This window comes from Marmota monax, unplaced genomic scaffold, assembly GCF_021218885.2.
Source record: "Marmota monax isolate L192 unplaced genomic scaffold, Marmota_monax_Labrador192_F-V1.1 WCK01_AAM20220418_F8-fsc00021, whole genome shotgun sequence".
Lineage (NCBI taxonomy): Eukaryota > Metazoa > Chordata > Mammalia > Rodentia > Sciuridae > Marmota > Marmota monax.
In genome coordinates this window covers 23,598,664-23,659,611 of record NW_026695228.1, presented here as the reverse complement: position 1 = coordinate 23,659,611, position 60,948 = coordinate 23,598,664, and the positions used below count along the sequence as shown (strand labels likewise).

General features: G+C 39.4%; 2 protein-coding genes and 2 pseudogenes across 2 annotated transcripts; all 4 read left to right on the top strand.

Annotated features, from left to right (window-relative positions):
- The first annotated feature begins 320 nt into the window (after positions 1–320).
- On the top strand, positions 321–1,463 carry LOC124087997 (olfactory receptor 7A10-like; annotated as a pseudogene).
- Positions 1,464–10,318: 8,855 nt separating this feature from the next.
- On the top strand, positions 10,319–11,842 carry LOC124088207 (olfactory receptor 7A10-like; annotated as a pseudogene).
- A 24,127-nt stretch (positions 11,843–35,969) lies between these two features.
- On the top strand, positions 35,970–36,926 carry LOC124087690 (olfactory receptor 7A17-like). The gene has a single exon (XM_046436663.1). It carries the CDS (start codon positions 35,970–35,972, stop codon positions 36,924–36,926), a length of 957 nt encoding a protein of 318 aa, XP_046292619.1.
- An 8,753-nt stretch (positions 36,927–45,679) lies between these two features.
- Positions 45,680–46,609, top strand: LOC124087689 (olfactory receptor 7A5-like). Its single transcript, XM_046436662.1, has one exon. The coding sequence runs from the start codon at positions 45,680–45,682 to the stop codon at positions 46,607–46,609; it is 930 nt and encodes a 309-aa protein (XP_046292618.1).
- Positions 46,610–60,948: the final 14,339 nt, after the last annotated feature.

Here is a 60,948-nt window from a genome sequence, read left to right as displayed (position 1 = left end):
TAGGAGCTTTGGTTGCTGAGGCCTGGACAGTGCCTGGAATGTGGCCCACACTCGACATGTTCTCCTCCATGGTGAGAAGTTATCTCTCCTTAAAAGTGTACACTGCATGAGCTCTTGGGGAGAAGACTTAGAGTGAGACAGGAATTCTTAAAGAGCAATGGCATTAGGGATGTCCTGGCATAACCAGACCCAGAATCCAAACAGAAATTAATTTATTTACTGAAAAAGACAAATTGTAACACTTAACTATATCTGTGGTGTCCATATGTGTGAAGAGTAGTCACATATTTTTTTTTCTCTCTCTGATAGTGACATCTCCCATGGAAGCAGGAAACAATATAAGAATTTCACAATTTCTTCTCCAGGGACTTTCAGAGGACCCAGAACTGCAGCCCCTCATCTTTGGGCTGTTCCTCTTTGTGTACCTGGTCACTGTGCTGGGGAACCTGCTCATCATCATGGCCACCATCTCAGATTCCCACGTGCACACGCCCATGTACTTCTTCCTCTCCAACCTGTCCTTTGTGGACATCTGCATCACCTCTACCACCATCCCCAAGATGCTGGTGAACATCCAGATGCAGAGCAAGACCATTACCTAAGCAGGTTGCATCACCCAGATGTGTTTTTTTTTTCTTTATTTTTGGAGAGTTGGACAACTTCCTCCTGGCTGTGATAGCCTATGACAGGTATGTGGCCATCTGCCACCCGCTGCAGTATACTGTCATCATGAATCCCAGGCTCTGTGGTTTGCTGGTTCTGGTGTGCTGGATCCTGAGTGTCCTGCATGCCTTGTTGCAAAGCTTAATGGTCTTGAGACTGTCCTTCTGCAGAGACATAGAAATCCCCCACTTTTTCGGTGAACTTAACTAGGTGGTTCAACTTGCCTGTTCTGACACCTTTCTTAATGATTTGGTGAGGTATCTTGTAACTGTGCTGCTGGGAGGTGGCCCCCTGGCTGGCATCCTTTACTCCTACTCCAAGATCGTGTCCTCCATCCATGCAATCTCATCAGCTCAGGGCAGGTACAAAGCCTTCTCCACCTGTGCGTCTCATCTCTCCATGGTCTCCTTATTTTATGGCACAGGCTTTGGTGTGTACATCAGTTCTGCTGCAGCTCAGAGCTTACCCTCCAGTGCAACAGCCCCTGTGATGTACACCATGGTCACCCCCATGCTGAACCCCTTCATCTATAGTCTGAGGAATAAGGATGTGAAGGGAGCCCTGAGAAGGCTCTCTGGAGGGAAATTATGAAAGACTCTTGTCCTGGGGTTCAGGAGCACATTCCCAGAACTGCAGGCAGCAAAGCCTCAGAGCCAGAGTTGCGGATCTTTGATCTGATTGTGAATGTAACGCCCTTTCATTCAGTTTACCCCCTGGAGGTCACATGATTCTGGTTTTGACTTCTGTGCAATGTAACCATCTCTCTTTACCCAGCTTCCTGATTTCTCTGAAAGGCAAGAGGTTTTGCACTTTCTCCGCTCACCTTTTCTTCCAAACAGGAAACATTAAGTCACAGAGACCCAAGGTTTCTTACAGATAATTTCTTCCCACCTGACATATCTTGTATTGATTTGGGTTCTTTTCTGTTTTATTGATAAAATCATCATGTCTTTTACTATGTTCATGGAAACAGCAGCACTGGGAACCTGAGAACAATTTTTGCAATTTGTACTTGAGCAAAATCTTAGGCCACAGTTTCTCTGTTTTGCATTATTGTTCCTGTGTGTGTGAGCATTTTAACTACTTTTATTGAACATTTTGCATTTATTATGCTAATGTAGTTTATTAAAAGTCATTATGGTTTTAAAAATTCAAAGTAAATGGATAAATAAAATATGGTATATACATATGATGGAGTTTTTCTCAGCCATAAAGAGAAATTGAATTATGGACTTTGCTGGTAAGTGGATGGACCTGGAGAACATGGTTCTAAATGAAAAAAGCCAGGCTCAGATCATCAAGGGTCAAACGTTCTCTCTCCCATGTGGAAGCTACAGAGAAATGAGGAATAGAAAGGGAATCTCATGAAACTAGAAGGGAGAACAGTGGTGTCAAGGAAGGAGCTGAAGGTGGAGGGAGGAGGGATGGGGAAAGGGGGGACTGCAGAGTGAAATAGACCCCAATGTGTCACATACACACATGGACACACTGCAGCGAGTTCCAGTGTTCATGTTTATGTATAAGATGACAACTAAAAATACAATAAATAAATAGATAGAGACCGGTGGAGTACAGGAAGGGGAATAGGGGAGGGAGGAGAGCAGGGAAAGGGGAAGTCCTGGGGACTGAAATGGAGCATATTATATTCTGTGTGTGTGAATATGTCAAAATGAGCACCACTGTAATATATATCACTCTAATGTACTAATAATAAGTCATTAAAAAGGGAAAATAATTTTTAATGCAACATATTCAAAGTTTCTTTTTATTAGTTTCTGCACATCTTTAGGAGATCATTGTTCTGCCTACTAAAATGTCTTTTTCATAATTACATTAGTTGTCACTCAAGAGCCCTGTATGGGATGATTTTCTGGCAATTGTGGTGCGTGCCTTTAATCCTTTTGACTTGGAGGCTGAGGCTGGGCAAGTTAGGGAGATCATGGCTCAAAATAAACAAACAAACAAATAAAAGGTCCAGTTGTGTAGCCCACCGGTAGGTCACTTCTGGCTTCACTCCTCACTAACACGAAAGAATATATAATAATAACAGAACAAAGGGATCATTACAGATCCCTAGAATGAGTGGATGCACTTCCATTCAGAATAACACACAAAGACAATTTGGGGGGAGAAGATGTGAAACTATCTACACCAGACTCCACAGAGCATCTCAGTCTTGCTATTCCAAGTTAGGTCCATGGACCAGGAAACTTCAGAACAAGGACCACTTTGGACCTTGTTATAATAGGGAGTTTCAGGAGACCTATGACTTAAAAATTTGCACTGGAAGTAACATCCCTGTTAATTCTTATGCATAGTGAAGTTGGTCTTGAATTGGTTTTGAGCAACTCCTCACTGCTGACACGTGGGGGCAGGGTGATTATTTGTGTTGGGAGCTATCCTGGGTGTTTACTACCACCTTGCCGTCATTGCCAAATAACCCCAGGGGAAACATATATGCAGTTGAAATCAAGAGGCCCATGTTTTGAGAAGCAGAAACATCATGCCAGAATTCAAATGATGGTCCCAAATCTCCATAATGTAGCAGCATTGTCAGCCCAGTTTCTGCAGTGGAGATGGAGTTCACAATAGTGTCACTACCCAAAATAGACTTCATGGAATAGACTTCACTAAATGTGAAATGCATGATTCTTATCAGATGCTTATCTCAGATTATGGAGCACAGTAAGAACTTAGTGCATCTGTTCTTAATAAATATTTCAAAACGAGGCACTGAATGGGAGCTTTTAACATGTGTTAAAACTATCAATTTCACATTCTTGTGATTGTACATGATGTGGAGTTACCCTGGTTTTGTATTCAAATACAAGGAGAGGAAAGCTTTGTTTGATTAATTCTACTGTCCTTCCTATTTCCTTCTCAATTCATTCCCTTCCTTCCCTTTGTCTAATCCAATGGATTTCTTTCTTCCCCTCTTCACCACCAACCACAAGAATAGGATCCTAATTAGATTAAGTTATACCGTATGTATGGATTATGCCAAAATACATTCTACTCTCATGTATGTCTAAAAAGAACCAATACAATAAGATTTTAAAGAACACTATATTTCCCGATAGTTTGGGAAAGGACCATGAAGGCAAGAAGTATAGTGTCCAAGGCTTTATACCACAGGAACAGAATGCTTACCCTTGTTAAAGAGGGCACGGCCATTTTCTGGGTTTTCTGGTGCTTTTGTTCCCATCACTGGTTCATGCTTTTAAGCAAATGAGCGCCAGTCAAGATGAGCTCATCAGTGTCAGGCTTAGAAAATACTTTGGGTCACAGGAGGATGATGTGCCTGGAGGCTGGACCTCTGGAAGGCAGTTGATTCCATGGAGAAACAATAAAAACCAGGTTAACCTGCTTATAAACTGACCTCTTGGGAACAGAGAATTAGCAGGAAGAATTTCCTGTCTTTCCAGGCCAGTGTCCCTCAGGGGAACAAGAGGAAAATGAGCTAATGAAAGATATAGAGAGCTGTGGCTCTCTGCTCTGATGTGGTCCCTCAGTGCACAGCCCTATGCTGGACAGGAGGACGTGGAGGTGTCTTTGAGGTCTTCAGTCTGCCTAGGAGCCCAGCACTCAACTCCTTCCTGCTGTGTTTTCTGGGGACAGAGCTTCAGTCACCAACAAGCCCACCCAGGCAGGACCTTGCACTTCCACAGGGAGACCTTCCTCCCAGAGCTGGTCTCCAGGTGAGTCTGAGAGCTCAGTGGACACTGCAGGAGAGCCTCAGAGAGAATGGAACCCAAGACTCTTTAGCTGATCTCAGAGGAGAGCCAGGCTGAGCTAGCCCACAGCAGGGCTGCTGTGGCCACATGCTGTCCTGATGGATGATTTATTCACAAGGCTGTGTTGAATCATAACACTTAGCTGAGAAGTGAACATTGCACTGGTTAATGCAGGGTTCACTGCTGACCATGAAATGGAGGTCACAGAGGCTGAAGAGAAGATGATACAGAGGCGTCCAGAGCTCCCAGAGAAAGAACAGAGACCCAAGGATCTTTGCAATTAAGGGAGTAGAGGAATAGGCTTTAATTGTGAAGGGAGAAGAAGTTAGTTTAAGACATTTTTAAAATGTGTGTGCTTAAGATGAGAAATATTTGATTACATTTATGCATTGTTGGCAAGGATCCATATTAAGGATCTTGCAAGTATTATCTTACAACAGAAGTTCATGAACTCACTTCTGAAAGTATTATTTCCCCCTTTGATGTTCAAAGGCATATGTCAGAGCTGAGTACAGATATGCCTAAGAGCCTTACTTTGAAATATCTGTGAGGCTGCACATTTGTGTGGGTTGGTAGCCAGTTACCTCTGCATTGCAAAGTGTCTCCCTGGAGACACTTACGTAGACACTGCAGGGGCATTTTCCCCATTTTTCAGTGTATTCTTACAAAGTATTGGAGTGCCCTCACCCCAAACTCCCTGTTTGCCTTTTAGTTTGTTTCATGTGTGTATAGAGATATTTGTAGGAATGTGTGAAAATTTATGAACTTTGTGTAGTCCAGTCATTCAGTTGGATTATGTTCCCACTTTATTTCTGAAAGAATCATGAACTGATATTCTTTACTTGTGAGTTCTTGCTTCACAGTTCTAGTGCATCTCTGGTGCTGATGGGTCGTGTTTTATGTGTATTTCCAACTTGTTTTCACATGTCTGTTGTTGCTTATTGTGACCCTTAGCTTTTTGTGATTAGGAACATTTCTCAGAGAGGCGTTGGCTCCAGCCCTCCCTGGGAAGGCATTGGAGCTTCCTTCCCATTTGATTAAAGCTCCTCTTATCTATATTGTGTGTATTAGGATACACTTATCTTTATATAAAACCAATTCAGACTTTCAACATTGTTACCACTGTGCATTGTAGAGGATTTCCTTCAAATTCTAATATTTATGAGTTTTTGGCAGTTTATTCCTGAGTTAGGAACCTGGGTGGATATTATTAAATCATTAATATTTCATAACTTTTCTTTTAGATGTTTTAGATTTTCATCCAGTTTTGCTTCAATCAGTGTGAGCTGTATGCTGGTACTGAAAAGTCATATGAGTCCCATTAATATGCACAATGAATTTACACAAATAAAAATGAAAAAAAACTAAAAACTTAAATAGTGAAAAGTAAAATGTGTGCTCAGTAGAGGGGAGGAAGTGTGGAGGAGAGTCAGGAGGAGGTTGTTGGTGGACACAAACACACACACTTACATAAGAGCCATAAATCCCAATCTTCACAGGACAATGACTGCAGCTCATCTTATTCTGTATTTTTATAGCCATAATTTTATATTCATAGGAAAAACATAAAATTACTTCAAAATAGTAGACCAGCTTTTAATTTTATATATATATATATTTGGGGGGGGTTAGTGGGTACCAGGGATTGAACTCAGGGGCACTCGCCAACTGAGCCACATCCCCAGCTCTATTTGCATTTTATTTAGAGACAGGATTTCACCAAGTTGCTTAGCACCTCGGTTTTGGTGAGGCTGACTTTGAACTCCCAATCCTCCTGCCTCAGCCTCTGAAACTTCTGGGATTACAGGCTTAAATTTATATTCTTATAAAGAATTAGATAGAAGGAATTAGAAGATTTTCAACACTGAAAATTGATAAATATTTAATGACAAGGAAATTCTCACTATCCTGATTTGAGCATTGCATATTGAATATATACACTGAATTCTCACACTGTACCCTATTAACATGTACAGGTCCTATGTATCAATTTAGAATATCGAGATGAGGTTGCAGCTCAGTTGTGGAGAGCTTGTCTAGCGTTCACAAGGCCTTGGGCTTGATACTCAACTTTGCCAAAGAAAACAAAAACCAAAACTTAATGAATAAATTGATGTGAGGATATTAAATAAATGTTTAAGACAAAAATAAATCCATGAACTCATGCCTTAAGGAGAAAAGCACTATACTAAATGCTATCATTTTCTTCTGTAAATTCTCATTCTATTTTTTTTTTTTTTTTGAGAGAGAGAGAGAGAGAGAGAGAGAGAGAGAGAGAGAGAGAGAGAGAGAGAGAGAGAATCTCTTTTTTTTTGTAGATGGACACAACACAATGCCTTTATTTTTATGTGGTGCTGAGAATCAAACCCGGGTCCTACCCATGCTAGGTGAGCACTCTACCACTGAGTCACAATCCCAGCCCAATTCTCAGTCTATTTTAAAGTTTTTCTTTCTATATTATGCATACACACATGCTCATATACTTTTATGCAAACGAGTGAGTACAGTCCCATGCACATCATAAATGCTCTCTGCATTTGGTGCAGAATTCTTTTCTAGCTTGTCCCTCCTTATGTTCTCACTCTATAATTCCTGTGGACTTCCTGCAGATGACTAACTCAATGCACTGTATGCTTTTCAAAGGATGCACAATATTTCATAATGGGGCTGTGCTACTCATACTTTCAAATTTGTTCTCATTAATTCAGTATTATTTCAATGTTGCCAAAAATATGGAGCTATTAAGTTCAAACAAGTGCTGCTCAAAAGAAGCAATCATCTCCCTCCCTGTGCCCTAAGGGACACTGAGCAAGTTTTGTAGACATTTTGGGCTCTTATGTGGGAATGGAGTCATGAGAGGTCAGGGATACTGCTCACCCTCCCACAATGCATAGGACAGACTCCACCTCAAAGAATCACTTGTCCCAGAATGTCTACAATGGGGAGATCCAGAGACCTTGAATTAAAGAATATCTGTCCTTTTGGCATTTGTAGGTTTCTTCAGATTTCTGTTTAAAAATTCTAACCACAATCAATGGAACAGCTCTTCAGGGACTTTTCCTAAGGCTGGGTGTTGTGGAAAAAATATTTCTTGATGTTTCTTAAACTATTACTGACCTTGAGCATATGTTTGTATATTTCATTGCTATTTTGACTTCTCTTTATAATCATCTGCACATTTTCTATCAGTATTAGTATTGTGAGTGATTTTTACAAATTATTGTTTCTCCTTTAGCTTCTCAGGTAATACTTTTGACCATAAAAATCATTTTAATTTTTTTAGTGGTACATATCTGTCTTCTTACATCTGAGTTTCTTGCCTTAGTAGGTTCTTGCTCACTTGGATTATTAATTTAATTTCTAGATGTTCATCTAAAATCAATTGTGTGTTTTTAAACTCAGGTCTTTACCTGTTTGGTTATTATTAACATGTGAGGTAGGGGGCCAACTTCATTTTCTTCCAGACATTTATGTGAACATTTAATCCACAGTCTAATCTTCTACTAAATTGAAATGAAACTTTATCATATATGAAATGTTGACATACACTCAGACTCAATTCATTCAACAAGTGATAGCAAATAATTTATTGTCAGAATATTATAGAAACATTACATGTTATATTCTGATCTGCTAAATATTTTGCCAATTTAATTATTAATTCATGTTGATATCTTGGACTTGTTACTGCCTTATGTCTTGTTTTGGTTAGTTTTGCTTTTGCATTGCAAGGGATGGAACTGGACCCTTGGTCAGGCTGGCAAGGGCTCTACCACTTAGCCACACTGTCACCTCATTTTTGCTAGCTCTTGAGGCTGGGTTCAATTTGTTGAACATAGCTGTTTGTAAGCAGTTCTATGGAGCCTGGTTGAATTCTCCTTGCATTTTTTGAATTGCCTAACTTACTACTGTCACATTTTTCTCTAGTAATTGCAGATAGACTTCTTTACCTTTGTGAAAATAAAAGGTGAACAGAGCGGATGAAGTCTCTGCTCACCTGTATCTGGTTTTATCAGGTCATAGACTGAGAACAGAGAGATAATATGTTATAACACAATGCCCCAGCCATGGGAAGGGAGAAAAAGGAAAGGAGGATCAAGACATGGGCATGGGTTTGTGGAGAGCAGCTGGGGAGACCTCTGCTGCTTGGCTGAAGGCCAGAACCAGGGCCAGAGTGCACCTGTGGGCTTTGTTTAAAAAATTATAATACACCCCCCCCCCAAAAAAAAAAAACAACAAAAAAGGTGTCACATGAGAAAAATGAGGAAGAGGACTCCTCAGCCATCAGATCAAAACCAACTGGTCAAGGAGACCTGGAAGAGGCACAAGAAAAACAAGGGGTCCTCTTTCATATAAAACCATGACAAGATTCTGTTGTACTTTTATGGAACAATTTTCTGAATTGTTGATTTATTCCCCTTTTGTCCTTTTATCTTTGGATCATTTCTATATCACTTTCAAACCATAAAGACATCTCTGTTTTTGACTTTGGATGTGTTTATTTCTGCTCTTTTCTTATTTTGCTGGGTACCTAGGAGACAGACCCGGCTGAAATGCTGCTAGAACCAAGTGAGTGATTTCCTCCCGTTGGTCGGAACAGCATTTGCCCTGTGTTTATTTGTCCATAAGAAGCTTAAAAAATGGATGTTCTGGCTGCCATTTCTACATTAGGGGAAAGGTAATTTGATCTTGAATTGCATACATGAGGAGCCTAACAGTGTGGTGTGAAGGTCAGAGGCCACAGGGGTGATAGTGTGGTGTGTATGCATGTGTACCAACCTTAGGAAAGGGCACTGGGGCTCAGGGGGATGGTCATAGAACATAGTTCAACTCCACAGTAAAGGGTATCAAGTAGCATGTCCATTTCAACTCAAAAAGATGCCTAGGGAAGGAATTTAATAATATGCAAGAGGGTACAGTGTGGAGGAAGGGCTCCTTGTCATACAGATTCAGCTCCATCAGGGAGGCCCCCTCCTTCTTCAGCATCTTCTGACAATATCTCTGATCACTCTTCCTCCTTCTCATTTACCTCTTCATCCTGGCCATTTGGTGCCTTTGGACATCCAAAACACACTCCTCCCTCAGGGCCTTTCCACTGGCAATTTCTTCTGCCAGGTAAAATTCCCTGCTGACCTGCTGGCTCCTGCCCTATCCTCTGAGGACTCTGTTCAATCATCATGTTCTCTATTGAGCTTCTGGTAACCTACAAAAAATAGCAGTCCTAGGAGCTGGGGATGTGAGTTAGTGCTAGAGCCCTTGAGCTCCTGCTTAACACAGGCAACCCCCTTGGTAAAATCCCAAGCAACACACACCCACACACACACATACACACACACACATACACACATTTAAATACAACCTCTTATCTGCATCTCCATTTTATCTGCCTTTGTTTTTATCATATCTGCTTCATCATCAGGCATGTAATGTGATTATTTATTTTAAAATAGCTTTATTAAGTTACAATTAATATTCAGAGGAACATATGTGTTTGATGTGCATACTTCAGTGAGTTGGTGCACATGCCAATGCATGTGATATATCACTAGCACAAAACTGCAATAGAATGTGATATGCCTATGTGCATACATTCTTGCCCATCATTGGGATGAGGAAATTTTGTTGTAGAGGCCTGGACAGTGCCTGGAACATGGCCAGCACTCTGTATGTGCTCCTCCATGGTAAGAAGTAATTTCTCATTAAAACTGTACAATGCATGAACTCCTGGGGAGAGGCTTAGAGTGAGACAGGAATTCATAACTATATTGGTGCTAGGAATGCCCTAGAATGATGAGATTCATGATAAAACAGAAATTAATTTACTTACTGGAAAATACAAATTGTAACATTTCAGCCATATCAGTAGTGTCCATATGTGTGATGAGGAGTAATATTATTTTTCTCTTTTTGGTAGGCACATCCACCAGATGGAATCAGGAAACAATACAAGGGTCTCAGAATTCCTTCTGCTGGGATTTTCAGAGGACCCAGAACTGCAGCCCCTCATCTTTGGGCTGTTCCTCTCCATGTACCTGGTCACTGTGCTGGGGAACCTGCTCATCATCCTGGCCACCATCTCAGACTCCCACCTGCACACGCCTGTGTACTTCTTCCTCTCCAACCTGTCCTTTGTGGACATCTGCTTCACCTCCACCACCATCCCCAAGATGCTGGGGAACATCCAGACACAGAGAAAGGCCATTACCTATGCAGGCTGCATCACCCAGATGTACTTTTTTTTTGGTTTTTGTAGAGTTGGATAACTTCCTCCTGGCTGTGATGGCCTGTGACCGGTTTGTGGCCATCTGCCACCCACTGCACTACACGGTCATCATGAATCCCAGGCTCTGTGGTTTGCTGGTTCTGTTGTGCTAGATCCTGAGTGTCCTGCATGCCCTGTTACAGAGCTTAATGGTCGTCTTGAGACTGTCCTTCTGCAGAGACATTGAAATCCCCCACTTTTTCTGTGAACTTAACCAGGTGGTCCAACTTGCCTATTTTAACAACCTTCTTAGTGACATAGTGATGAATTTTGCACTTGTGCTCTTGGCTACTTTTCCCCTCTCTGGCATTCTTTACTCCTACTCCAAGATAGTCTCCTCCATCTGTGCAATCTCTTCAGCTCAGGGCAAGTACAAAGCCTTCTCCACCTATGCCTCCCACTGCTGCAGTCTGGCTAGGCACAAAATAACCGAGCTGCCACACAGCCTTGTAGGTTCAAAACAGGAACTCCTTTATTCTCCAAACTTCCGCGAAAGCCACGCACAAGGCCTTCTCCCGGGACACACCACACCAACCGGAAATCCCTCCTCCAGCACTTCCCCAACCAATGCGAACTCTCCAGGAATCCTCACAAGAACTCAAAAGTAGCACGAGAACTCCAAAGTAGCCGACCTAGGCGGACAGTAAAGGTCTAATATACAATTGAATCAATCCAGCATCATCTTAATGGCTTGCCTCTCAACCAATACTATTGGCAAAATGCCAGGGGCCAATCCGACTCGGCTGTGATTCTCAGCATCTCCCCCCTTCTGTTTAATTAAACAACAAGCAATGTGGCTTAGGGACCATGCCTGTTAGGTTGTCCAATACTACATATGTTCCTTACCCATCATCAGATGAGCTAACCTCAAGGCATCAGCCTCCTGTCTTAGGTTGGTACCACTGCAATTGGATCTTATCCGTCGCTGAATACCGGTCCAGTACACAGCCATACTTGTGGATAGGCCTTTGCACCAGTGGGGGGGTGAGGTTCTTTGCCTCACCTCTGTTGGCCCCTAATTTGGCCTTTGCACCAGTGGGGGGTGTGAAGTTCTTTGCCTCACCTCTGTTGGCCCCCAAATTTGGCCTTGGTGCCAGTGGGGGGTGAGGTTCTTTGTCTCACCTCTGTTGGCCCCCAAATTTTAGACCATCACTAGCAGAAGGGAGGAGGATACAAAATGCCATAACACCAAGCTAAATGAAAAATTGGAAAAATTGTACCACCGATGACACCATTTGCAAAGATATGCCAGCATTACCACAATTCGCTGCACCAATAGATAGGTCACAATGCATACAAGTGATACATAGTCCCGCAAGTTCTGCAAGCAGTTCAAAGCAGAGGAATCCATTAATATGTCCATTTCCTCCCAAAGTAAATCGACTCCTTGACTGAGCATAACTTGTTGCGTTACATTATTCATTGATGCATCAGTTTATACAGTTTTTTGTAATAGCTATCGTAGAAGCTGTAGTTTGGTTTTATCTTTGTCTTCACCAACACTGGGATGAAGATAGGAATTCTGGCAATGAAGTCTAAAAGAAACTTATGTAACATTCCAACAGGTACTAAGAAAACAATTTTCTGAACAATTTACATTATCCTGAACAGAATTATTAAATATGATGAAAAAGAAAGATGAAAGTAAACAAACAGATCTGTTAACCTCCTTATTTGTTCACATATTGAAACAATCCTCAACAGCTGTTTACCCAATTTAAATTAAATCATTTAAATCATGTGAATAATAAAAATATTTGGATGAATTTTTTCATGAGTGCTCCTCATATATGATATATGGACATTTGCACACACAGACATACATCACAAAACACAAGTGTGCACACATTACATACAACACATAAGACAATAGTAAAGGCCTTGTAGCTTTACACAGGTGAAATCTCCATTGCAATGTTTAAAAACTCCACAGTCAAAAAATAAAACTGGTCAGAAAAACATTAACCTAGGTCTGTATGAGCTCAATAAATAAAATAGAACTTTATTATGTGGTAAAGGGCAATAATAAAAATAGATATTGAAAAAGACATCCTGGTTACCACCTGGGTTTGATTCTTTTTTGGATATCCCATCCTTTGTCCTGTAATTTGCATAATGGGTCTGAAGGTATTCCCACAAGCAAGCCCCAAGAATTTTTTACAATTGAAATAGGCTTTAATGGTGTTCATTATTCATTAGCCTCCAGGTGTGGGAGAACCACTGTTGCAGATTTAAGAATAGCCAAGCTTGAGCTCTGGATATCAGCTATTATGGATTTGAGTCAAATCATCTTCTTTTTGGTCTGTAGAAATCGCTTTGGTTAGTCTCTCTGGAATCCAAATTGGCTGCTGTTCTCCCTGTGGAAACACACAAACAGAACCCCGACTCCAGACAATCACTGGGTCAGGACCTTTCCATTGTCCTCTTAGAATATCCTTCCAAAAGTACCTTGGGCTTATGTACATTTTTTGGATACATATGCCTTTTCACAGCACTAAGCCCTGATGAATCCAAATTTAAAAAGTTTACAGTAAAAATGGTTATTTTAAGTTTATCTTTGGGGGATATATACCCCTTTTCAATTCCTTCTTTTTGCTTTAATAAGTACATTTTAATAGTTTGATGAGCTCTTTCAACTATGCCTTGTCCCTGTGGATTGTATGGGATTCCCGTTATATGAGTAATCCCAAATGATGAGCAAAATTGTTTGAAGGAGGTAGAAGTATAACCAGGACCATTATCTGTTTTTAACTGTTTTGGAATGCCCACAGTGGCAACATTTTGTAAGAAATGAGCTATAATATCTTTAGTTTTTTCTCTGGCATGAAGGGAGCCCATCAAAAATTTGGAAGAAGTATCAATTGTAACATACAAATATTTTAACTTTCCAAATTCTGGCAAGTGTGTGACGTCCATCTGCCAAATATGGTTAGGTATCAGTCCTCTAGGATTGACTCCAAGATTAACTTGTGGTAAAAAGGTCACACAATTTTGACATTGTTTTATTATTTGTCTAGCTTGTTCCTTAGTTATTTTAAAACGGTTTTGTAAAGTATTAGCATTGACACGGAACCTTTTATGAAAATTTGTAGCTTCTTCCAGTGTAGAGAAAATATGTATGTCATGTGTAGTTTTATCTGCTAAATCATTGCCCAAACTAAGGGCTCCAGGCAATCCTGTATGTGCCCTGATATGTCCTATAAAGAATGGAACTTTTCTGTCCCAGATTAGACTTTGTATAGTGGAAAGCAAAGAGAAAACAGTAGAGGAAGGGGAAATCCTACCAGCATCTTCAAGGAATACTATAGCATTAACTATATACTGACTATAGGAAAATAAATTAAATACAGAATCTTTAAACATCACAAAAGCTTATAATACAGCATTAAGCTCTACCATTTGAGCTGATTTTTTGGGTACTAAAAATGTAAAAGTTTGATCAGAGGTAACTACTGCTGCTGTACCATTATTTGACCCATCAGTGAATATATTTGGAGCATTCATGATAGGTGTTTTTCTTGTCATTTTTGGAAAAATTACAGGATGTGAAGAACAAAAATACAACAAAGGATTAGATGGTAAGAGGTTATCAAATGAAACATTAGATTTACACATGATTATTGCCCAAGTATTTAACTCATTATCTAACTCATCAATTTGATCCATAGTATATGAAGTAATAATTTTATAGGGATAAATTCCAAACACTCCCTTTGCTGCTTTTATTCCATTGAGTATTAATTGTCCTAAAGCCTCAGGATACCTAGTAAGAATAGTGTTAGGAGAATAATATAAATGTATTCACAATAATGGACCTTCTTGCCAAAATACTCCTGTAGGAATATTTTTTGTTGGTATTACAATAAATAATAAAGGCAAACTTATATCAATTATATCCAAATGCATATTTTCCTTATATGTTTCAATAATTTTTAATGCCTTTCTTGTTTCAGGCATTAACATGCAGGGTGAATTTGGATCTGATGGACCTTTTAGGATATCAAATAAAGGTCCCAACTCTCCTGTTGGTATGCCTAGATAAGGCCTTATCCAAAATGTCTCCTAATAACTTTTGAAAGTCGTTACATGATTTGAGTTGATCTACTCATATTTGAATATTTGGTGGATGGACCATGGTTGAGGATAATAGAACTCCTAAATAATTAATTGGAAAATGTAATTGTACTTTATCTATTGCTATCTCTAGATTATAATTTTTAAATAAGTTTGTAAGTGTGGCATATCATTCTAGCAATGTGTTTTTATCTTTATGTGCTAATAATAATAATACATCATCCATATAGTGAAATATTTGTAGTTCAGGATTTTGATTTCTAAGTGGCTGGATTGCTTTGTTAACAAAAATTTGACACATAGTTGGGCTGTTAGCCATCCCTTGAGGGAGTACTTTCCATTCATATCTCTGATCAGGACCTTCATGATTCAGTGCAGGAATAGTAAATGCAAAACCTGGACTATCCTCAGGATGAATTAGATTTGAAAAAAAAACAATCTTTAATATCTATAGCTAAAACATTCCAGATTTTTGGCAAAGCAGACAATTTGGGAATCCCCGATTGAGCAGGTCCCATAATAACCATCTTATTATTAATGGCTCTTAAATCTTGCAATAATCTCTATTTACCAGATTTCTTTTTAATGACAAAAATGGGAATATTATGGGGAGATATGGAATGTTGTATATGTCCCTCCACTAATTGTTGTATGACCAGGTCATGGGCTACTTGTATCTTTTCTTTAGTCAGGGGCCACTGAGGAACCCATACTGGTCTTTCTTATTTCCAAGTAATTTTTATTGTCTCAGTGACCCTTCTGAAAACCCAATCCATGTCTATTCATTCCTTGATCTATTTGAATTGGTGCTGCTATACCTTGTTCTTGTTCTCCTAAACGTTTTTTTCTTTCCTAAAACCTTGTCTAGCCCTAATAATGGGCACATTTAGATTGATGTTATTTGTTAATGTCAAACCTAATTGATCTAGGACATCTCATCCCCATAAATTTATAGAAAGATAATCCAATACATATGGCTGTATAGTTCCTTCACATTCTTCAGGATCCTTCCAATCTAATAGCATTGCACTTCTATGGGGATTAGTCACCACTCCTAGGCCTCAAAGCCTTTGAGTGGCTTGTTGTAATGGCCAATATTTTGGCCATTCTTGACGAGAGATGATGCTAAGGTCTGCACCTGTATCAAGTAGTCCATTAAATTCATGTCCTTGAATATTTAGTTTTAGCATTGGGTGAGAATCCAAATTTAAAAACAGCATAGCCCAATCTATACCTGTGGAGCCTAATCCCCTGGAACGTCTTTCTATAGTATGACTGGAAAATTTATCATGCAGGCTGGGTATTATTAATAACTGTGCTATTCTGTCTCCTGGTGAAATTACTGATATACCTCTTGGAGAACTAGCTATAATTTTCATTTCACCATCATAATCAGGATCAATTACCCCAGGAATTATCATAAGCCCTTTTAGAATGGAAGAACTGCATCCCAAGAGGTCCTTTTACTCCTGTGGGAATGATTTGAACTTCCATCTCTGGAGTTATACTGCTCTGGCGGAGGCGCAGATGTCCAACCCTGCGCTCCCTCTGGTTTGTCTGATGAGGGATCTAATGGATAATGTGTCCTGGGCACTACCCTGATGGTGTTGCTGGGTTCCTCCAGTGCCCCATATATTTGTGGTTGTTGGCCCCGAGCATTGGGCCCCCCTGTCCTTTTTTTGGCAATGGAGCCCGTTGCTTTTCTCCACAATATTGTGGGTAAACACCTGGTCCTTGTCCATTTTTTGATAACGGAGTACCCTCTATGGTGGTTTGAGAATGGCATTCATTAGACCAATGTCTCCCTTTATGGCATCATGGGCAAATACCCGGTATTCTACTCCTTTGACACCTAGCTTTGTTAAACCCTCCTCCTATGGGGCAACTCCTTTTAAAATGTCCTGTTTGTTCACATTTGTAGCATGTTTTCGGCCTGGCATCTAAAGCCTGTTGTACTGCAGCTGCCAAGACTTGCCCTTGTTCATTAATGTCTCTACATAATTTGATATATGTGTTTAAATCTCCATGTTTCCATGGTGTAATGGCCTTCTTGCACCATCTGTTTGCTTGCTCAAAGGCTAGCTGTTTATGGCATGCTTGCTCTGTATCCCCAAAAACTCTGGTAGCTGTTTGAATAAGCCTATCTACAAATTCAGCGTAAGGTTCATTAGCTCCTTGTATTACCTTAGATAATTGACCTTGTAAATTTCCATGTCCTTGTAAAGTCTTCCATGCCCTAACCGCATCTGCAGCAATTTGTGAATATATAGCAGGATCATATGCAATTTGTTGCTGCTGACCCTCATAAGGTCCTTTTTCCTAACAACATATCTAGATTTCTCTGAGGATAACCAGCTGCTGCATTTCGCCTAGCTGTCTCCATGCAAAATTCCTCATTGGCAACCTTCCATAACAGGTATTGTCCTCCATTTAGCACAGCTTTACACATACTAGTCCAATCTGTTGGTGTCATGTTCAAGTTTGTAATGGATTCGACCAGGCTTATGGTGAAGGGTGGTTGAGGACCATAGGTTGTTACAGCCTCTTTTAGCTGCTTCACATTTTGAAATCTAAAACATGGTGAATTTGCTGCCCTCCTGCCTGTTCAAATACAGGGCATGCTAATCTTTGAGGTCCTGAATCAGGATCCCATCTATCAACTACGGGGGTTGAGGGCCCCATAGGCGGAGCTGTTGGTTGGATACTTACGCCCTCTGGTGATAGAAAGGTGTTAGTAGCAGCCTCCTGTTGTAACTTTTCCCCTGATGGCTTTTTCTGCTCTAAACTTTCTTCCTCTTTCTTTTGAGAGGCCTCCTCTTTTTCCTGATCTAATATGTCTTCTACCATAATCTGAACTGAAAGTTTTGGACTAGGCAAACAAAATCATATCATCATCCACAATGGCAATGTGCCAACTGGCAGAGTTCCTGGGTTTTTCTTTTCTCTATCCCTTAAATCTTCACCATGATGGTCCCATTGTGATATATTTAACAATTCCTCCTTAAAAAGCCATGGGCTACATTTTTGTATTGTATCAATGTATGCCCTGACTCTTTTTGGTTTTACTGGGGTGCCTCCTTCCTCTAACAATTTACTTAACATTCTTTCAGTTTATTTTTTGCTACTTTCTGACCCCATATTTCTGCTACAAGGATAACGCAACTCAAACAGATAATTCAAATCAAAACCGAAGCAAAACGAGACAAAAACAGAACAAAAAATCGTTGTATCAATTTTCCTATTTTTTTGAATTGTATATTTGTGGTCCATCTCTATCTCTTCCTCAGGGCCGAACAACTTCAAACCTTGAGCCAACCATTTTTCCCAGTTTGCCTCAGAAAGTTCTAGGGTTAGGCAGCTTGAAACAAAAACAAAACAAATCAAAACAAGAGCTCATTATTTTTTGAGATGGTCACCCATTCTCTTGCCTTCCCTCAGGGGCGAGCAATTTTACTTACCTCCAAGCTTCAGGCGTTCGCCGCACAGGCCGCCAAATGCCACAATCTGGCTGGGCACAAAATAACCGAGCTGCCACACAGCCTTGTAGGTTCAAAACAGGAACTCCTTTATTATTCTCCACACTCCCTCAAACGCCACGCATGCGGCCTTTTCCCGGGACACACCACACCAACCGGAAATCCCTCCTCCAGAACTTCCCCAACCAATGAGAACTCTCCAAGAATCCCCACAAGAACTCAAAAGTAGCATGAGAACTCCAAAGTAACAGGCCAAGGCAGACATTAAAGGTCTAATATACAATTGAATCAATCCAGCATCATCTTAATGGCTTGCCTCTCAACCAATTAATGGAATGCCAGGGGCCATTCTGACTCGGCTGTGGCTCTCAGCATCCCACCTCTCGTGATCTTATTTTACTGCACAGGCCTGGGTGTGTACCTCAGTTCTGCCATGTCCCACAGCTCACTCCAGTGCAACAGCCTCAGTGAAGTACACGGTGGTCACCCCATGCTGAAACCCTTCATCTACAGTCTGAGGAATAAAGATGTAAAGAGGGCCCTGTTAAGGCTCTTTGGAGGAAAAATGTAAAAGATCCATTGTCCTGGGGCTTCAGAAGCATGTGCTTATGACTGCAGGTAGCAAAGCCTACAGCCAGGAGTTGTTGTTCTTTGATGAGATTGTGAATGTGCAACTTTCTCCTTCCATTTGCTTCCTGGAGTCCTCATAACTCAATTTCCACCTGTCTATACTTCCAGATTTCTTTATTAAGCTTTGTGTTCTGATATCCATCAGGTTTTAGCTTTGTTTTTGGTTATAATTCTCTACAAATTATTCCAGATATTGGAGCAGAAGAATTTGTAAATTTCCACTTATGTCACAGACCATGAAGGATCTTTTAAGAATAAGTAATTCTTCCATGGGATAGTTTATTAAATAATGTTTCTTTCATTTTACTGTTAAAATTAGTCATGAGTTTTACTGTGTCCAGGGAAGAAAGATAGAATTGACTAATGAGGCAATTAATGCAATTTGTCATCAAGGTAAATCTGAGGTCAATTTTTCTCTTTTGTATCTCTCATTCCTTTGGATATCACAACTTGGACTCCTCTGCTTGATAATGTAGACTTTAGCATAGTAGTGTTTTGAAGAACTGGTCACTGTGGTTTACAAGAGTCATTTATTTAATTTTTCAATTGACACAATACTTCTACATACTTGGGAGCTGTATATTTGTGCATTGTAGTTTTTAGTGCATTACAGTTATATATAACATCAGGGATCATTTTAGCATAATCATAAAAATATGAACTATAATTTGCTCAACTTTGGTCCCGGACCTTTTCCCTTTCCTCCCCTGTTCTCCTTTATTTATTGATAGGTGTTTTTAAAATTAGCTTAATATGAAATTGACCAAACTGTACTTTGGGCATGTATGAACACATCACAGTGAATCTCATTTTATGTATATCTATACTAAAAATAATGTGTTTTGATTCATGTGTACATGAGGCAAGGGTCAACTCTAGATAGTTAGTATATTCATCACTTTAAACAACAATCATTTTTTATAGTAAATATATTGAAAATCCTCTCTTCTAAGAATTTTGAGATATATTATGCATTATTATTAGCTGTGTTTACCCCTCTGTGCCATAGAATAAGAGATCACATCCTTCAACTGCCTGGCTCTGACATTGCTCTCATAGGCAGAGTCCTGCTTCAATGTCAGCTTAGTGTCCATGACACCTTCCAAAGTGTTGGGCTAGAAAGGCCCCCAGAGACATAGGCACAGCATACATGAATGATAACACTCATTCTTGTTGTTATCAATGGTGAGTTGGTGTCTACTCACCATTTGTTCTGGATGGTTATTTTTATACTCTAGATAGCATCTTTGAAGTGATAACAATATACAAAGTTTAAATAGATAGTGATTCTTAGGTTTTATACACCAGTAAAGGAGGATTGGAAGTGCCTATTAAAGGGTGATAGTAGGGATCTTGGGTGATGGAACACTTCTGTATTTTGATGTTATCAGTGTTGATATCATGGACGTGATAATGTCCTCTAGTTTTGTGGGGAACCAAAAGGTGCATGGATCTCTTTGTGTCATTTCTTGCACATGCATGCTCATCTACAATTGATCAAAAACAAAATGTAATTAAAACCTGTAAATGAGAAAAGTTAACAATACAGGAATAAGGTTTTCTCCAGTAGTAGGAACACTGACAACTTTCCTTTTTCTCCTTGGGCTTGTATTTCTTTCCTAATTCCCCCATGTATTTTTCCACCATCTCATGCTTTTGTAAGGAGTGTCAAACTTAAAAATCACCTTAATAAATGTTTTATGATAAAAGCATATCAACTAAAAATGAGTGTTGTCATTCTGGTATGTGGTGTCTGTGTTGTTCTAGAAGATGTGGGACTGGGTGGGTGTACAGGATTCTGTGATGAAGACTGGTTTTCACATAGTGTAAAATTGTTGGAGAAGGAAAAGAACACCATCACCGGACTAAGAATTTTTGGCACCTGATGCTCCACTATCATTGCCTTGCCTGCTTCAGGGGTGAGGGCCAATGCAGTGCAGACAGAAACTGTAGTGGGGCTTCAGAGAAAGGGAACTTCTACAACTCCTCCCATCCCTGACCACCCACTCACTCTCCATGTCTCAGCTCATATGCATCTTCTCTAGAAATTCTTTTTCTTCTCTATCAAGACTAAATCTTATCCCCAGTTGAGTTATTTTATGACGCTGGATACTTTTATTTCCATTTGATGTTCATGCAGTGCTTTCATTAAAATTTTATTTAAAAAGTTTTATAGATATATTTTGTTTTTAGTAGTACATTATAAACATCATTTTGGGGTCCATTTTGATATAATTATGTAGAAAAAATTATCAGTTGCTCCACTTCAGTCTCCAGTACTTTCCCCTTCCCATCCTCAATTCTTCCTCAAGTGTTTTCCATTCCTCTACTCTATAGATATATGGATATATACAGCAATACTTACCATTGGCACATCATCTTCTCTCCTAATATTTAGCCAGTCATTTTCTGATATCAATTTGATGACATTGTGACGGACCTTAGGAATTCCTAAGGGTAAGTCACACACACATGCATGGACACAAGTGTGCGTACACACACACACACACACACACTGTACCATTTAAGCTGCAGGTCTCTGTATCTGCCAGTCTTGTGATGGCGTGATAGCATTCAGTTGTTCCTCTCTGGACTGAGAACTGCTGGGGGATGTTCTAACATTCTAACTGTGTTAACTGTGGAAGTAAAGCATCCGCACAGACCAGATGTAGAGGCTAGCCAGTGCAATACCACCATGAGTAAGTCAGAATGGAAGAATTGCTAAGGTCTGTCATGTTCCTCTGCAGATCTAGCTTCAGACAGGCCCTTGAAACACCTGGCTAGGGTCAGTCATTCATCATTCTTACAGACATTGAGTGGGAAGTGCATGAGCCAGCCATTGGATGGTGCAGAAGGGATGATTGCTTTGGGGTACAAGCAAGCATTACATAGTGGTCCTCAAAACTTGTGCATGCATCAGGACCCTGGAGGGCTTTGAAAGAACAGATTACTGACACCCTCCCAGAGCACTTGACTCACTAGGTCCATGGGGCTTTGAAAATATGTGTTTCTATTATGTCCCCAGGTGATGCTGATGTTGCTGTACCAGGGAATCTTGTTTGAGAACTAGTATGACCTAGAGATAATTTTTCTTGATTGTGATGGTGATCACAGCTTTCCAGCAAAGAGATGATTACACAAGGTGAAAGAGTTCATGAGCTCTCTAGGCTTGGGGGAAGGATTGAATTTATATTATAGCAAGAAAAGAATATTTGGATTAAATTGTAGATTTTTTCCTCCTTCTGGGCAAACACAGCAGTCTCATGGTAATGGGAAGACATGTAGGAATGAGAAAATTTCTCTTTCTGGGATTTGCCAAGGAGCCAGGCCAACAGTTCCTCTGTTGCATGCCCTCTCTGCCTAGGTACCTGGTACTATGCACTGGCTGGGAACCTGTTTATCATCCTGGCCACTGGCTGGAACTCCCTACTCCACAAACCCAGTGGGAGATGTTCTGTGCATTGCCAGAGTTGAGCAGCATCCCTAGCCTCACCCACTGGGTACCAGGTGCACCTTCCTAGATGTGTCAATCTAAATTTCTAAAGATACTTCCAAATGGGTTTTGAATCTATATCATCTCTGATTGAGGACAACAGGCCTACTGTAATAAGAACTATAAAAATCTCATGGGGTTCCACTAAAAACCCATCCATTACTCAGTTTGTAGCTTTTGGCAGGTTGTTTAAACCTTGAGTCCCATTTCTGGAAATTTAGAATCAGGTTCCTAAGAGTACTGACAATGAGAATGGACTTTTCCAAACATTAAATAAGACACTCATTATGTTTTAGTCAGCTTTTTCACCACTGTGAGCAAAAGTCTGGAAAGAACAATTTGGGAGGAAATTTTATTTTGGGGCTTATGGGTGACCATCTTTGCACGTGACTGAGTTTCCTCCCCTGCTGAGTGTGAGGAGCTCAGTCACTTTTAATGTGGCAGAGCTTTCTCCACCCTTCTTGGGGTCCAGAGCTTGTCCGTGTGGAGGTGTGTCTCACCACTGCCCCAAAGATCCAGTCATCGCATCTGACCTTGCCAGACTGCCCCCCTTGTCCTTCATTGGATGGGATTTCTCCCAGAATTCTTTGTTCTCCAATAGAGGGTTCTAGGAGCCTTCCCAAAGCTGGTTTAAAGGTAAAAATGTATCTGTGTCTTTAACTTAAACTCCCTGAGGATTTTCCCACATGATAAACTCTTCATACCATCTGTGCTGGCTGCAGACTAAATGTGGCTCCCTTGAATGAGGGGCACTTGTGTTAAATCCTAGGTTGAGTGGAGAAGCATGCTATATAACTTTAGTGGAGAGTGACAAATTTTGTAGAGTCATAGAGGTAGCAGACAGTTTGAAGACATGGACATTAAAGATAATAATGGGAAATTCAGCTTCAACAGATAAGGACATGTATTTAACTATTTTGGAGACTGTAATTAATCAGAAGAGAAAGCAGGTCAAAAGGACCTAGCTAGCACAATTCTTAAAGATGGTTTGTGAGTTTTGTCCATGGTTTTGAGATCAAGATTTACCAGATTTATGTACTTGGGAGAGATTAGGAAGAAAATTACATAAAGCTTGTCTTTCTGCTGAATTACCAAACAGTACTATTGATAATATTCAGAGGGTTTGGACTGCATTAGAAATTTGCCTTTTTGATAACTTGGACCAGAGTCCATGGCCCCTGGAAAATCTATTGGAAGGAATTCAGAGAGTTATCAAAGCTATACAAATGGAAAAACTGCCTGAGGCTAAAAGAATCTCACTTCTTTTACTGAGGTTGAGAGCAGAATCAAATTCCATTCAAATTACCCATCAGGCAGATAACCTTGGAGGCCCACCCAAAACTGAGAGGTTAGCTGCACCCAAATCACACTGAATTAGTCACTTAGAAAAACATTTTTCCCAAGAAATTTGGAAGGAAAACCATAGAGAACAAGCCTCCAGAGGGATCGATAATCCCCCTTGGAGAGAGAGATTCAAGAGGAAATTCATAAAGAGGTAGAAAGTCCTCCTTGAGGCTTTGAGAAACAAAGCCAAGATGGCAGTGAGGAAGGACACAGGGATGAGTCTCAGACCCAGGGAGATGAGTCAGACAGTGAAATCCAGGAATTACCAGGAAATTTTAACAGATTACATTTAGTAGGGCCTGCTCCAGCCATTCAGATTTGCCTGCTTTCAGTTAGGAGGACAAATTTTAATAGGTACTCTGAGCTAGCAATGACCTTCCTTACACTGTTACAATGTGGATTCAGGAAGGCACAAGAGGCCAGTAAGGACATTAGTGGATTTCAGTTTTCCCAGTTTGTGAACAGGTTAATGACCAAGACCAGCATGTATGCGTCCATGCTGTAATTCCATTTAAAACTATCAAGGAGTTAAAAAATGCTTGTGATGCATATGGTCCTAATTCGCCATTTGTGCAAAGCTTGCTTGAAAGAATTAGTCATAAGCCACTCCCTCCAAGTGACTGGGTCTCTATCCACATGGTCTTGTTTAAGTGGTGGAGATTTTTTGCTTTGGAGGTCATATTGCTCTGATTAATGTTCAGAGAAAGCAGAGAGAAATCAAAGGCAAAATATTGAAACCCCCATGGACATGTTTTTGAGGATGGGAAATGTGTGGACTTAGAAAGACAGTTGAATCATGAATTTGCAGTTTATGATCAGATAACCGCATGTGCTAAGCATGCATGGTGACAAATTTACTCCCGGGACCAGTATAGTTTAATTTTAACTAAGATTAAACAGAGCACAAACAGTGTTACTCAGACTTTGTGGACCTTCGGACAATCTGTATCACAGGACTAACAGGTCAATCAAAGACCCAGGTGCTTGTGAATTTATCATCAAGCAGTTAGTGTTTGAAAATGTAAAAAAACTTTGTCAGGATGTTCTCAGACCCCATTGAAAGAAAGGAATAATTTCAGAATTTATCCGTTTGTGTTCAGATATTGGTCCAACTCAATTACAAGGCTTTACCCTTGCAGCCGCCTTAAACCAAACATTTCAACTGCAGCTGATAGGCCAATCCCAAGGCGGTATATTAATTGTGGAAGAAATGGTCATTTTTTCACGAGACTGTGACACCCGGTGACATAAGGCCAGGACGCTTCCTGCTTCATGTCAGCACTATTATAGGTCTAGAGGCCATGTGTCAGGGGAGGAAATTGACCAATATGGTGTCAGTCCTCCTCCATCTTGGCCTTCACTTCCGCCTAATAGGGAGTCAAAATTTTCCAATTGGCCCCTTCCTGGGCCACAAAACAAACAAAAAAACAAACAAAAAAAAACAGGGGAAATGAAAGAGAGGTCGCAAGGCCTGACATCACCACAGCTGGCCATGGCCAGCTGCCATTTTTACTGACACAACCAGCCCAGAGACTCCTTCTTGACCAGCCATGATGACTGACTTAACACCTGAAATGGATCCTCAAAAAATTCCTACTGGAGATTTTGGGCCACTTCCTACTGGAAACATAGGGTTGATTTTGGGATGTAGCAATTTAAAACAGGCGATCAAGGTACTACCAGGAATTGTGGATACTTATTTTAGGGTTGAGATAACAGTTACTGTAAAATCAGATTATGCCATTTGGCTTTCTATTGACAATACAATACCTCAATTAATTCTTTTGCCCTGTAATTCTGCTGATTGTCCAGATAAAACCTCAGGTCCCAAACCCACAGACAGAGTGTACTGGGCTCAATTAGTGTGACAGGATTGCCCCCTCCTGGAACTGAAAATTAATCATAAAAATTCAAAGGAGTGATTGACACTGATGTGGACAGATCAGCCCTGTCTCACGAATTCTGGCCAAGGAACTGGCCTTTACATACAGCACCAGCCAATTTAGAAGGAATCAGACAGATTTCATACCTGCTCAAAGTGCTCAATATCTTCGCTGGAAGGACCAGAATGGAAATAGTGAAGTTTTTAAGCCATATGTGTTTACTTTACCAGTAAATTTATGGGGAAGGGATGTACTAAGCAAATTGGGGTTATTATTGATAACTCCAAATGCTATGTCATTTGAGGAATTTAATCAAGGGTTTCTTCCTAGGGATAGTGAAAGAAATCTACAGGATAAATATCTATTTAAAACCAGTCTCTTTGACAGAGATTAATAAATGCTCCAGATCAAAATTTTTATTAGGTGCCCTGAGTATCTCCCTGATCCAAAAGACAGCAGAAAATATCACCTGGCTCACAGAAGAGCCTATATGGATTTCTCAGTTGCCTATCTCAGGGGAGATAATTACTTAAGATGATTAATATGTTGGTTGAGGAACAACTTCAAGCTGGTCATATAGAATCAACGCTTAGTCCTTGGAACACCCCCACTTTTGTTATTAAGAAAAAAATCAGGTAGTTGGAGGTTATTACAGGATTTAAGGTCAATAAATCATGCAATTCAGCCTATGGGATCATTACAGTCTGGATTTCCTTCCCCCACAGCAATTTCTTTGGATTATAGCTTAATTTTAATAGGCCTGAAAGATTGTTTCTTTTCAATAAAATTACATCCTGAGGATTGTGAAAAAACTTGTTTTCAGTGTCCGAACAATTAATTTTAAAGAACCAGTTAAGGGATATTGCTGGAAGGTTTTTCCTCAGGGAATGCATAATAGTCCAACTTTATGTCAAAAATTTGTGGTTCAGGAAACAACACCTGTAAGAAATAATTTTCCTGATGCATATATTATTCATTTCATGTATGACACATTATTAGCTCATGCTAATCCAGAAGTACTTTCAGAAATTTTTACCCAATTAAAGACTTTACATACAGCAATGGTTTTGTGCATTGTGCCTCAAAAGGTGCAAAAGATGCATCCTTTTCAATATTTGGGCCATGTAATTGAAGGTCATACAATTCGTCCTTAAAACTTACAGATAAGGAGTTACATACCTTAAATGATTTTCAAAAATTATTAGGAGATATTAATAGGCTAAGACCATCTTTGAAGCTAACTACTTCTGATTTAAGTCCTTTTTCCAGATATTACAAGGAGATCCTTCTCCAACTTATATTCAGCTAACAATAGAGGCTAGAGCAGCTTAAAGAAACGTGGAAATTGCAATTAAGAATGCAGAGCTTACTAGAATTAATACTCAAGAGCTGGTATATTTATTAATATTCCCAACTGCTTGTGCCCCCACAGGAGCTATATGGCAAATATCGGGAGTTCTTGAGTGAATTCATTTAGCCCATTCTCCCCAAAAGACATTAAATCCTTTTCATGACTCTATTGCTCAATTAGAAATAGAAGGCAGAGCAAGAGTTTTACAACTAGTTGATCAGAACTTGATATTATAATCATTCCATTTTCTGTTCAACAGTATAATTGGCTTTTTCAAGCTTCTAATTTGTGGCAAATAGCTTTTGATGATTTTCCTGGTCAGATAGAAAGCCATTATCCTCATGATAAAATTATTCAATTTGCATTAATAATGCCATTTATTTTTCCAAAGATTGTACATGTGCAACCTATAGATGATGCTCTAATAGTGTTCACTTATGGCTCAAGTTCAGGTAAAGCAGGTTTTTATAGTCATATTCATACAGAGGTGATGCAAACCTCATATGCTTCTGCCTAAAGAGCAGAGCTACAAGCTCTCATTTGTGCCTTAGATTACTTTGCAGATGAGCCTATTAACATTTATTCTGACAGCTTATAAGCAATCAGAGTTACTAAAAATATTGAAACTTCAGTTATTGTGTATACATCATCACAAGAGTTATTTAAATTATTTCATAACTTACAAAGGGTGGTGCAAATGTGAAAGCACCCATGTTTTATAGGCCACATATGGTCTCATACTAATCTTCCAGGACCTCTGTCTTTAGGTAATGACAAAATTGATAAATTGGTAGCTGTTTGTCAGCAAATGTCTCCATATAATTATGAACAAGCCTCACATTCTTTACATCATCAAAATGATTCTAGTTTACTTAAAAATTTTAATATTACCATTGTAAGTTACTGCCCCAAGTATGTTATACACACCCAATCTCTGCCATAAGGGGTAAATCCAAATCTATTATGGCAAATGAATGTAACTCACATCCCTCAATTTGGTAAACAGTGTTATGTCCATGAAATAGTAGACACACATTGCAGATTTATTTTTGCTACAGCCCATGCAAAGGAAAATGCTCAGCATGTCATTTCTCATTGCTTAGCTGCCTTTGCAGTATTCGGATGTCCTTTAGAGATTAAAACAGATAATGCATCGGCTTATGTAAGCTCTTCTTTTCAACAATTTTTCCAAGAGTTTCAGATTGACCATAAAACAGCTATTCCTTCTAACCCCCAAGGTCAAGCCATTGTGGAATGACCTCATTTATTAAGCTGCAATTTCAGATATTAAAAGGGGGGAGAAAGGGTTATGACTCCTCAAAATAACCTCAATCATGCTCTGTTTGTTTTAATTTTTTTAAATTGTGACACGGGAGGTCACATTACAGCTGAGAGACACATGACTTCCACAGCAACAGGCCCGTTAGGCCAAGTTTTGTAGAAAGACTTACAGACTGGTCAATGGAAAGGTCCAGATCCAGTGATTATGTGGGGCAGAGGTCATGCTTGTATTTTTCCAGAAGGTGCTTTTCATCCTATTTGGGTGCCTGAATATGCAATCAGACATGGAGGAAATAGAACCAAGATTCAAACAACTGAAGATCGCCCCAGAGAAGCCTTCCCTCAAAAGGAAGAGATTTTGAAGAAGGAAGAAGATGACCCAGCAAGAACCAGCAGAAAAGCTGATCTCGTGGGAAGACCTGAAGAAGCTGACAACACACACTTCATGAATGATTCAGCTCCTAGGAAGAAATAAGACTCCAATGAAGATGATTGCTGCAGTAATAGCCTTACTGGGCTGTCAGGTAAAAGGGAGTCAAGCAGTCACTTAGTGGACCTATTTTCCAGATCCACCTTTAGTACACCCAGTCGTGTGGACTGGAGAATCCATCCCAGTATTACTAATGACTCATTTATGATGGAAGGATTTACAGATACTCATATTACTCCCAATAATGTAACTAGGTTTAATTATTCTGGCTGTAGTGTCCAATTACCTTTGTGTTGGTCCCACGATAAACATGCTGGCTGTCTCAGAATACCTTTTGAGGAAAAGACAGCAAATTGGAAAACCTAGACTAATTAATCATACTATTAATGGAGCCTTAAAACCTTATACTACATCAGTTATTAAAATGGGACTTTTTCATAACAAACCAGTCATTTCTGCAGAACCTCCTTGAGTACCTCATTGCCCTAACAGTTCTGCAATAGAAATTGGCACCATTCCTAGATGGATAGATTGTGTAAATACCTTTCCAGTACAAAATAAGGTGTCTAAAGATAGTGGGTATATTTTAGATTGGTCTCCAAAAATTGATAAAAGACAATTCCAAAAAAGTTCTGCTACGGTACCTGAAGGATTTGTTAGCAATATTTTGACCTACAGTGAGGGTGGTATTTAGAAGAATATTTGTCACTTAATTGCTTCCTCAGAATTTTTACATTATACAGACAAGCCTTTACCGGAATTTGTTGGCAAAAGCTTCAAGGAAGGTTCTTGCTATGGCTTATGAGCCTGTGTTTAATCTCCTTATGTTTTAATTATTGGAAATGTAAAAGTTAAATGGGCATAGATGATAGATATATTATAACATATAACAAATGTAATCTAACTACTTGTAATATCAGATATAATAGAGGAAAAGGAGTGCTGATATTTCATCAGCTCTCTTTTGTCTTATTGCCAGCTACTATTTCAGAGCCATGGTACGCTGATGCTAGTTTTCAAGTTTTACAACAAATACATGCCCAGCTAGTGAGACATAAACATGCCATTGGAATTATAATAGTGGGAGTTGTTGCCTTGGTTTCCTTTATTGTATCAACAGACACAGCTTCGGAGGCTTTATCTCAAAACATTCAACATGCAAATTTTCTTAATAATTTGTCTCAGAATACTTCCAAGGCTCTTCACAATCAAATGAATATTGATGAAAGAATTTAGACTAAGTTAAATGCCTTAGAGGCAACTGCCATAAATATAGGTAATGAGCTTTTGGCTTTAAAGTTTAAAGAAAGACTAATTGCCATGCAAGTTATAAATATGTGTGTTACAGCCGCCAAGTACAATAGCTCCCTGTGGGGTTGGGAGAAGTTTAAAAACCAATTATTGAGTATTTGGCAAAATACTAATAACAGCTTGGATCTTTTGGAGCTCCATCATCATATACAAGATAGTCAAAATAATAGAGCTGATTTTTCGGATCCATCTTCCTTAGCTAATCAACTATTAAAAGAATTAAATGGCTTTAACCCCAGAAACTTTCTTAAACACTCTGCCTGGTATATTTTTGCATTGTTCTCTTTGCTGTTAATTCTCTTTTGTGTTGTAATTATAGGATGGCGAGTTTTCAAAGCAAAATTCAGGGACTCAAGAGAGTAAATCATCACCTGCTTTTCAAAGAAAAAAGAGGGACTATGTGGGAGACCATCCTTGCATGTGACCGAGTTTCCTCCCTGGATGGGTGTGAGGTGCTCAGTCACTTTTAATGTGGCAGAGCTTTCTCCACCCTTCTTGGGTTTGAGAGTTTCTCAGTGTGGAGGCATGTCTTATCACTGCCCCAAAGATCCAATCATTGCACCTGACCTTGCCACATGGCCCCCCTCGACCTTCATTAGATGGTATTTTCCCCATAATTATTTGTTCCCCAATAAAAGCCCTCTTCCTAATATTCTCTCTCTCTCTCTCTCTCTCTCTCTCTCTCTCTCTCTCTCTCTCTCTCTCTCTCTCTCGCCTCTTCAGCAAAACCTCACTGCCTGCCCTGGGGAGCTTGAGGCTGAGGGTTTGAGGAGCCATCCTTGACCTGGTTTTAAGGTAAAATGGTGTGTGTGTCTTTAATTTAAACTCCCTGAGGATTTTCCCGTGTGACCAAACCGTTCACACCATCTGCACTGGCCACGGATTAAAGGGTCTCACAGTTTCAAAGATCTCAGTCTATGGGTGGCCAACTGCACCCTTTTTATCCCCAGATGAGGCAGAACATCATGATGGGTTAGTGTGATGTAGAAAGTGGCTCTAAGCATGATGATTGGAAGGAGAGAGAGAGAGAGAGAGAGAGAGAGAGAGAGAGAGAGAGGGAGGAGAGAGAGAGAAGCACTCCACTCAATAAAGATAAAATATATATCCCAAAGGTGCACTTCCAAGGCCCCACCTCCTCCAGCCACCCACACTCTCGCCACCTGCAGTCATCTCCCAGATAGTCCCTCTCAGGGTATTAATCACTGATTGGATTAGTGCTCTTAGAACCCAACCATTTCACCTCTAAAATTTCTTGCTTTGTCTTATACATGAGCTTCTTTTGGTAATACCTTATATTTGAATTGTAACACCTTATAAGTCATTAATTTCTACAAGGTGCATAAAAAGATCCAAATATAACTCTCATAATTACCAAACACTTCATAAGTGAAGAACTAAATGGCAGCCCTGACTTTATCTTAGTTTTACAAGCATTAACCTCTTAATTGTTTTGTCAAAAGCACCACAAAGCCAAGGAATGTCATACCTACAGTCTCATATCACAGGAACAGAGTTCTCCCGTGTTGAAGAGAAAAATCACAATTTTTGAGAATATCAGGGGCTGTGTCCCTTAAAGTGAATCACTGCTTTGGTGGTTTAAAGGCATAGTGAAGACAGTTTCTTTCATTTTATGCTTTGGAGAAAATGTCAACTCAGAGTTGGGAAAAGGTGTTAGGAGGTCAGATCTCTGGAAACCAAGAGTTCACTGAGGAGCAATGAAGGCTGATTTCACCTCGACTCTTGAGGACAGAATCTGCAAAAAAAAAGAATTGTTTTTTTCTTCTGTGCAGAGTAGTGCCCCCAGGGACATGATGTGCTCAGGGATTGAATAACAAGAGGGGGACATGAGGGGAATATACCCAAGGGATAAGCTCTCAGGAGCTATGAATATCTCCTCCACTACTGTGCTTTAGCATGTACCATCTTCTATTGGACAAGACAGGTTTTCATTTTGGAGACCTGTATGGATCTGGGACTGATGCTTCACTCTTTCCTGCTGTCCTGCTATGGAACTGAGTTTCAGTCTCCATAATTAACCATTTTAACCATTCAGGAGAGAGTCTATGTTTCCACACAGAGACCTTCCTCACATCCAGGTGAGTTCAGGAGCTCAGTCAGTGCTGCAGGAAGGGTCCAGAGACATAGAAAGCTGAGAAAGTTTCCTTGAGAGCAATTCAGCATGGCCCAGAGGCTTGCTTGATTGTTAGTGTGGTTACTTATGATGCTGAAAAGAATAGTAACAGCTGAACTCAGCAATGCAGGGGTGATCATGGACATTTAAGTGATAGTGACAAAAGCCAAATTAAAGGAGGGAATGGTTGGCATAAAGTGGTTCCCATACAAGTAGAATGTAAATACAAAGATTTTTCTGAAATTCTGGGCAGTATTAGCTGTGGAGGAATACACACTGAGGTGAGGGTATGTCTTTTTTTAAGAGGGGATGTACTTACATATATCTCCATATCCATAAGAAAAGACCAGACCAGTTAATTGCTTGCAAATACTCCCTTAGAATAGTTGTTCATGAGGCATATGTTTTGCAATTTTTCCCCTCATGCAAGGTAATCAGATGAAAAAAATTATAATGTGAAAAAGGCATATCAACAAGCTTCCCTTGCATTTATTTTCTTACTGCTGAGTGTGGATATACTTGTGGTCTCATTAGCCATTTATTTTATTGTGAATTGTGCAACTTCTTTGAGTATATTGGGGTTGGAGTGTTTTATGTTCACTTTTTTTGTTGTATTTCAAATATAAGAATTAGAGTTTTTCATCACCATTGCCGTTTAGATTTTTATGTATGTATAGGAGTGTTGGGGGCAATTATGAAATTATAAGTATTTTGTGGGATCAAGTCTGTGGTTACATTGTATTTGCCACATTGGTTTTTAAATGAACAAAGTTCATCTGTGTGATGTGAGTAAGTGATTAGCCTTTCATGCATATTTCCAACTCGTTTTCACATGTCTGTTATTCTTCATTATGACTTTGGTCTTTTTTGATAGATCTATTTCCTCAAGTCACCTTCATTTTGGTCATCATTTGGAAGACATTATCACTTGATTATATAACCTCTACCATATATATATATATAAAAAATTTATATACATGGGGATTGAAAGCAGGGCATTGCACATGGTAGGCAAGTGCTCCAACACTGAGTACATTCCCATCCCTTCATATATTTTGATATGAGATAAAATTATAAAATTAGATGGTTACAACTTTATGATATTCTCTTACATCTAGGTCTTTGAAAATTAAATTATTAATCCATCTTGATATCACTTAAATTGCTGCCATTTCGTATTCTGCTTCAGTTCATTATGAAATGGTCCTTTTGATTTTGTTGCTTGGAAACAACTCAGTTTGGCTTGGTTTTATACCCTTGCCATTCTAACTTTTTATTTTTCTTAAGTTTGTTTCTACATAATGTACATGTTTTCACACTTTTGTGAAAACTTGAAGATGAGCAAAGCAATTGAATTCTCCACCTTTGGATCTTAAACTATAGTGGTGAAGTCGGAGAATGATGAAACATGGATGATACAATGCCCTCAGGGATTAATTATAGGAAGGATGTTATCAGCTAAATGGAGAATTGTTGTGGTGACCTGGCATGGAATTTTATAGAGTCTTATTGACCATGATAAGATTGAAGGCTAGAATATACCCATGGGACTCAAAAGTAAAGTAAAATATCCAAGCCTCTGACCTACAAATAATAAAGAGAAGATGTCACCTGAGAAAAGAGAAAGAGGCTCTGGCTGCCCGTTGTCAGACCACATGAAAACCAGTGGGTTAAACAGATACGGACCAGGCACCAGAGGAGCCAACCTTTCATTGTCTCATATAAAATGTTTCAGTTCTCTCTTTCTGCATCTCTTTCCTCTTTTGAATTGTTGATTTATTCCCTTTGATTTTTTCTCTGTTGGGGTGTTCAATCTGCAAGTGTCTTGACACTGAAAAGATATCATGTCTTTTGTCTTATCTGTAGATGTATTTTTGCTGTTTATTATTTTTAAGGAGTGTCAAGGGCATAGAGCAGCAGTTGGGCTGCACCTGTAATTAAGAAAATTATTATATTTTTTTCTATTCTCTCAGGAACAACCAGAGTTCATTAGATATTTTCTTTCTTTTGTAACCCCATGTGTATGCTTAATTCTTCTCTCTGTGTTCATTGAGAAGATGTTTCATAGTTTAAAACAAGTTTCTTTAAGGCCACCCAGAACTTCTCTTACTTTAAAAAAATGTGTTCTAATTAGTTACACATGACAGTAGTACCCAGTGCTTCTTGACTGATTCATTGACTGTCACTCTGGGGATAAACTCAGGTCTTTCACATGTTAGGCAAACACTCTGCCACTGAGCTATGCACCTGGCCATTCTGCTTTTACATTTGAAACATTCCATAAAGTTGCCCATGCTGGCCTCAGACTCGCAATCCTCATGCCTCAGCCTCCTGAGTAGCTGGCATCATGGTTATGGGCCACCAAGACAGGCTCATTCATCACTCTCCAACACCATTTCTCATCATTCACCCATTTTTCACTCTGCTCACCACAATGGTTTCCTTGTTAGCCTTGAATAATTGAAACATGCATCTTCCTTGGGGACTTTGCCTTGGCTGTTCCTCCTTCCAGGTGCACACAGTCCGAGGTACCTCCTGGCTCCCATCTTGTATTCCTTAAAGTCCCTGTTCAAACGTCACTTTGTCTGCTAGTCTTCCCTGAACACCCAGTAAAATAATACCCGCATCCACTCTCTCCTTATTATTTATTTTTTATTGCACTTGCAATATAGTTGAATGTATAGGATCTTGACTATCTCCAAATGCCCATGTGTTAAAGATTTGGTCCTCAGAGAGGTACTTTCAGATGTGGTGATACCTTCAAGAAGTGGGGCTTAGTGAGATTCCTTAGGTTGATGGGGGTGTGGCCTCCTCCTTGCTTTCTTTTGCTTCCTGTCATAGAGGAGTGGACTTCTTCCACACAGGCTTCCCTCCATGATATTCTGCCTCACCACAGGCCCAAAGCTGCTGGGTCAGCTGGAAATTTCAAAACTGAGAGCCAGAATAAAACTTGATTTTCTCAACTATTTCTTACAGTGATGGGCAGGTGACAAATACAGTTTTCCTTCTCCTTCACATGGTGTATGGATTTTGGTTTTTTTCACACATTGTGTCAACAGTGCCTCATTATATTTCTATTTCTCAAATGCATAGAAGAATTTCTCACCAAAAATAAGTGAGACTGGAGAACATCATGCTACATGAAATAATCCAGACTCAGAAAGTCAAGGGCAAATGTTCTCTCATATGCAGAAGCAAGACCAAAGTAAGGTGGACGAGAGGGGAGTCCCATGAAAACAGAAGAGAGATCATTGGAGTAGAGAAGGGGGTGGATTGGAAGGCAGGAGGGATGGGAAAAGGGAGAAATGGTGGAATGAGATTGACCAAATTTTGCCACATACATGTATGAGTACACCACAGTGAATTACACCTTTGTGTATATCTATAAAGTACTAGATTAAAAACTATAAATAAATTGAAGGAAGACCAATAGAACAAATAAAAGGAAACAAGGAGGGAGAAGGGGAGGGAATGGGGAAGTAGTGGGGGTTTAATTGGAGAAATTTCATGCATGTATGATTAGGTCAGAATTAACCACAATATTATGTATGACTATAATGCACTTATGTAATAAAAACATTAAACATTTTTTGGATACATGATCTTTGAGTAGATGCTGAACATGAGGCAGAAATTTCTAATCAGAGATAACACAATTAATACTGTGAAGGGGACAAGTTTCATACACCAATGTAGAAGTCAGTTGCTTTACTGTAGAAGATTGTGGATGATTCATAGCCCAATGGTAGAGTGCTTGCTTAACAGTGAGTTTGATGCCCAGCATGTGCACACACACACACACACACACACAAACACATAAAACAGGCAGCATTGTGATGGGTGAGTAATGCTTTCTTGTGTCCTGTTCTTGTTTTCTCTCCTTTTTTTAGCAGTCATATCAATCACATGGAACCAGAAAATGATACACAAATTTTGGAATTCCTTCTTCTGGGTTTTTCAGAGGAAGCAGAAATACAGTTTCTTATTTTTTGGCTGTTCCTCTCCATGTACCTGGTCACTGTGCTGGGGAACCTGCTCATCATCCTGGCCATCATCTCAGACACCCACCTGCACACACCCATGTACTTCTTCCTCGCCAATCTGTCCTTTGTGGACATCTGCTTCACCTCCACCACCATCCCCAAGATGCTGGTGAACATCCAGACACAGAGCAAGACCATTACCTATGCAGGCTGCATCACCCAGATGTACTTCTTATTGCTTTGTTCAGGATTGGACATCTTTCTGCTGACTGTGATGGCTTATGACAGATATATGGCCATCTGTCACCCCCTGCACTACATGATCGTCATGAACCACCGCCTCTGCAGACTGTTGGTTCTGGCATGCTGGATCATGAGTTTCCTGAATTCCTTGTTGCATAGCTTCATGGTATTGAGACTGTCCTTCTGCACAGACTTGGAAATCCCCCACTTTTTTTGTGAACTTAATCAGGTGGTCCACCATGCCTGTTGTGACACCTTTCTTAATGACATGGTGATATATTTCACAGCTGTGTTTCTGGCTGTTGGCCCCCTCACTGGAATCCTTTACTCTTACTCTAAGATAGTGTCCTCCATCCATGCAATCTCATCAGCTCAGGGGAAGTACAAAGCCTTCTCCACCTGTGCGTCTCACCTCTCTGTGGTCTCCTTATTTTATTGCACACTGCTGGGAGTATATCTTAGTTCTGCTGTGACCCAAAACTCACACTCCACTGCAACAGCCTCTTTGATGTACACTGTGGTCACCCCCATGCTGAACCCCTTCATCTACAGTCTGAGGAATAAGGACATTAAGAGTTCTCTGAGAAGGCTCCTTGGGAGGACATCTGGAAGAGAACCAATTCATCCACCTCAGTAGACTTGCCTGTGCTTGCAAGACTCAAAGTTATTGAGTCAGAAACCATAATTCTTTGATCAGATTGTAGGATGAAAACTTGCTCATTTTATTTACCATGGTTTTCATTTCTTTGACATCAGCTTTCCTACACAATGAACAGAACTAGCTTGACTAGGCTTCTGTTATTTCTAGTCTCTAATGAAATGTCTGCCTTTGTCATTTCCCACTTTCCCAAACCCATTCCCACCTTTGTGTCAGAAGTATTTGGAAATTCCCACTCATACCATGGGACAACATGGACTTCTTAAGAATAATTTCCTCTTCAATAACAAATATTTTCTTGTGTTTTGCTAACATAATAGTCATGAGTTTTACTATTCCTGAGGAAAAGACTACACATGGAAGCCAAGGCAATTAAAATTGCAATATACAAAAATCTGAAATAGGTTTTCCATATGAGCTTCTGTGATTTCTTTTCACCTTTCCTTTCCTTCTCCTTCCTTCCTTCCTCTCTCTCTCTCCCTCCCTAACTCACTCCCTCTCTTCTTTTCTTTTTTTCTTAAGCTGGGGATGGAACCTAGGTCCTCGTGCAGGCTTGCTCTACTGCTGAGTTGCACCCCAGCTCCTATCATTATTTTCTACACCATGACGTTAACTGCTCCTCCTGGTAATGTACATTTTCACACTCTGGTTTATTTTGTAACTTATCATTGCATTTTATTCTCTCATATGATCATGTTCTCTTATTCAATTCAATGCACACTGAGTACCAAAGTTATTGCCAAAAATTGATTATCAAGTGTGTGTCTCTAAGGGGAGTCTAACTTGAAAGATGAATTTGAATAAGGGTTTGACCCATCAGGGATGACCTTAAATATGACCAACCAAACTTTTTTTTTAAGAGAGAGTGGAGAGAGACAGAGAGAAAGAGAGAAACAGAGAGAGAGAGAATCTTTTTTATAGATGGACACAACACAATGCCTTTATTTATTTATTTATTTATTTATTTATTTATTTTTAATGTGGTGCTGAGAATCAAACCCGGGTTCTACCCATGCTAGTGAGCACTCAACCTGAGCCACAATCCCAGCCAAAACCAAACTTTTAAAACAGGTAATTGTATTGCTATGGAAAATATTTCCTTTTCATATTCTGTTTCTAATCACCGAAGTGTGGAAGCTGATTGTTGCCATGTGAGAGGGTTTATTCATTGGCTTCAGAAATTGTTGATGGACTTTATGTCAAAATTTCATTGAAATCTTCCTGTTGCTGCTTGGATATGTCTAGCACTGTCTGTAAACATGACTCTATTGCTCCAGATATATACTCTTTACATCTTCTTAAGTTTATCATAATCGCCACAGGGGCTGTGAATGACCTTTATGATCATTTGATGAAGCACACGAGAGCCTGAACTCCAGCCCAGTCATATGATTCAGAGTCAACCGTATTCCTACTCAAAAGTGCATGTCCTCCCACATCTCCTGGTCAGCTGGAACCTTACTGGAGTCAATTTTTAATACATTTGTGTGAAACTAACTTGAACAGCAGAGTAATTATGAATGCTATCATAAAATGTCAGAAAAAAAATGTCAAAATTTGAAGTAACAGATTATTGTAATTTCACTCAGTTCTTTTTCCCTTTGATTATCGTATCATTAGCTATTGGTGGGTATAAAGCCATCCTAAAATCAAATGGTTGAATGTAGTATTGTTATCAAGTGGAAGTTGTTTCATGAGTCTGTACTCAGCTGTGAGCATCTTCAATGTGTTTCCAAGGCTCACTTGTGGTGTGGAGGGCAGAGACAAAGCAGTTCTGTCTCGAAATCCCTTATGGTCAATTTACTCCATTTTTAAATCAAGGTTGACCTTCTAGTTTACAAGAATGAACTACCTTAAGGTAAGGCCACTGTTCCTATATCTATATGTGAACCTTTGCTTCCCTCCCAGGTAAAAAAGACAGTTCCACCCTTGTTAAGTGTGACCAGCCTTATGTGCCCTGTATTGTACCCTGAGACACACACCACTTGATTTTCCTTTTAATTAATTTATTAGATAATAATAACTCTCAGCAACCCACACAGATTTAAAGTGCACAATCTGTTGAATTGCAAGAGCCCCACAACAATGAAAAGCATGCACTACAGGATTCCATTTGTGTGCCATTCAAGAAAGTGCTCAGTAAGGTTTAACAGCTTGATATATAATTGTTTAAAATTGGGATCCTTGCTTCATGCTATGAATGGAACTGGAGGTCACTATGTGAAGGGCAATAAGCCAGGAACAGAAAGACAAGTACTGCAGGATCTCACCCACATGTAGACTCTGTGAAAGTTGTTCTCATAGGAGCACAGAGTAGAATGCTGGTTACCAGAGGCTATGCTGGGTAAGGGGGCAGGAGGGACAGAAGGAGGTTGGCCCAAGGGAACCAAGTTATACTCGGGAAGGAGACAGGAGTTCTGATGTTTTGTCGCAAAGTAGGGTCATAATAAGGTCCTGTGTGTTTAAAAAATAAATGGAAGCAAATATCTTTTTTTAAATTAGTCCATTATAACTATACTTAATATTGGGGTTCATTTTGACATAATCATACGAGCATAGAGTACAATTTTCTCCAATCCAGTACTTCCCCTTTCCCTGCCCTTTCCTTTTTACCCTTTCCTTTTTTCTACCAGTCTTGAGTGTTTTCACCACAAAGAAATGATAAATCTTTTTTTAAAAAAATATTTTTAGTTGTAGATGGACACAATATCTTTATTTTATTTATTTATTTTGATGTGGTCCTGAGGATTGAAACAAGTGCTTCACATGTGCTCGGCAACTGCTTCACCACTGAGCCACAACACCAGCCCCAAAGAAAGAGAAATCTTGTGGAGGTAAATGTGCTTACCGTGATCTGGACATTCCCTGATGTATGCAAATGCGGTAACATCACATGGTACCCTAGTAATATGTGACACTTACATGACTCCATTAAAAATTTAGTATCAATAAATTTAACCCCAACTAGTGCTCTTTTTTTCTGAAGGTAATCTGGGGAAATAAGCATAAATTCAAACCAATGTTGTGAAGAATACATTAAAGGTGTGGGAATACTTTGTTGAGTTCACAGAAAGTGGTCACAGGTACAGGGTGTGAATAAGATCATGTGTGTCTATGGATTTGTAATATGTTTTTCTTAAATGTTGAGTTATCCAACCACATGGATCTACATGTACATACAAAATCACATTTGATTCTGTCTTTATTATTGAAACTTCAGAGAATAAGTATGAAAAGAGCCAACTTTGAATGAGCATGAAATGAGAAGAGAGCTCAGGTCATGGTTCCTGAAGAGACCTTTTTCATCTCTTCAAACTCATGCTCACATCCTAAGGTAAGAGCCATTACTTGGCCCATCATTATAAACGTGTGTGTTCATAACCAGTATGAAATTCCTGGTACTGTGGGCAAAGTGTGATGAGTCCAGGAGGTTCCATCTTATGGTTTCAAATTTCAAGCAAACACAGCTCACTCCTCTGTTAAAGAGGGAAACAGAAAACTTCTGGAGACACCAGAGACTGTGTCCCCAGTGTGAGTCATGGTTTTGAGAACACAAGATACTTAACCAGGGAAGGATTCTTACTTTTAGATGTGGAAGAAAGCTATAACTCACAGAAGGTATATAGTGGTGGGGGTTTAGGAATTTGGGAACGTGAGGCTCATAGATTGGTGGTAATAAGGGGAGGATTCACCTGACTCCACTCTGATCTCTGGGGAATCTATGTGAACTTTTCTTCTCCTGTCTAGACCCGAGTCTTGCAGGGAAATCAGGTGCTTAGAGGTTGGAGTATAAAGAAGGACATGTGCCTAATGAGCAGATAGAGAAAGCTGTAGGCTGTGATTGCTCCTGCTCTCCTGAGTGCACGCCCTTGGGACTTACTTCATTTTTCAGGATCTTTAAATCTGACTTGAGGAGCAAAGCTGGACCCATTCCTGTTCTCTTGTCTGGGGTCAGAGTCTCACTCTGTGCCTTCAACTTCCAGGGAAGAACTGATGCATGTTCATGAAGACCCTCCCACCAGAGATGCCACCCAGGTGAGTCTGAGGACCCAGCAGACTCTACAGGAGAGGACTGAAGAGAATGAAGGCCAGGAGCTTTCACCTGAGGTTCCCCAAGAGGCCAACTACCTGACCTGCAGCCCAGAGATAGTGGTGTCTGTTGCTAGCTTAATTAATTTATTAATGGATTTATAAGATACTAAGAGAAGAAGTGATCCAGAAATCAGCAACACAGGATCATTGCTGACCATCAACTTATGATAACAGAAGCTCATTAGAAGAGGGATGGGAGGTATGAAGTGGTTCAAATCAAAGTAGAATTTAAGTCTGAGGATCTTCATGATGAAGGGGAAAGGACAAATTCAGTATTAACTATGGAGGGATATGCACTGGAGGGAGGTCATTAAATATATATATATGCATATTTCAGCATGTTTTCATATTCGTGAGAAAGATCCACATTTAGGACTTTCTTGTAAGTAAATTCCTGCAACAGAAACTCTTGACACAGCTATATCACAATATCTTCTTCCACTCTAGGTATCCACATGAAAAATGAATTTACTTCCTAAATGAAAATGGGTATGCTAAGGAGTTTAAATTTGCAATTATTTCATAGCCTCTAAAAATGAAACTAATGGGATGGCTGTCAACTTCTCTTTTTCAAATTGTTAAGACCATTTGCTAGGGCTGGGGCTGGGGCTCAGTGGCAGAGCATTTCCTCACATGTGTGAGGCACTGGGTTCAATCCTTAGCACCTCATGAAAAAATAAATAAAAATAAAAGCATGCTGTCCGTCTACAAGTATAAAAAAATAAAATAAAAAAGACCCTTTGCTTGGGCTTGTAGAGTATTTATTCCCATTCTTTAAAAAATTTTCAAAAATTCTTTCAACGGTTTTTCCATTGATTTTTGATATTGTCCCTTGGTTCATTTACATAAGCACAGCACCTATGTGGATATGTATCTGTGAGGAGTGTCTGAAAGTCTACAGATTTTAATGTCTTCCAATAGATGAGTGTTTGTCATTGGGTTTCTACCAGAGCTTTTCATTCTGAAAGGTCTGACTCAATAATCTGATATTTCTTCGCTTGTGAATCCTCACTTTTAAAAAATTGCTAGTGAAAGTTGTTCTGCACTTCCTGTGCTAATATGTCACCTTTTCAACATACTTCCAACTTATTTTCAAATCTCTGTTATGTTTTTGTGCCTGTGATTTTCCACAGTTAGATGCAGTTGTAAATCTAAAAGCCACCTTTGTTTTCTTAACCTACGTCTTTAATGTTTTTATTATTATATTATATCATATTAATATATATTATCATATTATATTATATTACAATTATATTACAATTATATTGTATTATATTATAATTATGTTATATTATATTAATATCATATTATTTTATTATATATTATATAAAATTTATTATATTATATTATATTATACCTTTGGCCAACAGTGGGAAGGTATCCTCTTTATCATTTCACTAGAGATTATCTTCACACTACACAAATACATCTGAGTTTATTTATCTTTAGAAAAGATGCAATCATAACTTTGTATTCGATTTCCTGATCTTTTAATTCCTTGTCTCTAGCAATTTATTTTTACATTTATTGCTAGTAGCCTGATTTGATCATACTACAATGTATTTATATAACAAAACATCATAATGTGTCCCCAAAACCTATATAATTATTTTGCCTAACAAAATAAAACATAAAAAATTTAAAAACCCAAACCCAAGAGCAAGAATAAATGAATCAAAGAAATGATAAATGTTGAAGGAGATTGAAATGCTAATTGCCCTGATTTGCTCATTACATATCATATACATATATTGAATTATCACATATATACTTAATGAAAGGGCAAAATAATTCTGTGTGAATTTTAAAACAGGGAGAAAGAGGTTTGCCTTATCTGCTACGTAACTAGGGAAAAGTCAATAGGTCAGGTGAAGGGAGCAGAAAGTGAGTAGAGTAGACAGATCTGCTAGTTCATATTAAAAGGTCTCCACATTATGTAGGTGCTTTGGATATCTCCTTTTGTGAATTGTTAATTTTTTTTTTATCTTGGGTCATTTTTTCTCTGGAAGTGAACAACTTTTCAGGTGCCTTGACATCACGAAGGTGAACCGTGGGCAGGAGGAGGGGAGGGAAAAGGGAGGTAATAGGAATTGAAGTGGAGCAAATTATATTCCATGAATCTGTGATTATGTCAAGTGACCCCAACATTATGCATCACTGCAATATAATAATAAAACATTAAAAAAGTAGAATAAGAAAACAATGTCACTACTTTGGTCTTTTAGAAAACACACTTTTATTGTTTATGGTTTGTGCTGGGCACTCAGTGAGGGTCACTGAGTTTAGAACACTTCCAGGAACAAGGCAGGCTTTCCCTCCTGGAAAAGAGACACCTGGGCTTGCAAGGTCCTGTTCCCCTGGATCCACGTCAGCTTGCTCTCTCGCTGCCCTAACCTCTTCATGTTCCGTCCACCCCTTTGCCTTCTCTCTCCTTTTCTCTCACTCCCCATCCTTCTCTATTTTGCTTCCTCCCTCTATTGACTTCACAGCATTTCATGCTCCTTTTTTAAACACAGGGAAGAGAAGCAGCATTCTTAACTGGGTCTGCTCATTTGTTCATGGAAAGAGTTTCGAGTGGACTCTCCAGGTACCCCATCCACATTTTGTAGGGAACTGATCATCTCAGCTTGTGGTGTCGACACTCACAGTCTTGTCAGGGTATCTGGGGCTGAGAGCCATAGCGGAAATAAGACCAGAGCCCAGGGTGTGTTGTGTGTTCCTATTTATGTGTGTGTGTGTGTATATATATATATATATATATATATATATATATATATATATGTGTGTGTGTGTGTGTGTGTGTGTACGTGCACGCGCGCATTTATGTGCCTCATGGTGTGTTCAGAGAAGAATTATATGAGGTTACATATTGCAGGGTGACTCTTAGCAGCTAGAGGTCAAAACTTAACCCTCAGGTGGCAGCAAGGAGGGAATCCTCTGCAGTTCACAGAATGTCTTTGCAGTAATTTTAAGAGGTACAAGCTGTGTATGAAGGACTCCCTGTATCTGTAGCTGCAGAGAGCAATGAGGCCAGCTCATTCCTCAACATTCTCTGACAACTTTCTAATCATTCTCCTTCTGGTTTTTTTCTCCTCACCAACAGCATTCCTTTGAGCCTTGATCTTCTGAAACAAGCAAATTTCTGGGGACCTTGCATTGGCTATTCCCCCAGTGAAGGTCACACTGCTAAGGATAACTTGTTTCCTGCCCTGTTTTCCTGCATTACTATGAAAGTACAGTAACTCTCTACTCCTTCTTTTTCTTCATAGTTCCCACCACCATGTGACATATTATGTGATTTTAAAAATTTTAGCTTAGTTCTTTCCCTTTCATTGGATCACGGGGACTTTTGTACCTTATACGTATTACTGATAAATTACCTGGAATATAGTTGATATTCAATATGAGTTATTGTATTATTAACATAATTATAGAACTTTATAGGAATAACTTTATGTTTCTGTATGTGTATAAACTGTGTAACAATTGCATAGGGGTAGTTAGTTTAATTACCTGAAACATTTATCATTTCTCTGTGGTGAAACACTGAGAACTGTCCCCTTTAGCTATTTTAAAATATGTAATATATTATGGTTAATTATAATTACCTGACTGTGCAATACAACACCAGAAGTTATTCCTTTTCTCAGCTTGTAACTTTGTCCCCCTTGAGAAGCTCCTCTCCATCCCTTTGTTCCCAAAATGCTCCTCAGCTTCTTGTGACATCATGCTCTGCTGAGCTTCTATGAGAGCAGCTTTTGAAGAATCTGCAGACGGATGATGTCATGCAGCTTTAGTGTTCCTGTACCTGGCTTATTTCACCTCACATAATATCCCCCAGATTCCCCTATGTTGTCCCCAAAGACAGGACTCAATCTTTTGTTAATAACTGAATATTATTCCACTCTGTATCTGCACCCAACACAAATGGCCAATAGCCGTATGAAAAATGGTTGAAATTGCCAATTATTAGGGAAATGCTAACCAAGATTTCAGTAGAATATCACCTCACTCCAGTTAGAAGGGCTATGATCAAAAGACCAAAGATATCAAGGGTCAGTGAGAATGTGGAGAAAAAGGGAATCCTGTCCCAGATTTGGTAGGTATGCAAACAAATGAAATCATTATAGAAAGCAATCCAGAGATTCCACAAAAATTAAAATAGAGTTATCACATGATGCAGCAATCCTAGTACTGGGTGTGTAGCCAAAGAAATAAAATGGGTATTTTGAAGATATCTGCCCTTCCATGTTTACTGATGCACAATTCACAACAGCCAGGTACAAAAAAAATCAAAGTGTTAATCAAGAGTGTTTCATTTCTATTTCTCAAATGCATGGAAAACTTTTTTTTAGAATTACAAAATGCATGACTTCTTAGGGAAATTTTGAGAGTGAAACAGGAATTCATCATCAGAGATGGCACAGTGTTCCTTATAGTACAAGAACCACTCATATTCTATAGAAGGTGATTTATTTTCTTTTCCTTGATTTTTCTTTGTCCTTTTGTAGATAAGGATGGAACCTAGGTACTTGCACAAAATGTTAATTTTGTATTGTTTCACTTCAATGATGTAAGTAATATCTGTCCATAGGAAAATTAGTTATGCTCTTTTTCTCATTTCTGGTAGTCACATGCATATGGAACCAGGGAATGATACTCAACTTTTAGAATTTCTTCTTCTGGGACTTGCAGAGGACCCAGAACTGCAGCTCCTCAATTTTGGCCTTTTTCTGTCCATGTACCTGGTCACTGTGCTGGGGAACCTGCTCATCATCTTGGCCACCATCTCAGACTCCCACCTGCACACGCCCATGTACTTCTTCCTCTCCAACCTGTCCTTTGTGGACATCTGCTTCACCTCCACCACCATCCCCAAGATGCTGGTGAACATCCAGACACAGAGCAAGGCCATCACCTACGCAGGCTGCATCACCCAGATTCACTTTTTTGTACTCTTTGCAGGACTGGACAATTTTCTGTTGACTGTGATGGCCTACGACAGGTTTGTGGCCATTTGTCACCCCTTGAATTACATGGTCATCATGAAATACAGAATATGTGGATTGCTAGTTCTGGTGTCCTGGGTTGTTAGTGTCTTATATGCATTGTTGCAAAGCTTAATGATGTTGCGGCTATCCTTCTGCACAGACTTGGAAATCCCACATTTTTTCTGTGAACTTAACCAGGTAATTCAGCATGCCTGCTCTGACACCTTTCTTAATGAGGTGGTGATATATTTTGCTGCTCTCTTGCTGGGAGGTGGCCCTCTCACTGGCATCCTTTACTCTTACTGCAAGATAGTGTCCTCTATCCGTGCAATCTCATCAGCTCAGGGCAAGTACAAAGCCTTCTCCACCTGTGCATCTCACCTCTCTGTGGTCTCCTTATTTTATGGCACAAGCCTAGGTGTGTACCTCAGTTCTGCTGTGACCCAAAACTCACGCTCTACTGCAACAGCCTCAGTGATGTACACTGTGGTCACCCCTATGCTGAACCCCTTCATCTACAGTCTGAGGAACAAGGACATCAAGAGCGCTCTGAGAAGACTCTGTGACACAGGAAGATAAAAGTGTCAATTCTTCGGAGCCTGAATAAGTGCCCCTGATTGCAGGGCTCTGAGACTCCGAGTCAGAATCTGGGATTCTTTTTTAGAAGGAAGCATAACTTGGTCCTTCTATGTTAATGCAGAGTTTCTATTTCTTTGATTTTGAGTTCTGGATTCAATTCCACTCATCATTCACTTTGTTATACTTTCTGATCTCTATGACATCCAATGCCCTTCATTTGTCATTTTCTAACTTTCCAAAATCATTCCCATATTTTGATGAGAAATGCTTGAAAATGCTTATTGATCCCACAAGATATATTTTTAGAAATAATTCAATCTCAAATGATATATGCCATCCTAAATAATTTTTTATGTTGCTAAAATAGTCATAGTTTGTATTCTCATGTGAAAGAACTGTACATAACAACTAAGGTTATTTTTATAATTTTATTGAGGATGAAAATCTGAGGAAAAATCTTCTTTGGTAACATGGATTGGACCTATCGATGCTTCACAACTGAGCCACATCCCCATCCTTTCTGTTTCTTGTTTGAGACAGGGTCTTGCTTAGAACCTCACTAATTTGCTGAGGCTGGCTTTGAACTTGCAATGCTCCTACCTCAGCCTCCTGAATTGCTGGTGTTATAAATATGCACCACCATGCTCAGGTGAGAATAGGTTTTCAATTGTGTGTGTTCATGATTTTCTTCCTATATTACTTCCATAACATCCATCCTTGATGAGGTAGCCTTTAACAAATCAAGGTGTTAGATGGTAATTAGGGTTTATTCTCATCTTTTGGATCCTGTTATTATTTCAACATTTTGTCCACACTGCCTAACATAGGATGGGCAAAACAGGTCTCCAGAGGTATCAACTACAACATTTTTTCCAGGCATGTATTTTTAAGTGCTAGATAACATTTTTGAAAAGATAGCAATATGTAAATGGTGAATAGATTGATGGTTCTAAGGATCCAGGTACTGGGCAGGAGGGAGGTGGATGGGACTCTAACAGGGCAAAACTTGGGATCCTTGACTGATTGGAACTGTTCTGTATTTTATTTTGATGAAAATAATTAATTGTAAACATTAAGGAGGTTCAGCCTGATATTTCCACACATGCCCACAGTGTGCACTCATCAAATTCAACCTCCCTTTCTCCACCCTCTCCAACCCCTTCCTTACCTCTAGTAATCTCTATTCTGCATTCAGGTTACCTTTTTTTATCTTCTTCATTTGTGAGAGAACATGAAGTACTTTTCTTTTGGTATCTGTCTTATTCACTTAGCACAATGTGCCCTGGTTCCATCCACATTTACCCAAAGGACAGGATTTCATCCTTACATAAGGATAAAGGGTGTTCCATGTTGTATATATGCCACGTTTTTCCCCTTCACTCCTCTGGTCATGGGCACTTAGATTGACTCCATATCTGAGCCTGTGTGAATGATGTTGTAAGACATGGGCAGGGTGCTTCTCTTTGCTCTATGATTTCATTTCCATATTATCAGTGCTAATATGCTGGCTGTGATATTTTGCTCTGTGTTACCATGGTGGAAACTGACTAAAGGGTCCTTCCTTACGACAGCAAGTTAATCCATAATTTTCTCCAAAGGAAAAGGTCCATTAACAATTATAAATATAAAAAAACTGAAAGTTAGCAGGGCAAGTGTTTGTAAACAGTTTATATGTTGATGTGTTTCCCTTTCCTCTTGAACTCAGGATTTCTGTTCTTCTCTCATGTAACTGTAAGCTGTCCTTGCTGTCATGGTTAAAATTACCATGCTTAAAATTACCCTGTGTACATTCTTCTAAAGAGAGTAGGCAAATGAAGAGAAGACTGTCTTCTTGGTAATGTACTATGGTTTTAGGTCAATCCATACATAAAATGTACAGAAGATTTTGGAGAAGAAGAAGTTTGCTTTCAAGATAATTTTAAAATGTTGGATATTGAAATAAACATATTTGAAACAATAAGAAATGTTGGTATTTGACATTTCATTGTTTTCGCTCTCTACTGTGTAGACCCTAGAAGACAATACTGAAGAACCTTTGATTATCACTGCGGTTTTTTCTTAACAGAACATCTTCTACTGACTCCCTTCTGCACAAATATGGGAACCCCACACTGTTTTGTGATCTACCAGTGTCCTGAGTTTCCCTATTCAGGCAACTCATCAATAACATAGCAATGTACTTAGCTTCTATCATTCTAGAATTTTGACAGTCAGGAACCAGTTCAAAGCCTTTTCTGCATGTGGGTATAAACTATGGGTAATGTCTTTTCATCATGCACTTTCTTTGTGAGTCAGAATTATGTTACTATAACACAACACCTGAGATAATCGATAGATAAGGAGAGAACATTTATTTTAGCTCACAGTTTTCAAGATTCCAATCTGTAATGGATTGGCCCCATGACTTGGCCCTATTGCAATGAGCCCATGAAGAGTGGTGGCAAGAATGTGGAAGAGGAAAGGGGCTGACCTCATGTCCTGGAAGTGGAAAAGATAGAGGAAAGATGGGGGTCCTACAATCCTTTTCATTCTCAAATGAACTTAGAATTTACCCTTAGCATTTCCTCCACCTTCCATTAGCACCAAGCTGGGGACTAAGCTTTAACACAGGGCCTTGGGTGACACTTAAGATTGAAACTGTAGCACTGGCCTTGAGGTCTTCCTCAGTTCTGCAGGCACTTTGTTGTCTAGATGACCTTGATGTGGCCTTGGTGTCAGCCACATGTTGAGCCCCTTGTCTACACTCTTAGGAGCAGGGAGTTGGAGGGGTCAGATGGATGGTGCCCCAGTGAATGCCATGGCAGGACTCTCCTGAGCAGCAGTGGGCACAACATCAATGGCCTGAGAGCCTGGAATCCTCCATCCAGCCCTTTGACGACTTCAGCTTCCACGGGTTGTAAAGCCACTCTTCCCTGGGGTCTCCCCACAGGAGCTCCCTGTCCTCAGGACTATTCCTGAGGTTTCACATTAGATCAGCCTTTTAACTTTCACCCAGGAAATCTCAGTTGTATGAAATAACAGGGCATTTTCCCAGTTATCTAAAATAAGGGATTGTCTTTAATTTTAACAAAGCAAATCTTATACCTTTAACACGTAACCTCACAAGTGGTGCTCAGGGGGCCTTGTTGCTCTGGAAACTCACTTGCAGAGATGTATTCTGAGGTGATGCAAATGAGACCAACTCTGAAGATTTCCTGCCTTTTTGTTGGATCCTCTTTCCTTCCCATCATCCTCAACTTAGTGAAGATTTCCACACTATGAATTCCTAGAAATTCTGAACTCTATCTCATCTGTTCCTGCAACCATGATGTCTAGTACAGTTCCTGGTAAGGAGTTTGTCCTCTGTGAATTTTAGTTGAATAGAATAAAAATTAGGAGATGGCTGAAGAGAAAGAAGAGAGAGTCTGAGCCACAAAACTACACATGGGCAGGTTAACTAAGAGGCTTTGAGGCAGAAAAAAATCCAGACTCATGGAGGTAGACCTTGATAATAAAAAATTAGAGGGCATGAAATTAGCTTCCAAAGATGTAGCTTCTCTACCCAATGTTCCAGGGGCAGTCTTCACAATAGTCAAATGTGGTATATTTATAACTGAGTGCTCTTCGGGCTTTGAGAAGAATGAAATCCTGTCATTTACAAGAGAATAAAGGGGACAGGCCATTGTGTCCCATGAAAGAAGCCAGACAGAAGCAAACACTGCATGTGCCCCTATGTGGAGACCAAAGGATCCTCAATCTACATAGAGAATATTGGCCCTGGAGGCTGGGGAGGCAGGAGGAAGAGGAGGATGGAGGCTGGATACAGGTACAGGAACACAGGTGAATAGGAAGACCCAGTCCTGGTGTTCCACGGTGAGTGGGGGTGGGTTGGGGCTGCAGTGCCCAGAACTTGTCATGTGTTTTATGAAGATCTGAAGTGAGGAGTGCAGACCTGGAATCATAATGTAATGATACGGGGAGGGAAAGTTCCCTTAAGCTTCTTTGTTCAGCATACTTTGTGTGCATGTGCTAAAAACATCATGTTCACCCTATGGATATGTACAATCACTTTTCCATAAATATTAAATTAAGACTTTAAAACTCCACTCAGCATTTGCCACTTTGTTGGACCATCTGATACACACTGTCTCTGGAGGTTCCTGGTCACTCCTTCACCAGGTAGCAGGACCTTATGGTCACCTGGCAATGAGCTTGAGGTCACCGAGGGTAGGCCATGGTCCCAGACCTCATGTTAAGATGGCTCTAGAGAAGCTTTACTAAAGTATAAATTAAGTTCAGAGGAAACAAGAGCTTCTGATACAAACTCTTGCTTCTGGGATTCTCCCCAACAAAGAATTTTTCTGTTTCTGGGTGTTGCAGATTTAGGACTACAGCAAACACCAAGGAAACATATTCAAAGTCCCCTTGATGATTTTAATGTGATTTTCTCTGTGTACTCATGAAATTAAGCACATTTTCATGTTCCTAAGCCATTTATATCTATTCTTTTAGGTCAGTGACTCAGGCACATTGACCATTTTTTCTTGCATTTCAAAAATTGTAATTGTTTTGAAATAATTTGTATATGCCTATTTTGACTTTGGGGATTTCATTTAGTTTAAATTTAATTTATTTTAGAATGAGTCTTATTGTTCATATTTGAGGTTTGTTATAGGGTAAATACACGTAGTAAATGATTACAATAATGAGGAAAATATCCACAGTATAAAAAAAACTTCCCCTAGTTTTTAAAAATTTCTTAAAAATTAATTAAATGTATTTCTAAAAAATTCATTCCAATTTATTATACATGACAGTAGACTGCCTTTTGACACATTATACATAAATGGAGTAAGACTTCTCATTCATCAGGTTTACATGATGTAAAGTAGTAACATAGGTCATACAATCATGTATGCACATAGGGTAATAATGTCTGATTTATTCTATTATCATTTGTGATTTGCATAATTTAAAATATTTTATTCAATAATTATTTTCTTAATTGTACAAATAGAGTATGGCATATTAATTCCATCCATGCTTACAGTGTGTAATGATCATGTCAGGATAATCAACAATTCTATATTCTTAAACAATTTCAGAAAGACGTATAATTAAAATGTAATAATTGCATGTTGGTATGGGTACAGTGTAATAATTTATTACTTGTGCACAGTAACTATTGATACATTGATGTCAATTAAAACTCCCATCTCCTCCTAACGACCTCTCCTCTGGAGAGTTTGACCTCCTCTTTCCTAGTTATTCATAAAAAGATATAAAACGTAACTATAAACAGTTCCCCTCATGTGCTCAGTTGAAGAAAGTGTTCAATAAGGGTTAATTGTTTTTATATTTAATTGTTATAAAATTGTCATCCTTGATCCTATGGAGAGAACTGGAGGTCACCATGTGAAGGACAATAAGCCAGGCACAGAGAGACAAGTATGGCAGGACCTCACTCACATGTACAAGGTACAGAAGTTGCTCTCACAGGAGCACAGAGCAGAATGCTGGTTCCCAGAGGATGGAAAGGGTAAGGGAGCAGGAGGGACAGAGAAGGTTGGCCCCAGGGTACTAAGTTGTAGTCAGGTAGGAGGAATTGGTTCTGCTGTTCTGTCACACAGTATGGTCATGATAAGGTCCTGCATATTTCAAAAATGATGGAATCCAATATCCTTTGCAATTAGTGCTCTATAATTGTACATAATTTTGGGATTCATTTTGACATAATCATAAAGCTTGGAATACAATTGGCTCCAACTTAACCCACAGTACCTCTCCTTTCCCTTCACTCTCCGTGCCCTATTTCACCTTACTTTTTTTCTACCAGTCTGGAGTGTGTTCACCACAAACAAATGATAAATCTTGAGGTGGTAAATATGCTTACCTTGATCTAGTCATTAGCCAGTGTATAAAAGTATGGAAACTTCATATAATTCCCTAAATATATGTGATACTAAAATGGCACCATTAAAAATTTAATATTAAGAAAGTTAAACCTCCCAGTGCCCTTTATTCTGAAGTTAATCTGGGGAAACAAGCATAACGTTAGAACAATGTTGTGAGGAATAAATGAAGTGTGTGGAAATACTTTGTGGGTCCACAGAAAGTCGTCATGGTACCAGGTGTGAATACGACATGTGTGCCCATGGATTTGTAATTTTCTTAAGAGTTGAGACATCCACCCACACAAATATTCAAGTACAAACAAAATAATGTTTCATTTCGAAATTTGAGAGAAGAGATCTGAAAAGAGCCTACTTTCAATGAGCATGAAATGAGAAGGGAGCTCAAGTCTTGGTGCCTGAAGATTCTTATCTCTTAAAACTCATACTCACATCCTAAGGTAAGAGCCATAATTTGGTCCCTCATTAGAAACATGTGAGTTTGTCAGATGCATGACATTGTGGGTATTGTTGGCAAAGTGAGATGAATACAGGAGGTGTTATCTTATGAATTCACATTTTATACAAAAAGAGCTCACTCCTCTGTTAAATAGGGATAGAAAAAATTTCTGGAGACACCAGAGACTGTGTCCCCAAAATGAGTCAGTGTTTTGAGGACACAAGATAACTAACCAGGGCACATTTCTTAGTTTCACACATGGAAGAAAACTCTAACTCACAGGAGGGATATGGTGACAGGAGGTTTTGACTTTGGGAAGATGGGGACCATAGATTGGTGGTAATATGGGCTGATGCACCTGACTCCACTCTGCTCCCTGACGAATCCATGGGAACTGTTCCTTTCTTGTCTAGACCACAGTCCTGCAGGGAAATAGGGTGCTTAGAGGTTGGAGTAAAAAGAAGGACATGTGCCTAATGAGCAGATAGAGAAAGCTGTAGGCTGTGATTGCTCCTGCTCTCCCTGAGTGCACACCCTTGGGACTTACTTCATTCTTCAGGATCTTCAAATCTGACCTGAGGACCAAAGTTGGACCCATTCCTATTCTCTTGTCTGGGGTCAGAGCCTCACTCTGCACCTTTCAACATCCAGGGAAGAACTAATGCATGTTCATGAAGACCCTCCCTTCAGGGATGCCACCCAGGTGAGCCTGAGGACCCAGCAGACGCTGTAGGAGAGAACTGAAGAGAAGGAATCAAGAGTTTTCACCTGAGGTTCCCTGAGAGCCCAACTAGCCTGGCCTGCTGCCCAGAGATGGTGGTGTCTCTTGCTAGCTTAATTGATTTATTAATGGATTTATAAGATACTAAAAATGTCTCAGAAATTAGCAACACAGGTCATTGTTGACCATCAACTTACAGTAGCATAAGCTCATTTAGAAGATGGATGGGAGGTATGAAGGTTTGAATCACAGTAAATGTAAGTCTGAGTACCTTTGCAAGGAAGGGGAATGGAAAATCCAGAGTGAACAGCACAGGGATGTACACTGGTGGGAGATCCTTTTGAAATAAATTATAATGGAGCATATTTCAGCACATTTTTAATATTTGTGAGAAAGTTCCAGATTTAGGATTTTTTTTTTTTGTAAATAAATCTCTGCATCAGAAACTCTTAATACAGATATATCACTGAATCTTCTTCCACTCTTGGTATTATCCACAGGAAAAATAAATTTACTTAAGTGAAAAATAGGTACGCTAAAGAGTTTTTTATTACAATTATTTCATAACCTATCAAGTAAGTGCACTGGAAGGATGTTGACTTCTCTATTTCAGATTTTTAGAACACTTGGCTTTGAATTGGAGGGTATTTCTTCCCATTTTTTTCTTTTCTTTATTTCCTGCATTTTATTCTTTCAAACAGAATATTTTTCACTTATTTTGGTGTTCCACTGGTTCCTTTTCCATGAGCACAGCACCCAGGTGGAGATGTATCTGTGGGGAGTGTCTGAAAGTCTAAAGATTTTAATAACTTCCAACAGATGAGTGTTTGTTATTGGGCTCCTGCCAGGGCTTTTCATTCTGAAGGATCTGACTCAACAATGTGATATTTCTTCTTGTGAATCCCCACTTAATCAAAAATGCTGGTAAAAGTTCTTCTGAACTAATAAGACAAATTTTCTACATATTGCCAAATTATTTCCATATATCTCTTATGTCTCTGTGCCTCTTGATTTTCCTCACTTTGACACAGGTGTATTTCCAGAAGCCTCATCACCTTTGGACAGCTGTTGGAAGTTGTTCCTCTTCATCATTTCACTAAAGATCATGTCCATCATCCACAAGTAAATTTGAATTTATTTTTCTTTAGATAAATCACACCATTATATCTGACTTCCTGATCTTTTATTTCTAAGAGTCTAGCAATTTATTTTTACATTTTATACCCAGTACCCTGATCTGATCACTATATAACATATAAATGTATCAAAATATCACAATATACACAATAAAACTATACAGTTATTATGTGTCTAACAAATAACACTTATCAGAAAATAGACAAAAAAAAAAACAAGATAACCAGAATTGATGTCACATACACACACACAAAAAAAATGGAATCAATGAAATGGTCAGTGATAAAGAGATTGAAAGCTCCTTAACCTGATTTGATCATCACACAGCACACACATGTAGTGGGTTATCATCTATAGACTCAGTGAAGAGGCACAATGATGCTGTGTGAATTGGAAAACAGGGAGAAAGAGGCCTGCCATATCTACTGCAAATCTAGGGAAAAGTCAATAGGTCAGGTGAAAGGAACAGCCACAGGAAGACAGATCTGCTGTTTCCTATTAAAAGTTCCCCACATTGCTGTAGGTACTTTGGATATCTCCTGTTGTCTATTGTTGATTTTTGACCTTTGGTCATTTTTTCTAATGCGTATGAACAGTCAGACGCCTTGATATGAGGAAGAGTGGGAGGGAGGAGGGGAAGGAGGGAAAGTACTGGGGACTGAAGGGGAGCAAAACAGATTCCCTGCATGTGAGATTGTGTCAAAATGACACCAAAGGGGCTGGGGCTGGGGCTGGGGCTGAGGGGCAGAGCACTTGCCTGGCCTGTGTGAGGCACTGGGTTGGATCCTCAGCACCACACAAAAAATAAGTAAATAGAATACAGGTATTGTGTCTACCTACCGATAAAAATACTTTCAAAAAATAGCCCCAACCGTATGTATCACTGCAATGCAATAATAAAAACATTTAAAAACTAGGTTAAAAAAACAATGTCACTACTTTGTTCTTTTAGAAAACATACTTTTATTGTTTATGGTTTTAGCTGAGCACCCAGCTAGGGTCACTGGGTTTGGAACGCTGCCAGGACCAAGGCAGCCTTTCCCTCCTGAAGAGGAGACACCTGGGCTTGCAAGATCCTATTCCCCTGGGTCCACGTCAGCTCTGTCTCTGCCCTGACCTCTTCATGTTGTGTCCACCCCTTTGCCTTCTGTCTCCTTTTCTGTCACTCCCCATCCTTCTCTACTTGTCTTCCTCCCTCTGTTGACTGCACAGATTTTCATGCTCCTCTTTAAACACAGGGAAGAATTGTGTTCCTGTGTGTGTGTGTGTGTGTGTGTGTGTTTATGTGCCTCATGGAGGGCTCAGAGAAGTGGTACCTGAGCTTATATATTGCAGGTGACACTTAGCAGCTAGAGGTCAGAAATTAACCCTCAGGTGGTAGCAAGGAGGGAATCCTTTGCAATTCACAGAATGTGTTTGCAGCAAATTTAATTGGGTAAGAGGTTCCGGGTGTGGATGAAGGACTCCCTATACCTTGTAGCCTCAGAAATAAATGAGACCAGATCATTACTCTACATTCTCTGGCACCATTTCTCATCACTCTCCTACTTGATCCTTCTCTGGCCATGGGCTTTCTTTTAGGCCTTGGTTTTCCAAATAAAGCATGTTCCTCAGGCATGACTGTCCCCCTATTGAAGACCACACCACTGAGGATGACTTGTGGCTCCTGCTCTGTCTTCCTTGTGGTCTCTGTTTGAACGACCCTCTTCCTGCTGGTTTTCCCTGCACTGCTATAAAAGTACAGCAACCTCTCTACTCTTTATTTTTCCTCTTAGTACCCATCACCATGGGACATATTAGGTGATTTTTAACCATTTTTGCTAATGTTCTTTCTCTCTATTTGGATAATGCTGACTTTTTTTAACCTCATACAGATTACTGATACAATGCCTGGAATGTAGTTGGTACTTAATATTTAGTTATTGATTTATATTTAATAACATGTAATTATACAACTTTATTAGTATTACTTTATATTTCTATGCATTTATAAATTGTGTAAATAATTAATCACTTGAAACATTTATCATTTCTCTGTGGTGGAACATTCTGAATCCTCCGCTCTAGCTATTTTAAAATATGTAACATATTATTGTTAATTGTAATTCCATACAGAGCAGTACAAAACCAGAAGTTATTCTTCTTCTCTAATTGTGTGTTTGCTTGCCTTGAACAAGCTTCTCTAAATCCCTTTGTCCCCACCACGCTCCTCAGCTTCTGGTGACCATCTTGCTCTGCTGAGGTTCTATGACATAAGCTTTTACAGAATCAGCCTATGGATGATGTCATGCAGCTTTAGTGTCCCTGTACCTGGCTTATTTCAGTTCACATAATGTCCCACAGGTTCATCCAGGTTGTCCCCAATGACAGGATTCAATCTTTTATCAACAGCTGAGTATTATTCCACTGTGTACTATACACATACAAATGGCCAATAACCATATGAAAAATGCTCAATTGCCAATTATCAGGGAAATGCTAATCATGTTGCCATAGAATAATATCTTATACCAGTTAGAAGGTCTATTGTAAAAAATTCAAAAATAATAAGGGCCAGTGCGTATGTAGAGTTAAAAAAACTACTTATCCAGAGTTATTTGGAATACAAACTAATGAAGCCATTATGAAAAAAAAATGTGGAGGTTCTATAAAAATTAAAATGCAGTTCTCACATGATGCAGCAATCACAGTATTGGGGATAGAGTCAGAGGAAATAAAATGTGTGTAGTAGGAGATATCTGTCCTTCCATGTTTACTGATGCACTATTCACTGTAGCCAAATTACAGGAACCACCAGAGTGCACATCAGGGGTGCTCCTTTTATACTTCTAAAGGCACTATTAATGTTCTCTTTAGAATTCTGAAATACATGACTTCCTAGTAAAACTCTGAGAGTGAAAGAGGAATTCATCATCAGAGATGGCACAGCATCCTCTCCTACTGCCTCCCTTCTGCACACACATGGGAAGCCCACACTCATCTGAGATCTTGGCAGAGCCCTGAGTTCCTCCGTTCAGGCAACCTCATCAATAACAGAGCAGGGTACTTACCTTCTCTCATTCTAGGATTTTGACAGTCAGGAACCAGTTCAAAGTCTTTTCTGCATGTGGATCTAAACCATTGGTAATGTCCTTGCATGATGCACTGGCTACACGTGTGAGCATTCTGTTACTATAAAACAACAGCTGAGATAATTGATTTATAAGGAGAGAACATTATTTTGGATCACAGTTTTCAAGATTCCAATCTGTTTTGGATTGGCCCCATAGCTTGGCCCTATTGCAATGAGCACATGATGAGGGGGGACAGGCATGTGGCAGAGGAAAGGGGCTGACCTCATGGCCCGAAAGTGGAAGAGATAGAGGAACAGATGGAGGTCCTACAATCCCTTTCAAGGGTAATTCCCAAATGAACTAAGATTTCCCACTAGACATTCCTCTTACCATTTCCTCCACCTTCAAATAGAACCAAGCTGGGAACCAAGCATTAACATAGGGCCTTTGGGTGACATTTAATATTGAAACTGTAGCACTGGCCTTGAGGTCTTCCTCAGTTCTGCAGGGACTTTGTTGTCTAGGATGACCTTGATGTGGCCTTGGTGTCACCCACATGTTGAGCCACTTTGTCTACTGTCTGAGGAGCAGGGAGTTGGAGGGCTCAGGTGGATGGTGCCCCAGTGAAGGCCATGGCAGGACTCTCCTGAGCAGCAGTGGGCACGACATCAATGGCCCGAGAGCCTGGCCTCCTCCATCCAGCCCTTTGACGACTTCAGCTTTCACAGGTTTTAAAGCCACTCTTCCCTGGGGTCTCCCCTCAGGAGCTCCCTGTCCTCGAGTACTATTTCTGAGGTTCCACTTTGGATCAGCCTTTTAACGTTCACCAGGAAATCTCAGTTGTGTGAACATAACAGAGCACTTTCCCAGTTATCTACAATAAGGGATTGTCTTTAATTTCATTAAAACCAAATCTTATACCTTTAACACGTAACCTCACAAGTGATGCTCAGGGAGCCATGTTGCCCTAGGAACTGACTTGCAGAGATGTGTTTTAAGGTGATGCAAATGAGACCAACTCTGAAGATTTCATGCCTTTTTGTTGGATCCTCTTTCCTTCACATCATCCTCAACTTACTGAAGTTTTGCACTCACTCACTATAAATTCCTAGAAATTCTGAACCCTATCTCATCTGTGCCTGCAACCATGATGTCTAGTACAGTTCCTGATAAGGAGTTTTTCCTGTGTGAATTTTAGTTGAATAGAATGAAAATTAGGAGAAGGTCGAAGAGAAAGAAGAGAGAGTCTGAGCCACAAAACTATACATGGGCAGATTAACTAAGAGGCAGAAAAAAAAAAAAAAATCCAGACTCATGGATGTAGATGTTGATAACAACAACAAAAAAACGAGAATGAAATTAGCTTCCAAAGACATACCTGCACTACCCAGTGTTCCTTGGGCAGTCTTCACAGTAGTCAAATGTGGTATATTTATAACTGAGTGCTCTCCATCCTTCAAGAAGAATTAAATCTTGTCATTTACAAGAGAATAAAAGGGAGAGGCCATTGTGTCCCATGAAAGAAGCCAGACAGAAGCAAACACTGCTTGTGCTCCTATGTAGAGGCCAAAGGAGCCTCAACCTACATACAGAATAGTGGCCCTGGAGGCTGGGAAGGAGTCAGGAGGAGGAGGAGGAGGGAGGCTGGATAACAGGTACAGGAACACAGGTGAATAGGAAGACCCAGTCCTGGTGTTCCACAGTGAGTGGGGGTGGGTGGTGCCTGCAGTGCCCAGAACTTGTCATGTGTTTTATGAAGATCTGAAGTGAGGAGCACAAACCTGGAATCATAAGGTAATGATATGGGGAGGTAAAGTTCCCTTAAGCTATTTTGTTCAGCACACATTGTGTACATGTGCTAAAAACATCGTGTTCACCCTATGGATACGTACAATCACTTGTCCATAAATATTAAATTAAGATTTTAAAACTCCACTCAGCATTTGCCACTTTGTTGGACGATCTGATACACACTGTCTCTGGAGGTTCCTGGTCACTTTTCACCAGGTAGCAGGACCTTATGGTCACCAGGCAACCAGCTTGAGGTCACAGAGAGCAGGCCATGGTCCCAGACCTCATGTTAAGATGGCTCTAGAGAAGCTTTACTAAAGTATAAATTAAGCTCAGAGGAAACAAGAGCTTCTGATACAGACTCCTGCTTCTGGGATTCTCCCCAACGAAGAATCGCTCTGTCTCTGAGTGTTGCAGATTTAAGATTTCAGCAAACACCAAAGTAAGGTATTCAAAGTTCCCTTGATGATTTTAATGTGATTTTCTTTGTATACTCATAAAATTGAGCACATTTTCATGTTCCTAAGCATTTGTATCTATTATTTTAGGTTATTGTCTCAGGCACATTGACCATTTTTTCTTGCATTTCAAAAAGTGTAATTGTTTTGAAATAATTTGTATATGTCTATTTTGCCTTTTTGGATATCATTTAATTTAAATTTAATTTATTTTAGGGTGAATCTTATTGTCCATATTTGAGGTTTGCAACCTTATGTCATAGGGTAAATATAGGTAGATTATAATAATAAAGCAAATATCCACAGTGTATAAAAAAACTCCCCTAGTTTTAAAAAATTTTCTTATCAATTCTTGAAATGTATTTCTAAAAAATTGTTCCAATTATTATACATGACTGCAGAATGCATTTTGACACATTATGCATAAATGGAGTATGACTTCACATTCATCGGGTTTATATGATGTAGATAGCAACATAGGTCATATAGTCATGTATGCACATAGGGTAATAATGTCTGATTTATTCTATTATCATTTATGACATGCATAATTTAAAATATTTTATTTAATAATTATTTTCTTAATTGTACAAATAGGGTATGGCGTATTAATTCAATTTATGTATACAGTATGTAATGATCATGTCAGGATAGTCAACAAATATATTTTCTTGAACAATTTCAGAAAGATAATAATTGCATGTAGAAGTAGTACAGTGGAATACTTACTTGTGTGCATTAAATACTGATAAAATGAAGATAATTAATGCTCCTATCTTCCCCTTCTCTGGAGACTTTGAGCTCCTCTATTGTAGTTATTCATAAAAAGATATAAAACATTACTATGAA

Excerpts from the sequence above, each read along its gene's own strand:
- LOC124087690 (XM_046436663.1), top strand. The coding sequence starts at position 35,970 with ATGGAACCAGAAAATGATACACAAATTTTGGAATTCCTTCTTCTGGGT.
- LOC124087689 (XM_046436662.1), top strand. The coding sequence starts at position 45,680 with ATGGAACCAGGGAATGATACTCAACTTTTAGAATTTCTTCTTCTGGGA.